At 32.9% G+C, this 72089-nt stretch overlaps 1 protein-coding gene and 1 pseudogene across 1 annotated transcript; one reads left to right on the top strand and one right to left on the bottom strand.

The window, feature by feature from the left end:
* LOC148205970 (uncharacterized) overlaps nt 1-5029 on the top strand; it is a 12299-nt pseudogene extending 7270 nt beyond the window's left edge.
* A 45900-nt stretch (nt 5030-50929) lies between these two features.
* BRL2 (BRI1-like 2) lies at nt 50930-54680 on the bottom strand. The gene has a single exon (XM_047299947.2). The coding sequence runs from the start codon at nt 54547-54549 to the stop codon at nt 51151-51153; it is 3399 nt and encodes a 1132-aa protein (XP_047155903.2). The 5' UTR covers nt 54550-54680; the 3' UTR covers nt 50930-51150.
* Between the last annotated feature and the right edge of the window lie 17409 nt (nt 54681-72089).

Raw genomic sequence — 72089 nt, 5'->3', positions numbered from 1 at the left:
ACTTATCTCCTGGATTGTGAATGAAAAGAAAGTACATGATGTTGTCAATGTTGATATCTGGTCCAAAGCAGCCTGTAAATGACATCGATGTTTATCTAAGGCCACTAGTTGAAGACTTGAAGTTGTTGTGGGTTGATGGTGTTGAAATATTTGATGCCTTTGCTTCAGAAACTTTCTTGATGCATGCCATGTTATTTTGCACCATTAATGACTTCCCAGCTTACGGTAATTTGTCGGGGTACAGTGTGAAGGGTCATAAAGCATGTCCTATATGTGAAGAAAACACTACAGCTCAACAATTAAAACACGGAAGGAAGACAATGTATATGCGTCATCGGCGATTTTTACAATCTAATCATCCATATCGAAGGTTAAAGAAAGCATTCAATGGAGAACAAGAGAAAGACAATGCACCCAGTCCACTTACTGGACTTGAAGTTGCTAAGAAAGTTAATAGAGTACATCATATATTTGGGAAAACGTCGAAGAAGTCTTCTGTAACGACCCCTTGGAAAAAGAAATCAATATTCTTTGATCTTCCATATTGGTCAAAGTTAGATGTTAGACATTGCATAGATGTCATGCATGTTGAGAAAAATGTTTGTGATAGCTTGATTGGTACACTACTAAACATCCAGGGAAAAACAAAAGATGGAGTGAATGCGCGTTTGGATTTGGTTGACATGAAGATCCGAGAAGAGTTGGCACCAAGAGAGATTGGTAAACGTACTTATTTACCCCCTGCATGTTACACAATGTCCAAACAAGAGAAGATAAGTTTTTGTCTTTGTTTAAAGAGTATCAAGGTACCACAAGGATACTCTTCAAATATCAAGAGCTTAGTGTCAATGCAGGACTTAAAGCTTGTTGGACTGAAGTCTCACGATTGCCACGTCTTAATGCAACAGTTGTTACCAGTGGCAATTCGTGGAATTTTGCCCAAAAAATTTAGGCATACCATAACTCAATTGTGCTCATTTTTCTCGTCAATTTGTAGTAAAGTCATCGATCCTACAAAGTTAGATGAACTTCAAAGTGAAATTATCATCATCTTGTGCAAGCTAGAAATGTTTTTCCCTCCATCCTTTTTTGATATCATGGTGCATTTACTGGTTCATTTGGTCAGAAAAATAAAGTTGTGTGGACCAGTATACTTAAGATGGATGTACTCTATTGAGCATTATATGAAGATTTTGAAAGGGTACATCAAAAATCAATATCGTCCAGAAGGTTCAATGATTGAAAGATATATTGTTGAAGAAAGTATTGAGTTTTGCTCTGACTATATGACTAAAGCAAATCTGATAGGAGTCCCTCGGACATCATGGTTGAGTAGATATTCTACAAGTAAAAGCATCCGAGGTGTGAATGTGGTGACGAAAAGTCGTGAAGAATTGATGCAAGCACATCTGTACATATTAAACAACACAGATGAAGTGATCCCATATTTGGAAGCACACAAAGTCGTTGTAAAGGACAATTATCCGCGACAATCAGAGAAATGGAAGTTGATGGAGCATAACAGAACATTCTTGTCCTGGTTCAAATCTGAAGTTTCGAAAGAATCACGGTCCTTTGAGACTTTGTTGTGGTTAGCAAATGGCTTGAAGTTTGATGTTGTATGTTGTACAAGCTACGAAATTAATAATTGCACATTCTATATAAAGACTTTGGATGATAAAAGCACAGTACAAAATAGTGGCGTCAGTCTAGAAGCTGAGTCGCTACATTTTTCCACATCCAAAGATCAAAATCCTGTAGTTGGATCCATGAGATATTATGGTAGAATTGAAGAGATATGGGAAGTTGATTACACTAAGTTTTCCGTTGCATTCTTCAAATGTAAGTGGGTAGACAATAAGAGTGGTGTCAAAATAGATGAATCTGGTATGACACTTGTTGATTTTCGAAAGGTTGGTTATGGAGACGAACCGTTCATCATGGCATATCAAGCAAGTCAGGTTTTTTATGTCAAAGATCCTGGGTCTGACCATTGGTATGTTGCTCTCCAAGGAAAAAGGCAAATTGAAGATAAAGAAGAGAATCTAAGTAATCTTCATATCGCTGACAACCATCCATTTAAAATGACAATAAATTTGGATGACGACCCTCTAATTGATGATATACAAGCAATGCGAGAAGATCACAATGAGGGAATATATATATGACCAATCCATATGATTATGTATGAATTTCATGTTTGTGTAAATATTTATGGCTTTGGTTAAATAATATATGTTATTTTATAAGTGTTTTATTTATCTTTCATCTTATTTATTGTGACAGATATATGGCTGAGTCACCTCATTCATCAGGCGATGAAATCCCCACCACTTCTAGACGGACGAGAGGAGCAACGAGGTTACGACAGCTTATACTTAGAAGAAATGCAAGTGAGAGGACACATGTCATTATTGACGTGGTCACTGGAGTTGCATCTGGCCCAAATGCAGATGTATTTAGGTCTTACCTTGGAGTACTAGCACGTGATCGTATCTCTATACTTACTCCATCCTTTGACTATGTTTCTGAGGCTGATCAGAATCTCATCTGGAAAGATCTATTGGTAAGTTAAGCAATATTGCTCCAAATTCTATATTCATTATATTGATAAGTCTATATTGATATAAGGTTATTACTTTCTTTGTTGCAGATAACATTTGATATGTCAAACATCGAGAGCTTAAGGAATAAGTGTTTATCTGCAATTGCAGAAAGATTTCGAGGGTTTAAGACAAAATTGACGTCTAGATATATATTTGGACCAAAAAGTAATGAAAATCCATGTTCCAAATATTCAGCAATTGACGAAGAAACATGGCGTCAGTTTGTAGAGCTTTGTTCATCCGAGGCGTGGCAGGTAAGTGCAGTAAAATCATTCAATTCATCATTCATAATTCTCTACTATGACAATTGTTTCATTTTGTCACAAGAAAAAAGGTCAAAAGCATAGGGAATAAGCGCTCAGAATAAAAATCCACACCTACTGTCTCGTGGTGGATATAAGAAGCTTGAAGAAAAAATAATGAAGCAGAAGTCAGATAGTAGACTTCCACTTTTTGAGGGTGGTGACCCTCCTCCTCCTCCTTTACCACCATCTCGGCACGAGAAGTGGATGTTAGCCCGTATAAGACCATCAGACTCCTACACTTCCGAGTCTGCGAGAGAAATATCTGAAAGAATTGTAAGATGTCATTTCTTATATTTTTACATTAATTTTGTTATATATATTACATAGATCTTTCTAATGATTTTGAACTTTTGTTATGTGACAGGACTCCTTGGTTGAGCAGAGCTCCCTAGGTCAATTCACACATGAAGGTCGTCAGGATATTCTTGCCACAACTATTGGACGACCTGAGCACCCAGGACGGGTGCGTGGTGCTGGGACTGGCATAGGCATACGACAGTTTTTTGGGTCTTCCTCGCGTCCATATTCATACGAAAAGATGAAGGAGGACATAAGAAAAGAGATGACGCAAAAGATCACAAAGAAGGTTCGAGCAGAGTTGTATGATGAAGTTGCTGAAATGGTTGCGCGCCAGTTCTAGCAGCATTATGAGGATTATGGCAATCGTCCTCCGCCATCTCCTGTAGCGGAACATGTTGTGCCCCCTACAGGTAAACTTATTTATTTTTGGTTACTAATTTATTTTTTGCATAACCTAACATTTAATTTGACAGGTAGAAGCAGTAAAGGAAGTTGTTCAGCTGCCGGTGCCCCAGGGGACGACATGGATGAAACTCGTCCATGTCAGTTATATATTCTTTCTGATACTGGGACCATGCTAGTGGCTCGTGGTACAGTTTATGAGACAGCCACTGTAGTGCATGGTGTACAACTTTCAGAAGATGAGTTCAAGGTCACGGTGGATGAAGTTGTCATAGCGGATGTCGTTCTTCCTGTGCCTACAGATGAGTTCTTCACTGTGGAAGAAGCATTTAAGTCCTTTGTCGCCTGGTCTAGACATTTGGTTGGTGATGTATCTAATCCCTCGGTAAACACTCGTACTATATACTTCTCAATTTTAATATTTACTTCTAATTGACGTTATAACATAACCATTTTTGCATTTAACAGCAGATAGGTCAAGAGGGAAGTCCTACACCGAAAAAGACTCATTTATCTGAGGATGACCCTCTTGGTGTGTTAAACGAGCTTGCTAAAATCATTTCAGATGTGCCGATGAATGTACACTAGGATTCTACTACATTTGGAAGAGAAGCTCAGATCCCATTGTACTTGCATCATCAAGATGTTAGGGAGCTTGCGTCGGGTAGAGAAGAAATTAATATTACACTCATTCAGCTGTGGATGATGTAAGTTTATGAAAACTTTTTTATATAATTATATTTTATCAAGTTACTTATATCAGATTATTTCTTCATTTTAGGTATATGTTTGATGTTAGTAACAAGAAGGGGTTCAACGATGTATATGGGTTCATTGACCCCTCTATGACTCATGAAACACTACAAGAATGATTGAGATTACCGATGGTCATAATTCGTCGGTAATGTATAAAATCGGTCGATAATTAGCATTTACCGACGGCCGTCGGTAAAGCCTTCGGTAATTACCGAAGGATCTAGGCCTTCGGTAAATTTGTCGGTAAATGTCGCGACCTGGTTCATCTTCTTCCTCTTCCTTCGTCGGTGTGTCAATTTTTTTTTTCATTTCCACGAACTCCGCCACCAAAACGGCATCACGCGAATAACCATAGGAAATCATGGAGAATTGAGCTCGCCGGAAAGGTTTAGGACCAGTGATGTTGTGTCATTTTGTCATAGAGAGTTGAGCTTGCCGGAAAAATTTAGGACCGGTGATGTTGTGTCATTTTATCATGCAGAGTTGAGCTCGCCGAAAAAGTGTAGCATCGGTGATGTTCCTAATCGCACAAATAAACTCTACAATAGCCCACCAAAAAACTTGAGCTTGCCGAAAAAGTGGAGCTCGCCGGAAAAGTTGAGAGCATCCCGTGATGGTGGAGACTATCCTGCGATGGTGGAGAGCAACCTGCAATGGTAGAGAGATGAAGCCAGAAGACACTAAGGAGAAATGAGTAGTGGTGGTGTGAAACTGAGTTGGTAAAGAAAATGAGGAGAAATGAGCATCTTTGCCACATATATTGACACTGGAGGCAGAATTTGGGCGGGAAAATTCCCGCTCTTTTTACCGACGGACATGAACCTTCGGTAAATCCTTGGTAATGTGACATTGACATTACCGACGGATTTACCGATGGAACATGTCCATCGGTAATGTGTATGTCAGTTACCGACAGATTTATCGAAGACTTTTGGCCGTTGGTAAATAAAATTCAAAATCCGTCGATAATGCCGTCGGTAATAAAAATTTACCGACGGAAATGTATCCGTCGGTAAAAATCTGTCGGTAATATTAATAATTTTTGTAGTGAAAGAAATAAATTTGATGATATCCAAACATACATCACCACCTGCTTTGGAACGGGGAAGGAGATATATTTTCTCCCTTATATACATGGGTAAGGGAAGTTTGTTAACTTCAACACATTCATTTATTAATTTTGGTATATGATTCATAAGTTATTACCAATTTCAGGTGTCATTGGCAGCTACTTGTAATCTCCATACCGGAGAACACTGCTGTCTGGTTTTGTTCATTGCAGAAGTCTCCTCCCAGCCCTCTTAGATATGTGGTAGATTGGTAAGAATCTCAATGTTTCAACTTTTTTTTTATATAAATGTATGCTAAAAGAATTTTTTTAATAGTTCCCTTGCAACACATATGATGTTATTTGAGAGATCTACTACTACAACTAAAAAGCTTGCATGGGTTGCCCTTAAGGTTTGGTATTTTAGTCCATACTTTGTTACATTTGGTTCCATTCAAATGATGTTACTTAACATTTTATAATTATGATGATATATTGTAGTGTAATAGACAAACGAGATCATTTGAATGTGGTTACTACGTCATGTTTTGGATGATGACCATTATTCGTGCACATTACACCAGTGGATGGGAAACGGTATTATTTAGGTTTGAATTTTATTTTCCCTATAGTTTAGATTTCAAATACACTAATTGAAATCATTGTATTTTATGCAGAGATTCAATAGGACTGCTCCAATTCCAGAGAAGTCACTTCAACTTGTGAGGAAAGCACTGACTAAATATGTAATTCATTTATATAGTAGTAAGTAGTAGATATTAGGAAATAGTAAGTTCTAAGTTTATGTTTCTAAGTTGTTTGATCCTTTTCTACATTATTATTCGTTTAACTTTGTACATTACATTGATTTATGTTTCAAACTTGATTTATGATTACATTGGATTGATTTATGCTTCTAAGAAGTTGATTTATGATTCAATTGAATGTATTTATGTTTTATTATAATTTTCATTCAAAATATACGTTTCTGGATTATTCTGGACTGTTCTGGCTGTAAATATATATGCAGGTTTGTTTCTGTTGTTGGGAATGTTGCAGAAACAGACCTCATTTTAAAAAAAAACAAAGATATATGCCTCGGTTCAAGTCAAAACCGAGGTAGAAAAGCACCTTATGGTCTCGGTTATAACCACACCAGAAGCAGAAAGTCTTGCGGATGAGAAAAAAAAAGGGATCTACTGCCTCGGTTCAAGCTACAACTCTGGCAGTAGGGTGGCAAATACGACCTCAGTTCCCCTGAACCTAGGCATATAGTTCTACGAAAAAAAAATAAAAAAACCAAAAACTCTACGGCCAACCGATGCCAAATCCTTTCCCTTTATGCCTCGGTTCACACCCGAGGCCAAAAGTATTACACTTTTTGCATCGCCTGAATATGCCTCGGTTCGAGAACCGCTGCTTATAAGAAAAAAACAACCGCTGTCATTTCTCCTGATTGTACTAGTATGTGCTAAGAAAACGTGAGATGTTCTTAAAATCACTCATGAGATCAGGAAAACATACTCTTTGATTTGTTTAGACAAGAGTACAAATTTTTTAGGATGCAACCTAAAAGGAAGTATAATGTTTAGAAATGATTTAAAACACACTCTAAATCATTTTATTAGTTTGGGAAAAAACTTTGATGAAGAAGAGTTTAATATTAAAGTGCGAAAGTTATAAAATTCTATAAATAAAGACATAGTCTCAATCTTTGAAATAACTTAGGGTAAATTACACGATTTCCAAAGTTATTTTACACTCTAAAGTGCTTTCAAGCTTTCCAGAAGTGAAAGTTATATTGAATTCTTAAGTTCTTGTGTGCTTATGCTATATATGCTATGTAACCTTTTTCATCTATGTTGTTGATGATTTGTATCAGTGTTATTTTTTGGTGTTTGTATATCCTCTTAAGTGGTTAAAGGGTTGAGTGTTAGTTTTTGGTGTTTGTATATCCTCTTAAGTTGTTAAAGGGTTGATTACTCTTGTGTTTGTAATTATTGTTTTGTTTTTATAAACAATTTCATTATCAGTGGATCAAATTTTTCAAGAGAGAAAAAATGAGAACTGAATATAGGATTGGTTGGATCCAAATCAATAATATATTATGTGATCTTTCTATTATTTTATATTCCTCTTTTTATATTGCTTTTCATTTCCCTTGTCAATTAGATTCTTAAACTAATCGCATTTTGGTTTTTAATATAAAACTCTTATAAAAAAATTGAAAAAAAATTATTTCTTTTAAGAATAAACTTTAAAATCAATTCACTCCTTATCTTAACAAGTTCACAATCTCTAACAATTTATATGCTTAATAATATCATAGTGTCATTAAGTGATCAACATCTGGATTAGCATAAATTAAAAAATTAAGGTATTCAAATATCATAGTGTCATTAATGGTGAAAACTATAATCAAATGATGTATTCAAATATCTTATACATTTACCAAACAATTATTCAAACACACAAGATTATGAAATCCAAGAAGAATTAAAATAATAGAGCAATTCAGTAACAAAAAAAAACCAACAAATTAATCGAAATTAAACTTTCAAGGATAAGCATACATTATAGTACAACCTCGACCTACCTTATTCATGGCCAAATACAACAAGAAAGCAGAGTAATAAACATGATACATAGAGAGAGAAACGCTTTACACAAAATAGATCATCCATTCTTTATAGAATATATATGACCTCTTTGTTAGAAAAAAGTTTTCTCTCCTCTTTGTATATAGTATAAGAAGTTATCTTGTAAATATAAAATAAGTTAAAAATACATTTTATATATATATATATATATATATATATATATATATATATATATTCTTAGCGTGATGAAACCTATAATATTTTATATGGCTAGAGACTTATTGATCCTATAAATCGGGATCTATGTCTTAGAAACAATTGAGACCGAGCATCGAAGATTGGATACTAGAAACAAGATATGACATGTCAGTATATTCTATGGTCTTGCTTAACAGGTAATTTGGTCATTAGGCTTCAAGCTTAATGGACCTATGAGTTGTGACTCATTCGAATGATCCATGGTCAACGACGTAATCACTATAAATAATTCATTAATTAATAGTAATTTACTATTCACTTTTTGCATTAATTGGAATTTGACTAGAGTGTTCTTACTAAGTTCACATAAGAACAATTTTTTGCAGATATTTTCCCTTTTGCGAAGAGAGGAAGAGGATGTTTGGTGGAAGGATATCTGATAGTGAGAAGAGATCATCAAGAGATAACATCTTTGTGAAATATATTCAGTCAAGAAAAATAAGAAAAAACAAATATATATATATATATATATATATATATATATATATATAGTTACAATCTTAAAAAAAATGCTAACTTTTATTACTTTTAAATATAAAAAATTGATAATTGTTTTGTTAATTGAGTAATTAAACTTATACTATTGAAATTAATTTTTAAATATTTAAATTTTATATTTATTATTTAAAAAGAAAAATAATATGTTTTTTAATATTTTTTAATTTTATCACGAAATTTAGTTAACAGATATTTCAATTAAAATTTAAATTGAAAATGTAATAACTATTTAAAATAGAAAGTTTGCGATTGATTAAACAAAATAATCCAAATATTACAATAACAAAGAAATAAATATGTCATATGGGTACATGCAGAGTGTAATATGGTAGAGAAAAGGGTAAAAAAAGTAAAGAAAAGGGCAATAATTTTATAAACTAAAACAGTAATCATATAATATAAGTTAAAAGCTACGAACCAAAACTTTTAAAGTACATCTATACTTATTTCAGTAAAAATCGATTTATTATGAAATAGTCAAACAATTTTATAAATACATAGCTATATATTTCCTTTTTATGGTCTTATTGATGTGCATTTTTGTATTGGCAGTTATTTTATTAATATGAAATATCCATATTTCTGATTATGATTAATCTTCGTTGAGAAATATAGCTTACTAGTTTTCATGAAACCTTCTTTCCTAATTATATCTCTTTTATTTACAAGAATCGAAATGAAGAACTTACTTCAATGTTATAACTTAGCCTTTCAGTAGTCTGTCCCTAATGTTCCATAGACAACTTTCAAATTTTGAAAATTCAGAGTTTTAATTTTCATAATAAAACTCTTGTAATAAGTTACTGAAGGATTACCTTATTGCATGATATGGGGAAAAAAGATGGGTAGGTGCTTCGTAATGACACAAACATAAATGGCCCGCTTGAAAGGGAGTGGTTACAACGACCATGAATCCATACAAACCCATAGGAGTAAAATAATGTCGGATAGCTATCTGTTGGTTTCTGATACTGGAACCTATGTTATGTAAGAAAGCAACTTAACAATTCAAGCCAATACAAAATTAATAATTATTATCAAGACTTTTAAGCTCCTATTCAGACTTTTGTGATTAATTTTAGACTCTTGTACATTCACTAAAGTAATTTGGGATTTGGCAAGGAAATAGGAAAACAAGATGTTGTAGATGGAACTAATGTAATAAAAAATAATCTCTTACAAACACACACTAGTACTAGTACATTAAGAGGATATGACACCGGTTACTTTTGGTTATAGGCACCGGTTCTACAACCGAAGTATATACCAGCGAGGTAAAAAGAGGTAGGTTTTATGCTTCGGTTGTGAACTGAGTTAAAAAGATAGGATTTATGCCTCGGTTTTTGAATAACCGAGACAGTAACATGTTTGTTTTCTGATTCTACAGCCTCGGTTAGAACCTAAACCGAGGTAGTAGGATTTTTTTTTTCAGGTTTTAATTTCAAACTCCAGAACCCCAAACTGAAAAAAAGCCAGAGATGAAACTCAAAGATGAAACTCAGAGATGAAACTCAGAGATAAAACACAGAGATGAAACAACAAATTACATACTCAGATGAAACAACAAATTACATACTCAGATTCAGATGAAACTGCAATGTTACGTACTCAGATGAAACAGCAATATTACAAGACACAATATTACAACATCCAATGTCAAAATTCTCTCTACAGAAGCAACAAAATTACATACTCAGAAGCAATATTACAACAACAGAAGAAAATCAGAGATGAAACAGGAAAGCACGAGAAGCCAAATTTCTTCCTCTTCGTACATGGTGAAACAGAAAGCCAAGTTTCTCTATTCTACCGTGTGAGCTTTTGCTCCTCCAAACCCCAACCGCCGCAGCCCCGCCATCCCTCCACCTCTGCAAACGGCTTCTATCCCGCATGCCTCTGCAAACTCCTCGTCCTCCTCGACCCCAACAACAACAACAGCCTCGCACTGCTCGCAAACCTCCATCCACTACCGCCGTCGCCACCCTTAAAGCCCTCTTCCGCCCTAGAAACCCTAGAAGAAAAAGGAAACTTATTATGGACCGATTGATCGATGTAAATCAAAATTTAATCGGTGGAAAAAGTTTCTAACGGTGAAAACAAGCTTTTAATCGGTGGAATCGAAGGGAAATGGTGAAAAGGAGAAGAAACCCTAACGGAGGGTTTAGATCTATGAATATTTCGGTGGAAAATGAAGGATAGAAGAAATGGAGATGATTATGTGAGTGTAGAAGGCTTACTGTGACGATGAAAGGCTTGCAATGAGGAGATCCCTCTCTCGAGCACCGTGGAACGGCAGCGGCCGACGGCGTGGTTGAATGGCGGCTTGCGGCAAGGGATGAACGCGGCTTGCGGCAAGGGTTGAACGGCGGCTTGCGGCGTGCCCTGATGTTGGGGTTTGGTGGAGAAGAGAAATTGGAGGCGAGAGGGCGAGAGGGCAGAGGGCGAGAGGGCGAGAGGGCAGAGGGCAGAGGGGGAGAGGGTGAGAGGGCAAGAGGGCAGAGGGCAGAGGGCGAGAGGGCGAGAGGGCGAGAGGGCGAGAGGGCGAGAGGGCAGAGGGCGAGAGTGCGAGATGGCAGAGGGCGAGAGTGCGAGATGGCAGAGGGCGAGAGTAGAGGGTTTACCTATTTTGTGGTAGAGGTGTAGAGGTGGCAGTGTGTTTATGCTTCGGTTCTGAGAGAGACCGAAGCAGTATACCTATGTTCAGGCGTGTTAGGTGTGGTCAGTGGGAGAGTAGAGGGTTTATGCTTCGGTTTTCGGAGTAACCGAAATAGTAGACGTGGTTTTAGGCACCGGTTTTGAGAGCAGCGAGGTGATATCACCGTTATGCTTCGGGTGATCATGAAACCGAGGCATATAAATTGAACTTATTTTCAATTTTGCCATCGCGTTTTATTAGGCACCGGTTTGTTATAAAACGAAGTATAAGGTGCGATTTTAAAAGCAAATATTCTACTAGTGACACTCACAAATGAAAGTATAAAATTTAAATAAAACTACATAAGTATAAATTTTAACAAAAGTTACAAATCTTTTATATATATATATATATATATATATATATATATATAATATTAGTTTGAGTGAAAAAGAGTGTGGTCTAGGTAATATGGAAAGACTAAATTGTTGATAGGTGAATATAACTCAAGAAAGATCTACTTATAAAAGATTTTCTTACACTCAAGTTAGTAATAAGAGCATAGGAAATATGAGTATAAAAAAATATATGAGATTGAGAATAAGTACTATATCTCCTAATATGTCATATTTATAGCTAGAGTTAGATCATTGAGATAATTAATTGCTAACATCATTGATTGGTAGATTATTCCTTAGTAATATCATTTATTATTATCATATTACCTCCATTTAATTTATTATTTCCATATATGTATATCAATAATTGTATTTAATGAGATTAATGGATTATCGTGCTCATAATTGTATTTAATAAGGTGTAATATATTGTGATATACCATAGTTGCATTTATTATGTGAATAATTTCTACACAAGAGAATAATTATATTGATTTAATATTATTTTTCAACTTACATGAAGGGAAAGTACCTAAGTGTCCCAAGCTTAGAGCTTTACAAGGTGATAAAATATGCTTGTAAGTTCGGTTCATTATAATCGAGTTGGATACATTTATAACTTTTAGTTTTCTACATCAGTGGGTGCTGAATATTTTTCTACCTCGGCAAGTAGAATTGATTTTGCTACCTTGGAGATTAGTGATACTTGGCCATTAGACGTACAATGTGTGATTCTCGTCTTAGTATGCTACCCGACGGTTTGTATACGAGTCAAACCTTGGTGGACAGAAAGTGTTACCTTAGTAGGTAGTACATAAATTATACACTAGACTCTAATTTTGTGCTACCACGATAGTTAATATGTTGTGTTACCTTGACAAGTAAGGCATAAGTTATACCTTTATGGGTTTAATTATATGTTAACTTGACGGGTAGTGCATTGTGCTACCTTGAAGGGGAACTGCACAAGTTATACCTCTATGGGTTTTAATTTTATGCTACCTTAGTAGGTAATGTATTATGCTACCTCGATGGATAGTGCACATGTACCTTTGTGAGTTGTAATTTTATGCTACCTAAGGGTAGTACACATGTACCTTAGTGGATTGTACTTTTGCGCTACCTCGGCAAGTATTATACATGTACTGTTGTGGATTGTAATTATGTTACCTCGATGAGTAGTGCACATGCACCTTTATGGGCTGTAATTGTGCTACTACTTGTAATTGTGCTACAACAACAGTTAGTGCACTATTACACCTTTTTCGGTTGTACCTTGGCATGTAAAGCACTATTATACCTCTATGGGTTGTAATTATGCTATCTCAATGGATAATGCAAATATTATACCTTTCTCAGTTGTAATTATGCTACCTTAGTGGGTAGTGCACATGTACCTCTATGGGTTGTAATTTTGCTAGCTCGATCGGTATTACATAAGTACCTTTGTGGGTTCTATTTATGCTACCTCAGCAAGTAGTACATTGTTATACCTTTATAGGTTGTAATTATGATACTCTATAGGGGTGCACATGTACCTTTGTGGGTTATAATTATGCTACCTTGACAGGTAGTGCACATGCACCTCTATAGGTTGTGATTTTGCTACCTCGACTAGTAGTACATTTTTTCTTGTGCTACATTGAAAGGTAGTGCATTAGTTATTGTCCTATGTTAGTGGGTAGCACAACAATTATTATGTTACCTTGGTGGGAGGAACACTTATTATGCTACCGCGATAGGTGGTGCACCTGTTATCATGTTATATCGATAGGTAATGCACCAACTATTATGCTACCTTAGTGGGTTATGCGACTGTATGACTTCATATGAATGAACTACATCTTTGAACTTGGCCTCAGAAGTCTTTCCACTATTCTGGTTCTGATAAGGATGATACTGCATTGTCTTGGTTCTTAATGTTCTTTACATGTAGATAAACTTTTATAAAATGAAACTAAGACCAAACAAGTAATATGCGTAACAAAATAAGAAATTTATATTCAAATCTTAAAAGCCAAGGTAAAAAGATATGAACGTTGAGTATATTCCTATTTATGAACTAAATGTTGTAGAAAGTGTTATACTAGAGTTTGTAGTTAATTTTGGCCTATCATACATACAATTTTTAGTTTGAATATGTGATACAAACTTGTTTATTCGATGGAGATTTACAAAGGTATTTTGGAAACATGTCGTAGGGTTCTGCTAGATCAATATTCCTCATTTGAACAAAAATAGATTAATATCTCTATGAAAATTAAGGTAACCTTGTAAGTTTTCTTGAACATAAATGGTAACAAATTTATTTTTCACATGATTGATGGATACAATTCTATTATTGATTTATTGCCAAGCATAAAAAAGGAAAATTTAATCATTCTAGACAAATAGTCTTAGGACATTGATGATAACATGTGTAGATTCTTTTGATGACATACACACCATAAAACATGCATATGAGCCAATTTCAAGTTAGTAGTATTAATGAATCCAAAATTTATGTTAATCCTTACTAAACATATACCCCCAATTCATGATAAACTTAATATTACCATACCACTTTATAATATTAACTAAAAAGATAATGACACACATTTAGTTGGGGAGTGTGTGTGTGTGCAAACTTAATATTACCATAGCATTTTATAATCTTGACTAAAAAAATAATGACACTAAGAAATTTAATTGGGGAGACCATACCACTTTATAATTTTGACTAAACAGATAATGACACTAAGAAATTTAATTAGGGAGACCATACCAGTTTATAATCTTGACTAAATAGATAATGACACTAAGACATTTAATTGGGGTGTGTGTGTACACACACAATTATTTATAAAAAAAATCTTAAAGATGAAGCCTTTATAGATAATTATTCTAGATACACCACAATTTACTTAATCAAACATAAAGATGAAGCCTTTGATGTGTTCTTAACCTATAAAGCAGAAGTAGAAAATCAATTGAATAAGAAAATTAAGAGGATTAGATTAGATAGAGGTGGTGAGTATGTATTGTTTAATGAATTTTGTGTTAAAGAAGGTATTATTCATGAAGTAACCCCACCATATTCACCTGAGTCTAATTGAGTAGTTGAGAGAAAGAATATAACTCTTAAGGAAATGATGAATGTTATGCTTATTAGTTCCAGTGCACCTGATAAACTTTGGGGAGAAGCCCTGCTTACTGCATGTTTTTTACAAAATTGAATACCCCATAAGAAAACTGGGAAAACTCCTTATGAGTTGTGGAAAGGCTACCAACCTAACCATAAATACCTAAGAGTGTGGAGGTGTCTAGTTAAGGTGATGTTACATGATCATAATAAAAGGAAATAAGGCTCTAAAACCTCTGATATTGCATGTTCTTAGGCTATATTGAACATAGTGTTGCCTATTGGTTTCTAGTTGTTAAAAGTAACATACTTGAGAGAAATTCTATAATGGAGACGAAAAATGCTGAGGTTTTTGAACATGTGTTTCCCTTAAAGGTTAATGAGATGTCTCAACCTCTTTATGAAAATAATAATAGTGATACGATGAATGAGGATTTGAGAAGAAGTAAAAGATAGAGAAAGGAAACATCCTTTAGAGATGTGGGGGATTGTTATAATATATTAATTATTGCAAAAGAATGCTACGTTTGTAACGTTCTCTACCATGTTCAAAAATTTTATGGCTGCAACGTCACAATTTTTATTAAGCAATGTTCAAATTTTTTTAAAGTTGCAACGATTATTTTCCTTTGTTGCAAGGTGCATTATATGTTCTATAAATAGAACAATTATTTTCATTCCAAAACATATCAAAACCATTTCTCTCATCCTCTCATTTTCTCATTCTATCTTCTCTCTTTCCTTCTAAGAAAATCCTAGTTTATTTTATACTCTTTTTATCGATCCTTGCTAGTTTTGAGATCCTAAAAAATTTCTGGGAAGTTCTTATTGTATCTTGGGGGACTTGCGCAATAAACCGTGGATAAATCCTTAAGGACAGTGAAACTACATGCCTCAGGAAATATTGGTTTGTCACCTTTTCTACAACAGAAATACCATGTAGACCACACATGGATCTATGTGTCAAAACATATTCAAGAAATAATATATCATTTAACGCCTTTCAGATTACCTATATTAAGTATGTTCAGACACTAACACCTCATCTAATCCAAGACTTGAATTTTCAAGTGAACTTAAGAGAAATGAATCACGGTAAGTTTATTACAACTTATGCCACGCAACTACCTATGTCGCGGTGTGTAAGAACTCTCCATTCAACTTCTCACCACCCGATATCTTCGTCTATCTAACTTAGATCATCAGTAAAGGAAATATATCTCTATTACAACATAGATGTCAATACTTAATATATAAAGCAGACAACATTCACATATCGTTTGAGATATGTAGCCATAAATTCATATAAACTTCTTCATTCTTAATAATCATTTCCATATAACAAAATCCACTAAAACAAAATCATAAATCAATAAAATATACAAACCAATATTCATTTTACATTTATAATAAATATTCTGAAATAATTGGAAAATAATAGAAAGGGAGACTTAATAGTGTTGGGGAAATTTTTTTGGCAAAAGGTCGTTTAACAACTTTGTTAAGGATTAAACGGTTTACACCAGTTGTGAGACGCTTGATTTGTAAATATTTAAACCACATGTTCAAGGATAAAATGTTTCTCAAGCGTTTTATAAATGATTATGTTAATAAGCAACTAGAGATTTTATTAGTAAAATGTTTTACAAGGATGAAGTAATAAACACACATTTATTTTATACTTGTTTACTCAACTGAGCTACATAAGGTTCTACTCTAAGACCTTTTAGAGGGTTTCACTATAATCTTCAACAAGATTAGAACTGAGTATTAGTACCACTCCTAGTTACATATTTAGTCAATCCTAGTAATACTTGTTACACTCACTAGAACCGAGTTTCACCCACTCCTGGTTGGGTAGTATTCTTCACCACTCCTAGTATCCCTAGACAATATTGGTATCTTTCTGATACGTTTCCTAGTTGAGTTTCACTCACTCTTAGTTTCCATTAGACAATCTCGGAATCAACCTGATATGTTGCCTAGTAATCGTTTAACTCAACCAAGTTAATCAACAAGTCTTTGAATTCTCTTTGGAACGTGCAATCAATCAAATTGCTTACAAGTCTCAAATGATTACCCTCATAGAGAGGATGTGTTTACAATACAATTCAATCTAATAGACTTTGTAGAATTTTTTCTGTACTTACAAATGTAAGCTTATAATTCAACAAATCTTGAGAATATGTTCTTTCACTAGTATAAGTTTTTCTTTTCAGATATTCTTTCTGTTGTTCGCGCATCTATTCTCTTGATTTTCTCCTCAACAATCTTCAATTTATAGGCTTCATTAGAAAATATCCATTAGATAGTGCTTGCTTTTTAAATAGCCTTTTCGTAGGTAGTAGTCATAGGTTGAAGTCAACATGTTAGAGCAGACATGTTTTTTCAGTACTTTATCAAAAGTAAGCTATACAAACTTTTCAGGTGACTTTTGATGGTGAGAACATTCTGAGAATGTCTTCTTTGTCTCTAACGTCCACTTCTGACTGGTATATGATAAAGCAGGTGGATACTTGACATAGGCATGTTCAAAAAGTAGAGTAGATATGCATGTAGGCAGATATGTCCTTTTTTTTTATCACTTTTTGTTGTTTTGAGACAGTGTACATTTAATGTTCTTTAATGTGTGCTCAAAACAACTATTTTCTTTTCAAGTTTTCTATAGTTCAAACAAGATTTTATCGTTTAAGCATTTTTTAAGAGATACTAAGTAATTCATAAAGGTTTCATTTTGTTGGATGAAATTACCTTTTGGTACAAGGTATCGTTTAGCCTTTAGGAGGTGTTTAGTAACAATGCATCTTTTATTGTTCTCTGTTAAGTTCAAGATCACGTTTTAGCAAAATGTCGTTCAACACATGTTTTTGGAACCTTATTTATAGCTTTCAGCACGTTTACCAAAAACATCATTTTTCACATTATTTTGCAAGACACAATGATAGCTCATTTAACATTATTTAGCAATGTATAACAAGTGCATGTTTAGCAAAATTCTCATACAACAAATTGACAAGCTTACTGAAGTATCATTTGAAAGTGCGTTTACTAATATATCAGTGTGTTTACTAACACTTTCCTCTAACCATTCAAATTTGACAATGCTTTTTCATAAGAAGCGTTTTCATTCAACGATATTGTTTTCACAAAGTTAATACTTTATCAAATGTGCATTGTATTTCTTTTTGTTTGTTAAACTTCAAAACACAAAGACGTTAAACGGTTTAGCCTTATAGACAATCTTGTCTTAACATATTCAAATACAACCCATTAAATGATCAAACGAAGAAAAAGGAAAAGAAAGTAAAATAATTTTTTTAGCTTGAGAAAAAAATATTGTATTGGACAAAATGATGCTCGCTTAAGTGAAAATATGCTTGCTTGAATGAATTTTTCTTGATTGAGTGAATTTTAGGTAGATATAGGAGCTGAGTTACAATGTTGTCTTTGCTTGAACGAAAATAGGTCAATAGTAAGGTTATTTTCATATTTATCTTTACATGAGAAAATATCTTCTCACTTGACCAAAAAATTTAGTGAACATACGATAAAGAATGTTTGAGTCTCTATTTTATTTTTTTTCTTGAGTGGAAATCCCCCTCTTGAGTGAAAATTAGAAAAACCAACCTCAATAGTAGAATCAATTAGTTTTGGAAGATATTTTTAAATGCATCTTAGAACATACAACTCCTAAACAATTCAAATGATCAATATAAACCAGGATTTGCTCAAACATCATTATTTACTCCTTTAAATCAATTTTAGTCCCTGAACTTATAGTAAGTATCTTTGTACTCTTATCAAATTCGTAATCTATAATAACATGCTTATATAAATTTACTCTACTTAGATCTATACTATATTCAAAACTCCATTCAAGAAAACTCCATACTTAATATGCTTATTCTAGCCACTAGATCAACTCATTAGTAACAACCATTTATCAAACCAAATGTAATAATGCTTAATGTAAGACCCTAGGAAAATGTAGTAATTAGGGAATAATGTGGTTATGAGACTTGGACATTATTATTGGTAATTGTTGTTTGATTATTTGATGTTTTCTACAATTATAATTATTATGTTATTATTTAATGTTATTATTGATTAAGTATAACACATAGTTGGTATGTTGTTATCATGATGATTTTTGTGGTGTGTTGTTACCAATATGATGTGTTGGATTGATGGTAGAAGAGTGATTTGAGATTTAATAGGTGTGGGCCAAATTTTAGAAAGAAAGAGAGTTAAAGTAAACTTTTGGGTTTAATTTGTATTTTAAGGCCCAAGGGCAAAAGAGTCTTATACCCTCATTAAGTGGTGTGGACATTAAGTTAGGCGGATGTAGAAAGAAAATGAATAAAAATAAAATCTGAAACGAAATCGAAGGATTATGTGAATCTTTGCGATATTTGGTGGTTGTTGATATTTTAAATATTAGATAAAATAAAATAAGAAAGTAAATCTTGGTGGTTTTATAGATTAAATGAGAGATATTATTTTAATTAAAAAGATAGAGATATAATAGAAAAGGATAAAAAAAGAAAAGAGTAAAAGGGGGTTGCATATTGCTACCTTAAAATCCAAAATCGAAAATTTGAGAGTTAAGGGAGAGAAGAGACGTTTCTAGGAGAGAAGAGGAAGAGCTACAGAAAACCTAGTGCAAGGAAGGACTCGTTGTATTTTTGAAGTTAGATCAAGCCCTAGGATTGGCCAAGGTATGGGAAGCTTACCTTTGTTTGTTAATTATTGTATGATATATGTGTTCTTGGTTATTTGATTAATAATACTTGTGATATATGTTTATATGATTATGATTATGGTTGTATGTTGCTCTTGTTGGGTAAGGGTTTATGTATGCATGGGCATAGGCTTTATGTAATATTTGTGTTGGGTTTTCCCTATGAATGTATGTATGGTTGTTGGGTTATCTCAACAAAGGGTTTTATGTTAAGGGAGAATAAAGTTATGATTTATGGGGGTTTCCATGCAAATATATAAGTTGTAAGTATTGGGTTAAAGGAAAGAAAAGAAGTCATTCCCGCATATCACAAAACCTGCACTGGTGTTTTCGTCCTTGCGAAGTCGTTCACCGTTGGATCGGGCTGATGTTTGGATAGTGGGTTACAGACATATGGTTCTTCATTTTGACCGTTCGGATCCTCAATTGGACGTCGACGTTGGGAGAAACAGCCTAAACGAAAAGAGTAAAGTATTTCTGCATATCACAAAACCTACACTGGTGTTTTCGTCATTGCGAAGTTGTTCACCGTTGGATCGGGCTGAATTTTGGATAGTAGGTTCCAAACATATGGTTCTTCATTCTGATCGTTGGATTATCAATCGTTGTTTTAGTTTGGGAGAAAACAGTCTCGCATCAACAACTATATTTTTGAGAAGTTGTAGAACGTGACGAGAATTAGAGACTGAGTTTTGGAATTCTGTTTAAAGTCAAGTTTGATTTGTGGATGAGATTGGAGCATGTGTGAGTGTTAGGATGTACCTTAGTATGTGATTGACGAGCATGAGAATGGGATAAAGTCTACTTGTTATGCCTAGTAAATCTTGGTGCTATCTGCGAATAAGTGCTTCCTTTTGCCTTGTGTGCATTGGAGGTTATTCGGGTATTAAGCCTTCCTTGTTTGGGGTGAAGGTGTCTTCCTTGTCCTTGTGTGGCAAGATTACATGTTCCTTGCTAGATTGCGGGACTACTCGAATGTATCTGTATGGGGAATCTATAGTCGGTGAGGTAGGGTACAAGAATGTGATTGAATCTTTCCATCATGGTGTCTATGGTATGGTGATGCTCATGGTGTTTTCATGATTGAGATAGTCATGATGGTGGTGTATCTATGATGGTGATCATGGTGGTTGAGATGCTTCAAGTGATGCTATGTGATAGTAATGTTACTATAAGAGTATAGTAAGTAGTTAGCATAGGTACAAAGCAGTGGATAGACCAAGAGTCTATGGGTGAGATGTTAGTGATTACATCAAGGGTTGGAGATCGAGGATTGAGTAATTTGTTTGACTGATTTGTTATGTTAGAGGATTAAGAATCATATTGTTATTACTATTATGTATGGGGTGTTTGATTATTGTTGATTTAATCAATATGTTTATATCATGTTATTATGATTGTTTTATCGGTAGCTTACCCATACATGTTTATGTGTGTACATGTGAATGCAATGATCGTAAAATGTGTGATGTTATACGTGAGCAGATGATGTTGCAGATGGTGCTGAGGCATGATAGATTTGAGAGATGACAGGGACAAACTTGAGATTTTATTTATAGTTATTACTTTTGAACTTGAGACAATGTAATTGAAGTCATTTTATTTCCTTGGTTATTCTCATTGGACAAATGCTTTGGAACTATTATGTTTTATGCATGTTTAAATGTTAAGTTGTGAAAAATACGTTTCCGCATTATGTTAAAGTTTGAAAGTTTTACCGATTTTTGAATAACCCATGACACCTTGGAATTTGAGATTTTACACTTAAGCTTAAGCATTCAAACAAATTTTCAATCAATCACAATATCTGCATAGAAACCAAAATCTAGTGATCAAGTAATCTTCGTACCATTCTATAAAAATCATAAATCACTGTAATGTTTATCCTAAATATAACAATTTCATTACATGACAAAACTAATTAAGAAGATTTTTTTCACCAAACCTTACCAAACTAAAAATATTGATGAGAAAATCATAAGAAAAATAAAAAAAATGAAGAATTATATATTAAATAGAAAATCATTTTATTTATAAATATAATCAAATAGGAATGTTTTCTTATTCATCAACTACTACTTTTAATTGTAATGGGATCTTGAAGAGATGAGGATTGAAAACAGAAAACTTAGAACGAAGTGAGAGGTGAGAAAGGAAATGGTGGAAAAAGGAGAGGAAAATAAGAGGAGTGAGAGGGGATGGGATTTAAATGACATTTAACCATGATAAACTCCTTTTTAGAATGAGAAAAAGAAGGAAGTTAACATGAGTTCAACTAAGGAAAAAACAAGTAGATTATTGGATTAGAGATGAGAAAATAAAACAATAATCATACTAACTTGTTAACCTAACAAAAATCAAACAATAAAATGTTTAAAAAATAAAAAATATTATAAACACTCCACATGTTACATTATAAATAGAAACTCAATTCAAAGTATATTAATTTTATTACGTAGATAAAACTTTATTAAGCATAAAAGAAATAAATTAAAACAAAGATCAAAATCTCATTATTTATTTCAAACCGACAGTGTGTATATGAGATTGTCCTGTTTATTTTTATTATGTATTCGGAATAGGCATTTTTGGCATATGTATCCATTTTCATGAATTGAATGGTAGATGAGTGCATGTACGATCACTTTCAGCGAAGAATATGATTTGTGTCTATTTGGATGCATTGTTGCTGCCACGAGTTGTTGCAATAAGTCGATCGGGTCACTCTCAATTCAATTCAATTCTAACTCTTTATCATTCAACTACTTTTATCATCGAAATTCCATGTTTCATGGATTTCAGGATAACCATCTAATATTAGTAAAATCCTATCAATAAAATAAATGAAAAATATGTTTTTATTTCTTTTTATCAAATTTCTTCGTAAATGTTTCTAAAATAAAAATAAATTCATTTTTAAAATAAAATTAAACTATCTGCAAGCTAAATTTTTATAAAATACATATACATTTATAAAGTAATACTGGCCTCAAAAAAATCATTTATTTTTCTCTTCAGAATGCGTTCGTAAAAAAAGTTATCTATTTAAAACGCTAAGTATTCTTTTGTTATAAAATATTTTAAGAGAAAAAGTATTGTCTCTTTATAATAAGATAGGAAAATCTTTCAAATTGAAAAAAAAAAGTTAGATTTAATTTTGTCTCGTTCCAAAAATATTAATCAAACTTCCAACCTACAACTTACTCTTTAGATAATATTATAACCAAAATATCATAGCATAAGTATACGCAAGAATTTTGCCAATATTATTTGAATGTTATCGATCAATATGTATATTACTGTATAAAAAAACAAATCATCGGGTGTCTTATTTAATCTTTTGATTTGAAATATTACAAATATCAATCAAATATTGAAATTAAAATAATTATAAAACATACTCAAATTCTTGTAACGGTTATTTATACTTCTTATTGTATTTTTAAAATAATGATAAAAAAAATTCTGATTCCCGAACACGTGATAGCCATCAAAACAGAGTAATAATTGTAGAATTTATTCTTCATGTCCCTACCTCTCTGTGTAAATAAAACAATTTTATTGATTGTGTTTTCATAACTTGTTTTATACTCGTCGGAGTATAGTATAGAAATGAGAGTATGAATTCGGCTGTCAATTTTCTCTTGCTCAACTCCATTATCTTGATATTGAAACGAGAGATAGAAAATTATATTGAATGTATTGTTTAAATATAAGTAGTGTATAATTAAGATCTTAGGATAATATAGACAAATATTTTCCTAAATAGGATGCTGATGAATAATTCTAGTAATTATTGTAATATTATATCATAAAAGAAAATTAATAGTGTGAATCACCAAAATCAAGAGTTATAAATGATAACATATTTGACAAAATATTTGATTCAATCTAACTCTCTCTCAAACTGGTGGTGATATGGTCATGCCAAGTTTATCTCTTAGCAAGTTGAATCTTGTATGAATGGGAGATTCAATCAAATAGTCTGCAATTTGATTAGTAGTAGGAACATATGTTATAGTTACTTCATTTTGTAAGACTTGATCACGTATGTAGTGCACATCTATCTCAATGTGTTTATCTTAAAAATAAAGAAGCTTGTTTCTCAACATCAAGAGGGAGAGGGGTGAATTGGTGATTTATAAAAACACGCACTTTTCAAATCTTTTTGCAGAATTAGAATGATCATTAAAACATTCTTGCAATGTAAGTAAAGTGCGTATGCAATGAAATGTAAAGAGATAGAGAAAAAAGATCAAACACAATTTTTATCCTGGTTCGGCATCAATGCCTACATCCAGCCACCCTTCAAATCAACCTTTGATTGAAGGATATTTCACTATAATGATTGGAGAATTACAGTAAAGGTTTTACAGTGAACACACTCTCACAATGTAAACACCTTTCCCACTCAAACAATCAAATATAGAAACGAATACAACCACACGTTCTTGCTATAGAATCCCTTTAAGAATCCCCTCTCAAAGTCCAAGAGTTCATTACTCTTCTTCCTGTTACACACGAACAGGGACACAACACAATAAACAAGTACAAAAACCTTTTCTGATCATAACAAATACACCTCAACATTGCAGATAGGATTAGCCAGTCAAACTCTCAAATTTTCTCTCAAGAATCCTTCAAGTTTCTTCAAGATCTTTGCTTCTTGATTCTTGGAGCATCAATGTAATCTGTAAAACTTTCTTAGATCAAAACTGTCAGATTCGAAAATGTACAATTGATCAAGAGTTACAGAATTACAAACAATGCGTCAATTTAATGTTTCTATCATAACATATGCAAAGTAATTGATTACATTAGTGATGTAATCGGTTACATAATAAAAAAACCATATGTAACAAAATTACAACTAACTCAGCTCTTAGTGCACAATTAATGTAATCGATTCTCATTTAATGCTAGTCAAACATATTTAAAAAAATGACAGTTAAATCATTTTTGACTAAGTTGAAAACAATTTTCAAAAGAAAAGAGACTTCATTGGTTACACAAAATGTGTAATCAATTAAGCTTAACACTTAAACAGATTTTGAAATTTTTTTCTTTTCAAAAACTCATCACAACGCATTTGAAAATGATATTTGCAAAGACACAAGTTTTAATCGATTCACCAACAAATGTAATCGATTCAAACTTGTTGTTTTGCCATAGTTCAAATATTAAGCTTTTGTGCTTTTGGTTTTCATCACTTAGAAACATATAATGTGCATACAAAGATATAATCCCAACATAATCACAGTAGTATGCAGAAACAACAGTATTGTTAAAAATGACGAGCTTTGTTTCTCAACGCCAAGAGGGAGGTGAATTGGTGTTTTCTAAAAATACTCGTTTTTCAAATCCTTTTCACAAATAAGATGAATCTTTAAACCTTTCTTGAACAACAAGCAATGTGTATGCAATATAAAAATATGCGTATTCGAATGATGACAGTATGTAATCAATTAACATAGAAAGATAAGGAGAAGAAAAATCAAACTCTGAGTGGTTCGGCTCAATGCCTACATCTAGTGTCCTTTCAATCAACCTGAGATTGAAAGCCAATTTTCACTATAGAGATTTGAGTTTTTACAACAAGGGCTTTACAATGACCACACTATCAAAATGTAAATCACCTCTTTGACTCACTAATCTAATATAGCCAAATACAAAAACCCTGTAGCTAGAACAATCCTCTCCTGCAGTCACCCCTTTGAGAACCCTCTCAAAGTACAAGAACTCCTCGTTCTTCTTCCTAGCAACACGCACAAGGAAACAGCAACACACAGATTGCGAAACTTCTCTTGATCACACAGCAAACACCTCAGTTGTGTAGAAAGATCAGATTCTTCAAATCAATCGAGCTTGTCTCTCAAGAAATCTTCAAGAATAGTCCACCACTTCAATTTCTTGTTTCTTGGAGCGTTTGATCACTTCTGTAAAACTTTTCAGCCCAATCTAAATCAGATATGAAAATGTTAATCTCAATTGTCTTACTAAAATCCAATCAATGCGTCTATATATAGTTTTAGTCAATTTAGACGCAATTCAATCGATTACTCTTTTAATCCAATCGGTTACATTAAATACTTGTAACAAATTTATAACCAATTAAGCTCCTTAACTGAATACGCAATTAATGCAATCTATTTCCATTTAATGCTTAGTCAACACATGTAAAAATATGATCATTGAAACAGTTATGACAAGCATGAAACAATTTTTTCAAATCAATAACAGACTTAATTGAATACATAATTCATGTAACCGATTAAGCTTCAACGCTTACCATATTTTTGAAAACTTTTTCTTTCTAATTCACAACACAACACATTTGAAAAAGATATGTGCAAACACACATGTTTTAATCGATTCACCAATAATTGTAATCGTTTCAAAACAAGTTGTTTTGCCTCAGTTTAAAAACACAAGCTGTCTGATGACTGAATTGATTATTACACCTCTGTAATCGATTTAGTCATTCAGATATGCTTTTATGCACATGATTTCCTTATCACCAAAACATACACGGTATGCATACAAAGATATGATCACTTTACTAACACAATATGTAAAAATCAACATATTATATGTTCAACACATGTGACAATCATCACAATATGTGCATATTTTATAATAATCATAAACACATACAACATATGACATATATAACAGTACATATTCATGTGTTTTTATTATCAATGTGTTGTCATCATCAAAAACCACTATCACGAGGATTGGGTTAAGCTACCACAGTGCTTCCCCTATCAACAATCTCCCCCTTTTTTTATGATACACAACCATGATTAATAAAACCATGTTTGTACAGTTGATAATCAACAACAGTTTAAACACTTTCAACCATGCTCAATTATCTCAATCAGGTTTCAATAATCTCTCCCCCTTTAAAACCCCCAATTCAAAAGCATGTCTCTTAGTTTATAAAACAAAGCCCTTAGGTCTTGCTTCAAACCATATATGGCCTTGTACAATCTACATATATAATTCGGTTTTGTTAAATCCATGTAGCCTTCAAGTTGATGCATAAAAATGGTTTCCTTTAGATTTCCATTTAGGAAGACATTATTTATGCAAGTTGCCTAACATCCCGATTGAAACATACTACAATGGATAATATGATTTTGATGGAGCTAGACTTAACAAAAAGACTGAAAGTTTCATTAAAGTTTATGTTTGTTGTTTGCTAAAAACTTATTGCAACAAGTGTTGCCTTTTTTCTTTCAATTGAACAATCTGCTTTGTACTTGGTTTTGATGTCCCATTTTGAGTCTATGGTGTTTTCTTGACCCTTGAATAGTATTAATGTCCAAGTTTGATTAGACATTAGAACCTTGAATTATGCATCCATGACTTCTTTCCATTTTGGCTTGATTAGAGCTTCCTTGAGATTTCCTGGTTCTTTGTCATCTACATGAACCTCTCTATCAATCCTATGTATGGTTGCTTAGGCTTGTAAATATCAGCTTTGCTTCTAGTCACTATCCAATGAGTGTTGGTGGTTGATTGCTTTTGGTTTAATTAAGTGTAAGTCACCACCTCCATCACATTGAATGACTTTATTTTTTTGTTAAATTGATTTTCAACCATAGCTTTGAAAAGAATAAAGGCATATACAATTTCTAGTTTTTGCTTTAAGGTGAAAATCCATGTGAACCTACTAAAATCATCAATAAAATGGAAATAATATTTGAACCCAGATGGAGAAAAATTGGGGCACGACCCCAAACATCAATATGAATTAAACCTAAATTTTCATCAACATGTGAGGAACATATGCAATAAGATGATGTTTTTACAAAATGTGAATGAATCATTAGATCATGTTTTCACATTGCATTCCTTCAAGACCTTTTCCAAAACTTTATTGTTGGGATGTCCAAATTTCCTATACCAATTTTCTTTTAGAGACATGTAGACATAAGACTCTTTATTGTCACATAGTTAATACAAGCCATTTTTAAGTTTCCCTTTTAGAAGAGTCTTCCTTGTTAGTTTGTCCTTCACAAACCAACAATTTTCATCAAACTCAATACAAATATTGTTGTGAGGAATCAATTTTGAAATACTCATAAAAAATTTTATGACTTTTTGAACATAAAAAACACCATGTAGGTGAAGATTGTTCAATTTGCTTGATCCTGAGGCCATTACTTTCAGTCTTTCATCATTGCCAACAAATAAAGAATTTTTACCGTAATTTTCAACAAGTTCCTAAATTTTCTCACTTTGGTGAGATACATGGTTACTAACTCCACTTTCAAAATACCATTCATAATCTTGACCTTGATAATGTGAAACTATGAATCCATGGTGTAATCCTTGTTTTTCACTTTCAACAGATTGAGTTTTCCCTATTATAGAACTTATCAAATCTATAATAACATTGTATAACAGTGTAATCAATCCTTCTACATACCTGGCATATTGATTTTCACATCCTACCTCTTCCTCCGCTACCTCTCCTACTTCTGAAATTAGAGTCTTTCCAATCACCTTGGGATCGAACTCTATTCCTTCTAAACTCCTTCTTGGCAATAAAGTTTATAGAGAGATTTAGGTTAAGGCTGTAAGACCCTAGGAAGATGTGCTAATTAGGAAATAATGTGGTTATGAGACTTGAACCTTATTGTTTGTTAATTGGTGTTTGATGATTAATTATTTTCTAGAATTATAATTATTATGTTTATTATTATTATTGATTAAGTGAAATGCATGATTGATATGTTGTTTTTTTTATGATTTGCGTGGTGTGTTGTTACTAATATGATGTGTTGGATTAAGAGTAGAAGGGTGATTTAGCATTGAATAGGTGTGGGCCAAATTCTAGAAAGAAAGAGAGTTAAAATAAACTTTTGGGTTTTAATTGTCGTAACAATCGGTACCGTTATAGAGTTGCGCAGCGGAATAAATTAATAAAGTGGAAAGCGTGTTCGGTCAAACTCGTAATAAGATGGTCCGTTTTAGAAAATCAATTTTCTTAGAGAAAATTTATCAAACAGTTGATATGCGTAAAATGTAAAGAGTATACAGAGCAAGAAAATTCAACAAAGAATTTTTATCCTCGTTCATTTCAAAAGAATCTACGTCCAGTTGTTAATCACTATAAAAAGTGATTAATGTTTTCACTAAAAATCAGTTTAAATATTTACAATAGAGTGAATAAAAAGAATGATAAAAACCTTCCTTCGACGAACGAACCAGAAGGGTGCTTCCTTCGACCAACGAACCGAAAGCGGGTAATGTACACTTTCCTTCGACAAACGAACCGGAACAGCGCAGATTAAAATCTTCCTTCGACAGACGAACTGGAAGATGACCACCTTGCCAACTCGAAGAGAATCGCTCCGACTATCGACACACGAAACGCGAGCTTCTCCTATTCACGAGACCAGGAAAGGCACTTGAACTAGCTTTTTAGAACTTTCTCAGACGAACTAATTCTTAAAAAGCTCAATATTAACTTCTAAGAGTTTTGGAACTACCTTATATAACTAACTGGTCTAAGTTCGCAGAGATGAATTATAACTACCACAGATAATCGATTATTGTTAGTGATAATCAATTATTTGAGTTTGTTACAGGGTTTTTCAAAAGTGATAATCGATTATCCTGAGGAATAATCGATTATTCTAGAGACTTTGGCAGTACTCATAAGAACTAGTGATAATCGATTATTTGGAGTAATAATCGATTATTCCAAAGCAACGAGGTTTTTTAGAAGGGCTCAGGATAATCGATTATAGCTTTTAATAATCGATTAAATGCGTAGCAGTTCTAGAAATACGAATTTTTCTAAGTATTACATGTTTAAGGCTTTTCCTAATACATTTATAATCTACAAAGTACTTTTAAAACAACTATAACAGTCTATCGTCTTTCAACATCATCAAAATCATTTATCTTCAAATTTACCAATGCTCCTCATTGATAACAATCTCCCCCTTTTTGATGATGATCAAATATCACTTTTTAAAAGCAACTTTGGGTTATCTGCAAAAGATACGAACTGACAGACAACAATAAGAGTTAGTAGTAACTGCACAGATTTCTCCCCCTTTTTGATCATAAGCAAAAAGAGTTATAATGCTCCCCCTTAATATGAGCTCCCCCTCAATTAAACAATGTATGTACTAAAACAATAGATCATTTTATTCATGAAAACATTAAAGATTACAAGGGCACATAAAGCAAGACATGAACATGATAAAACATCCTAGGAATTCAAAACAAAAATTTCTCCCCCTAAATGTTATATTTCCTTTAAACTTAAAAACAGATTCTGAAAAATATTTTAAGATCTATTCAGTCCAATGCAATGCAGAAATACTTACAAGCTAGTTGAGATTAGTATTTGCAATTCCAAACTAGTTTCAATAATTCTTAGTAGATCAAATTCAACTTTTATCAGACTTAATTAATTCATTGAAATCAACAGTCGGTTTTCAAACGAATTAGAAATTAATGATTCTACAAACAATTTATAAGCTAGAATGAATGCAATAGTAGCTTAAATGAATGTGATCACAGCTACTCCAGGTTTAACAAGAAAGCATTTCAGCTAGCACAATCAGTTCAAAAACTAATTTTGACAACACAAATTTCAACTTCCCAAACACCAACTATGATTCATGCACTCTCATATCCCAATTTGTTCAACTTCATAAATTCAGCTATGCATATCAAAACAACATATGGAAAAATTCAATCAGAAGAGCTAATTCAGGTTTTATCTTTCAACATTTTTAAACAAAATAATTTACATCAAAATTATGCAAATTTGATCAGTTCATTTACTGCATTCAAGCTCTCAATGTATATTATCATAGTTCATTTACTACTAACTCTTATTGTTGTCTATCAGTTCGTATCTTTTGCAGATAACCCAAAGTTGCTTTTAAAAAGTGATTTTTGATCATCATCAAAAAAGGGGAGATTGTTACCAATGAGGAGCATTGGTAAACTTGAAGATAAATGATTTTGATGATGCTAAAAGACGATAGACTGTTGTAATTGTTTTAAAAGCCCTTTGTAGATTATAAATGTATTAGGAAAAGCCTTAAACGTGTAATACTTAGAAAAATTCGTATTTCTAGAACTGTTACGTATTTAATCGATTATTAGAAGCTATAATCGATTATCCTGAGCCCTTCTGAAAAACCTCGTTACTCTGAAATAATCGATTATTACTCTAAATAATCGATTATCACTAGTTCTGATGAGAACTGCCAAAGTCTCTGGAATAATCGATTATTCCTCAAGATAATCGATTATCACCTTTGGAAAACCCTGTAACAGACTCAAATAATCGATTATCACTAACAATAATCGATTATCTGTGGCAGTTATATTTCATCTCTGATGGTATCGGAGGGGGTATTTTTCGAAGAGTATAGCGCAATGGAATTAAAACTCAGAGAGCGGAAAGCGTATTCGATCACAATTAAAATTAATTTTGTCCTTTTAGTAAAAATAATTTTCTTTCAGAAAATTAATCAAACAGTTGATATACGTAAAATAATGAGTGTAGGGAATAAGAAGATCAACACAGAATTTTTATCCTGGTTCGAATCAAAAGATTCTACGTCCAGTCGTTAATCACTATAAATAGTGATTAACCTTTTTCACTAAAAATGGTTTAACAGATTACAAGATAATGAACAGGAATAAAATGAAAAGAACCACTCTACCAACTTGAAGAGAACCGCTCCAGCAATCGACCAACGATTCACAAGCTTCTCCTTACACAAGACCAGGCAGAGTACCTTGCTAACTTGAAGAGAGTCTGCTCCGACTATCGACACACGATACGCGAGCCTCTCCTTTCACAAGACCAAGCAAGGGAACAATGAACAAAAAGCTCTCTAAGAACGTTCCTCTGACACACAGTGTTCTAAGCTTTCTCAGTTCAAAAACGTTCTTTTCTAATTTCTCCAAAACAAAATATATAGCCAAGTACACTGAGTGCCAAAGGTCAGCTCCCAACTGCCATGAATAATCGATTATTGTAAGTGCTAATCGATTATTCAAGTCCGTTATAGGTTTTCAAAAATGTGATAATCGATTATATGAAGTGATAATCAATTATTCAAGTATGACTTGTGATAATCGATTATTGCTTAATCATAATCGATTATTGTAGTTAAAAATGCAAGTTTACAAGGTTTACAAGAATTTCCTACTACATTTAATTTCTACAAATTGCTTTTAACTAATTCTAATATCTTCTGCAACTAAAACTTCTTGTAGCATCATCAAAACAAATTTCTTCAAGATTTACCAATACTCCTTATTGGTAACAATCTCCCCCTTTTTGATGATGATCAAAAATTCAATTTTAAAAGCAAGTTTGGCTTACTTGCAAAACATACAAGCTAACAAACAACAACAAGGTTAGCAATACCTGTAATAGTTTATACTTCTCCCCTTGTATTATTCTTCTCCCCCTTTTTGATCAGAAGCAAAAAGATCGGATGTTAAAGGCTCCCCCTAAATATGATCTCCCCCTCAATTAATCAAAGGATGCATATAATCAAGAGATCATTTTATTTATGAAAATAAAGATTACATTATAAGAAGACACATAACAGACAGAATTATAACATAGATGAAATGGCAAGTAAACAACAAAACAGTCTAACATAGAACCTATATCTAAAACTCAGGACTAGGAGATCTCTCGGGAGGTTGAATGTTGAGATGATTCTCGATGTTAGATAGACGAACATCAAGATCAAGAAATTGATCAACCATGTACTCATCAACAGATCGTTGCCACTCATAAATCTCCTCAAAGTGAGTCTTTTGTGCAAGACTCATATCCTCCAATTGTTTAGATAACCTTGCAAAATGTTCTTCCATAGAAGGTGAGGAAGAGGAGGGTATGTTGGATGGTCCAGCATCAGACGGAGCAGCAGCACTTACTGGGTCAGCCATATGAGTGTCCATGTCATCATCTCCATCTACATCAGGATGATCATCATCTTTGTGAATAAGGACTCTTCCTCTAGTAATGAATCCCATTTGACGAAAGGTTGTATCTCCAATTTCTGATCCCACAACTTCAATATTTTGAACTAGTTCTCCTTCAACAGGTACACCTTTGAATTCTAAAATCCTAGAGATAAGAAGAGCATAGGGAAGTTGATATGAATGGGATTTCTTGGCTTTTACCATTGTGTCAGCAATGAGAGCGGGCCAGTCGATGTGTATGTGATTTAGAATCCCGTACAATAGAAGTAAATCCTACTCAGAGCATTGAGCATGGTTGGTTGCTCTAGGACAAAAAATCCAGACAATCAAGTAGTGGATCATCCTTTCTTCAACTTTAAAACCTCCAACCAGTAATTGCCTTCTATTTGTTTGTCGTTCAGGATGACGTAGGAAGGATTGAAAAGTCATCATCCTGTTGAAATCTTCAAGTCCTAAGTGGACTTTGACAGCATCATCCCAGATGGGAAGTTGAGCAACATTGGTCCATATGTCATCATCTAAAATGATGCGTACTCCCTTGACCTTAGTAGATATTATCCCATCTCGATAGCGCAAGTTGAAGTAGAAGACTCTTATCAGATCAGGATAAATGCAGCCTTTTTGTTCTAACAGATGCGTTAACCCCTGCTCAGCAAAAGTGTTTGGAAATTGAAAGCCATAGAAGCGGAAAAAGGCAAGACGAATAAACTTTACCGCCATGATCTTCCTTTCTTGCCAAGAATTAACAAAGTCTGCGTGTTTCCCTTGATCTGAAATCCATCCATCTATGTTTGCAAGACGTGGTTGAGAAGAAGAGGAGGCTCCAGCTGTTCTGCGACGGTGCCTTCTTGAGTCAGCCATGGAGGAAGAATGGGAAAATGAGATTTTGAGAAGGTGAAGGGAAATGAAGAAGATTTGAGCTCTAGATTTGATTTCAGCAGTATTTGGTTGCAAAGAAGTGTCTAATAATCGATTATGGGGGGCTATTTATAAGAAAAATGGACAAACTAGCCGTTTATGGTCGTTTATAGCCGTTATAGGATGCTCCAACGGCTCTATTTTTGAAACTGTCAGCGTCATATTCAATTATGGCTCGTGATAATCGATTATCAGTTCAATAATTACTGCCCAGAATTGCATGATAATCGATTATGCATAATGATAATCGATTATCTACTCAAGATTTTCCAGAATTGAATTTGATGCATGAATAATCGATTATAACTTAGTGATAATCGATTATGAAACGTTAAGTTTACGAAAAATGCAAAAATTTGCATAGATTTTGATTCTAAGATATGTCTAACACTCCTAACTCTCTTCTAAGTTCATAAAGTAAAGATACCCCCTTAAATATGCAATTCAAAATTAGTTTTTAGCATACTTAATTAACCCATGAAATCAACAACCACTTTTCAAACAATTAAGATATCAATGATTAAGCAACCAATTTATAAACTAAAATGAATGCAACAGTAGCTTAAATGGAAATGATCACAACTGCTACAGGTTTGACATGAAAGCATTTTAGCTAGCACAATCAGTTAATAAAATTAACTTTGACAACACAATTTACAACTTTCAAAACAACAATTATGATTCATGCACTCTCATATCCCAATCTGTTCAACCCAATGAATTCAACTCTGCATATAAAACAACATATATAAAAATTAAAACAACAATATGCAGTAATCAGATTTAATTCAATAACATTGTTTATCTTGGTTCAATGGATTTTATCCATGAAATATTGGCAAACCAGAATTTAAAACTGGAAAATTAACTCAAACAAGGAAATGCAGTTCTGACAACTGCTTTTAAAGACTATTCTACAGTGATTTTCAAAATTTGAAATCAAGCTTTATGCGGAGCAAATCATAGCTCATATGGCATGCATATAAATAGATCTCCACAGAAAACATCTTTGAAACGGAAATGCCAATTCAATCATCAAATAACTTAATTATCTAAAAATGCCAATGAAAATCTATCAACCAACTCATTTAAATGAATATAACAATCATCAAATAATGGAAAATTAGAAAGATAACCAGAACAAAGTGCAATAACACAGTTCAAACAACACTTAGCTCAATCACATGGAGTTCGAACCAAGGCTTTGAATGCCATTTGATGGATTCACTTCCTGATCTTAGATCATTATTTCCGAAAGCATAATACCATGGATCCCTCCTCTCCTTTTGAGAACTTAACCTACAAAACCATCCAAGGGAGGTTTGGTGCCCACAATCTCATTTGGGTCCTCAGGGTTAGAGACAAATTACTTTATAATGGGAATCCAAGCACATTTTCCATCAGGAACATCAAAATGTTTGATTCTACAATTGTTTGAAGTATGTCCTTTTTTCATACAATAGAAGCAACAAACACCATGCAGTTTGGTTTTTACAGTTGTTCCTTTTTCAACCCAAACTCTACGAGTTCTCTTAACTTTAGACTTTTTATGATGCATTTCTTTATTTCTAACATTGCTCCTTCTAAAAACATGTGAGACAGACTTGGTTGCTTTAGAAAGTAAATTTTCAAGTATGTCAATGTTAAACATATGATTCTTACAAGACAAGCATTCAACAGTTTCAACAGTAGCATTTGCATCAGATAATTTTGTTTCTAAAGAACTAACTTTATTTCTTAAGACAACTTCATCATCAAGCAACTTTTCATAATTCAATTTTAATTCATTGTGCTCTTTCTTAAGTTTTTTTGTGCAACATCAAGTTTTTCAGATTCAATCAACAATTCATAGAAAGCTTTTTGTAAATCTAATTCACTAGATTCAAAGCTGGAATCGCTTACTTGACTTCTAGTTTCTTCAGAATCTGCCATAAGGCATAGATTGGCTTCTTCTTTTGTGTCACTTGAACTTGTTGAGCTAGAGGCATTATCCTCCCAAGCTTTCTTTTTCCTTTGAAACTTTCTTTCCTTCTTGTCTTCACTTTTCTTGCTTTTTGGACACTCAGATTTTACGTGCCCTCTTTCTCCACAACCAAAGCACTTTACGTTTGATGAAGATTCTTGACTTTCTTTCCTATCTTTGTGAAACTTGTCCTTTCCCTTTGCTTTCATGAACTTTGCAAATTTCTTTATCATCAAGCTCATATTTTCTTCATCATCAGAATCATCTTCTTCGATCCTCTTAGAGCTTTTTCCTTTAGAAATTTCAGACTTGAAAGCTAGAGTTTTCCTTTTGCCTTGATCCTCTTCAGCAGTCAATCTCCTCAGCTCAAGTTCATGCTCACGGAGCTTTCCAAACAAGATTGGCATTGACATCTGAGTAAGATTTTGAGATTCCGAGATGGCAGTCACCTTTGGTTGCCAAGACCTGTCCAGAGATTTCAGAATTTTCACATTAAGTTCATCAGTATGAAAAGTCTTACCCCACCCTGTTAAATGATTCACAATATGAGTGAATCGTTTTTGAAAATCAGAGATCGTTTCTCCAGGTTGCATTCTGAACATCTCATATTCCTGAATGAGAGTGTTCTTCCTAGCACGCTTTACGTCCTCTGTTCCTTCATGAGTGACTCTGAGGACTTCCCACATTTCCTGTGCTGTCTTACACACTGAAATTCTATAAAATTCATCAAGTACAACAGCAGATGAAATTATATTGCGAGCTTTAATATCAAACTGAGCTCGTCTATTTTCTTCAGCAGTCCAATTAAAATAAGGTTTTTCAGTCTCTACACCATCAATAGTATTCATAGGAATATAAGGGCCATTTTGTACAGCTTTCCAAATACCTCTATCAACAGACCCCATAAAAATCTCCATTCTAACTTTCCAAAAAGCATAGTTATCACCAGTAAACAATGGAGGTCTGTTAATGGAAGCACCCTCAGCATATACATGGTTTTGATTGTGACCAGCCATTTTCGCAAATTTTGAAAAACTATCAAAGCAAGTTCTGATACCAATTGATGGTATCGGAGGGGGTATTTTTCGAAGAGTATAGCGCAGCGGAATTAAAACTCGGAGAGCGGAAAGCGTATTCGATCACAATTAAAATTAATTTTTTCCTTTTAGTAAAAATAATTTTCTTTCAGAAAATTAATCAAACAGTTGATATACGTAAAATAATATGAGTGTAGGGAATAAGAAGATCAACACAGAATTTTTATCCTGGTTCGAATCAAAAGATTCTACGTCCAGTCGTTAATCACTATAAATAGTGATTAACCTTTTTCACTAAAAATGGTTTAACAGATTACAAGATAATGAACAGGAATAAAATGAAAAGAACCACTCTACCAACTTGAAGAGAACCGCTCCAGCAATCGACCAACGATTCACAAGCTTCTCCTTACACAAGACCAGGCAGAGTACCTTGCTAACTTGAAGAGAGTCTGCTCCGACTATCGACACACGATACGCGAGCCTCTCCTTTCACAAGACCAAGCAAGGGAACAATGAACAAAAAGCTCTCTAAGAACGTTCCTCTGACACACAGTGTTCTAAGCTTTCTCAGTTCAAAAACGTTCTTTTCTAATTTCTCCAAAACAAAATATATAGCCAAGTACACTGAGTGCCAAAGGTCAGCTCCCAACTGCCATGAATAATCGATTATTGTAAGTGCTAATCGATTATTCAAGTCCGTTATAGGTTTTCAAAAATGTGATAATCGATTATATGAAGTGATAATCGATTATTCAAGTATGACTTGTGATAATCGATTATTGCTTAATCATAATCGATTATTGTAGTTAAAAATGCAAGTTTACAAGGTTTACAAGAATTTCCTACTACATTTAATTTCTACAAATTGCTTTTAACTAATTCTAATATCTTCTGCAACTAAAACTTCTTGTAGCATCATCAAAACAAATTTCTTTAAGATTTACCAATACTCCTTATTGGTAACAATCTCTGCGAACTTAGACCAGTTGGCTATATAAGGTAGTTCCAAAACTCTTAGAAAAAACACTCAGCTTTTTAAGAATACAGTTTGTCTGAGAAAGTTCTAAAATGCTAGTTCAAGTGCTTTGCCTGGTCTCGTGAATAGGAGAAGCTCGTGTTTCGTGTGTCGATAGTCGGAGCGGTTATCTTCGAGTTGGCAAGATGGTCATCTTCCGGTTGATCTGTCGAAGGAATATTTTAATCTGCGCTGTTCCGGTTCGTTTGTCGAAGGAAAGTGCAGATTACCCGCTTTCGGTTCGTTGGTCGAAGGAAGCACCCTTCGGGTTCGTTCGTCGAAGGAAGGTTTCTATCATTCTTTTTATTCACTCTATTGTAAATCTTTAAATTGATTTTTAGTGAAAACGTTAATCACTTTTTATAGTGATTAACAACTGGACGTAGATTCTTTTGAATCGAACCAGGATAAAAATTTTGTGTTGAATTTTCTTGCTCTCTATACTCTTTACATTTTACCCATATCAACTGTTTGATAAATTTTCACACTTTCCGCTTTATTAATTTATTTCGCTGCGCGACTCTATAACGGTACCGATTGTTCCGATAATATACTTTTGATACACTGCTTGAAAATGTTTGAATCATACATACTCTATTATATCTCTATCATGCAACTCTGATACTGAAATATGATATGAATATTGATAGGGGGAGTTTTCTATTCTGTTACATAATTGATCATATGTTCAAAAGGGGACGAAATTAAAATCATGTAGCATCATATTTTTCTGATAACATGTGTTGATGCATCTTTGTGCGAATCAATATCTCTATGTTTCAATTACATTATGATATAAATCCTTTTTTTCTAATGCCCAGATGGGGAGAGATAATTGAACATTAAATGAGATAGTTGAATATGTATGACATATATGTGTCTATATGTCTATGTTTGAAATTGTGTGAAACAATTTTTGATTGTGTACTGTACATCATGGTTGTTTTATTAATCATGGTTGTGCATCATCAAAAAAGGGGGAGGTTGTTGATAGGGTGAGCAATGTGATAACTGAACCCAATCCTTGTTATGTTGTTTTTGATGATGACAACATATTAATAGCAACAACACATGAATGTTGTCATGTCACAACAGAAAACTGTTTCTGTGTTGTGTTAAACATATGTGGAATATGTACATGCTTACTGTGTTATATGCACATCCTGTGATAAATGCATATATTGTGATAAATGCATAGTTAGACATGATGTGTTGGTTATGCATACTTTAGTGATTATGATTTGATTATATATGTGCATGCACACTGTATGTTTGTGTAATGAAAACCACAAGCACAAAAGCATATATGCATGACATAATCATTTACAATGTTGTAGTAATCAATTAAGGTCATCAGAGAGCTTATGTTTTGAACTATGGCAAAATAGCTAGTTTGAATCGATTACATTAGTTGTTAAATCGATTAAAACTCGTGTTTTTGCATATATCTTTTTCGAATGTGCTGTGATGAGTTTTTGAGAAGAAAAGTTTCAAAATCTGTTTAAGTGTTAAGCTTAATCGATTACATATGTTGTGTATTCAATTAAGTCTGTTATGTTTTGAAAACTGATTTCATGCTAGTCATAACTGCTTTAACGGTCATATTTTTAAATATATTTGACTAACATTAAATGCAAATCGATTACATTAATTGAGTATTCAATTAAGAGTTGAGTTCATTGCAATACTGTTACATCTGATTTATGTAACCGATTACATTACTAACGTAATCGATTACTTTCGTCTGATATGACAGAAACAAGAAATTGACGCATTGTTTGTAATTCTATAAACTTTTGATCATTCTAACAATTTCTTATCTTACAATTTTGATCCTAGAAAGATTTACAGATTGCACATATGCTTCAAGAATCAAGAAGCAAAGATTGTAAAGAGCCTTGATAGATTCTTGAGAGAAGATTGAAGAGCTTTGACAAATTGATCAAATTCGCACGGCTGAAGGTGTATTTGTTGTGATCAAAAATGAAATATGCACTTGTTGATTGTGTTGTTCTCTGTTTGTGTGCAACAGGAAGAAGAGTGAGGAGCTTTTGAACTTTGAGAGGGGATTCTCAAAGGGATATTGCTACAAGACCGTGTGGTGTTGTGTGTGCAGGTGTATTCGTTTCTATATTTTATTGTTTAATTGGGAAAGGTGTTTACATTGTGAGAGTGTGTTCACTGTAAAACCTTTGGTGTAATTCTTCAATCATTATAGTGAAATATCCTTCAATCCGTGGTTGATTGGAAGGGTAACGGGATGTAGGCATTGAGGCCGAACCAGGATAAAAATTGTATTTGATCTTCTCTCCTTATCTGTTTACATTTTCATTGCGTACATACTTTGCTTACCGCGCAAGAAAGATTTCAAGATCATTCTATTTCTGCAAAAAGATTTTAAAAGTGAACATGTTTATGAATCACCAATTCACCCTCCCCTCTTGGTGTTGAGAAACAAGCCTCATCATTTCTAATAGCAAGAAATCAAATTATTGGTTAACTGATGTTGAATTCAACTTTGCTAATGTGCCTGTGTTAATCAATTACACTAAAGTTAAATCGTACCTTGAGTATGTTCTAATCCTGTTTTGTGAAACCTAATAAGGAAATTTCTATACTCGCTAATTGTATTCATATTTAACAGCTAATTCCTTGTGGTTGAGTAAATCAATGAAGGAATTGCTTCTGCTCAAATAGACTCAACGTATCCTCACTAGTTCAAATATCAAGTATGTATAGTCTCGTTAATTGAAAAAATCGTTGTTATGAAACTTGATGTAACTCTTTATTTGACATATTTGAAACTTTATAACCAACTATTAAGTCCCCGTAAATCAAGAGTTAAGGGATTTGGCATATTGGCCCATGTGATGTGTCAATTAATGTCACACATACTTTGTCAATGGGTACAAGTTCCACACTAATGCATAATCAAAAGGAAAGAAGACAATTAATTGTGGTATGTCAAGGGCCTTACAGAGGGTCGTTATGATGATTTCTATGGGATAAATCATAAAATATATAAGCTAGAGTATCACACTTCTACTTCTTTAAAGAGAGTAGTTGTTTTTTATTGTGAATTGTTTGATCTTTCTAGAAGTGGTACAAGAGTGGATCCTAGGTATAATATTTTCGAACTTGAAATGAGTTTAAGATGCCGACTATTTGATCCATTCATTCTAGCAAAAAATGTTGGACAAGTATATTAGGTCACATTTCAAGCATTTCGCAATATCGAAAAACGTGGTTGGTGTGCTGCAAAACAAACCAATCCCAGGGGATGCATTGAGTCAAATGAGGTGGAAGAGGATATCCCCTACCAAGTTGATGAAATATCACATACCCATGAAATAATTGAAGTTGAAGGTGTATCTGTATTGCATGACTTTGATGGTGATCTCCAAGAATTATAAGGACAAATACAAGAAGAAGAAAAAGAAGACGAAGAAGAAGAATAAGAAGATCATAACGATAAAGAAGATGACAATGATGATGATGATGATGATGATGATGATGATGATGATGATGATGAGTCCAACAATGATGACAATTATGATGACAATGAAATAAGTAGAAAACACTATAATCGGGGGGTTGAATAGTGATGTGGAAATTTTTTTGGCAAAAGATTGTTTAACAACTTTGTTAAGGATTAAATGGTCTACACATTGTCAGACGCTTGATTTATGAAGTATTCTTTAAACCACAAGTTCATGGATAAAATGTTTTTCAAGCGTTTTAGCAAAGCTATTGTAGTGTTTTAAGAAAGACAACTCTTTAAAAAAATAACATTTAATGACAAGAGCTTTTATAAATGATTATGTTAATAAGAAATTGTAGAGTTTATAAGTAAAATTTTTTGCAAGGTTAAAGTAATAAATACAAAGTTATTTTATTTTGGTTCACTCAACTGAGCTACATCTACTTCTGCTTTAAGACCTCTTAGAGGGTTCCACTCTAATCTTCAACAAGATTATAACTAAGTGTTAGCACCACATAGTCAATCCTAGTAACACTCGTTACCCTGACTAGAATTGAGTATCACCCACTCTTGGTTGTGTAGTATTCTTTATCACTCCTAGTATCCCTCGACAATCCTTGTATCTTCTTAATACGGTGCCTAGTTGAGTTTCACTCACTCCTAGTTTCCACTAGACAACCCATCTAACAATCGTTTAACTTCACCAAGTTAAACATCAAATGTTTTAATTCTCTTTAGAATTTACAAACAACAAATTGGTTACAAGTCCTTAGACGATAAATCTCACAGAGAGGAAATGTGTTCAATAATAATCAATTTAACAAACTCATTGAATATTTTTTTCTCTTCTTCCTTCTTACAAAGGTAAGCTTATATGACAATGAAGCTTAAGAGTTTTTCTTTTCTTGGGCTTTTCTTTCTCTTAGATATTCTCTTGTGTGTTTTGAGCTTTTCTAGACTTTTTTTCTTTGAGCCTTTTTTATTTATATATATATTCTCTTAATTTTCTTTTTGAGTGATCTTCTATTTAAAGCCTTCTAAAAAAATATTCGTTAGAGAGAGCTTAGCTTTGATCTTCGAGTCTTCCTAGTCTTTTCATATGTAGCAGTTGTAGGTTAAAGTCAACTTGTTCGAGCAGATTAAATGTCTTCTTTGTTCCTAACGTCCACTTCTGATTTATATAGGATGGAGCAGGTGGATGCGTGTGCTAAGCAATCTACATAAAATAGACTAGATATGCATGTAGCGGATATGTCCTTTCCGTTATCACTTTAATTGTTTCTAAATGTTGAGTATTTAATGGCATATAATGCATGTTCTGAACAATAAAGTGTTTTTTACATTTTCTACCATTTAGGTAGGTTTGATCATTTAAGCTTTTTATCAAGATACCAAGCAATTGATGAAAACTTCATCGTTGGTTGAAGTGGATCATTTGGCACATGGTATCGTCTAGCCTATGTAAACGCTTTGGGGTTTCTTTTTTTCTTTTCAACTAATGTGTTTAATAATGTGTTTTTCAGCATAAGTTTTTGGAATATCATTTGAGACTTTTCAGTGTGGTTTCGAAAAACATCTTTTAGAAATTTTTATCTATTAGGACATATTGAGAGTTTTTTTTATTAATACCTAGCGATGTATAACATTTGCATTCAACAATACTCTCATTTACACATTACATAGGGAAATCGTTCAGAGGTGCGTCTTCTTCATACTTAGTTGTTTTACCAAGACTTTGCCTAAGGTGTTTGGGTTTCTCAAGACATAGGTTTCCAATATTTTAGCTATGTTGTTATTATAATGATAACATTGTCATATGCTCAATTTATTTAGTGTTGTTTGTTAAACTTCAAAACACATGAGAGCATTTAGACAGTTCAGTCTTATATACGATCTTGTCTTAACAAGTATATCAGTAAATGTCAAAAGATAATATTTCTCAAATCTTTTTTAATATCACAATATCTTCTTAAATATTTTTAGATCTCCATAACAACAAAATATAACTTAAATATATTTTATTATTTAGAAGATAAACAAAGAAGATTGCATTATTAGAAAGAAGATTACAACAACAGAAAAATCAAAACAAGTCCTAATCCAATTTCAATAAAAAAAAAACTTAAGAAAACACATTAGGGAAGTGTAGGAAGCCTTTAGGGGACTTAATCATGTCTTGCCCTTCATTATAATCTATGTTATTTTTAGGTTTAATACCTCGTTTGGTCCCTCGAAAAGGGGCAAATGTTCAATTGCGTCCTACGTTTTTTTCGAAGTTCAATGTGTTCTGGACTTATGAAAAAAAATGTGCAATTAAGTCCTTTTTGGTAATGACGTTAATTTTTTAACGGTGCAGCTGCCACCCTAGACAAAAGTTAATGACGTGTACAGTTTCTCTCACTGCGTGGCAACCCTAATTCCCAAACCCTATCTTCCTTGTGCCGCCAGCACCATGGGCAACCGTAGGCCGCCGTCAGCCACCCTGCCGTCTTGCAGCAACCTCGCCATCACCCAACACCAACGTCGCCGCCGGTAGCCACCACCGTCACCAATACAGAACGCGAACGCCAAAGTCGCGAGTCCTCCATCATCATGTTCAGCATCTTCCTCGACTTCCATTTCCACCATGAGACACTTTTCAGGTCGCCGTAGAGCTGCAAGGACCGCCATCCACCATGACCATTGCAAGAGCACTCTCTCGCACACACCTGTAGAAACCTAAACGGAGAAATCCCCAATTCCAAAAATCTTTCGAAACCTAAATCACCGCCACAACTCTTCAATTCATCTGCTCGTGAGTTTTGCCCAACCTTGAGCTAGCCATCAGCGCCTCCACCAGACCTAAATCGCGCCATCTCCCCCTACGATAGAAACCCACCATGGCCAATGTTCATCATCTTCTTCGCACAGTAGAACCATCACGTCGCACCTCCAGATCGCAACCTGCACACCATGGTTTCTCCACCTTCGCAAAGCACGAGCACCTGCAAGAAAAGAAATCTAGACAGAGATTCCAGATCCAAATTGTAATTCTGATCGCTCAACCATGGTTTCTAAATCACAGCTTTAGGGAGCCTGAAACGTGAGGCGAGGTTACGGCAAGATGGGAGGGTAACTGACACGGCGGCCTACGGTTGCCAATGGTGCTGGCGGCACAAGGAAGCTAGGGTTTGGGAATTAGGGTTGCCACGTATTAACCTTTCCCAGACAAGTTGCAAACTTCAGTCCACCCTGTTAGTTGGCCCGTTAAAAAATTAACGCCATTACCAAAAAGGACTTAATTGCACATTTTTTTCATAAGTCGGGAACACATTGAACTTCGAAAAAACGTAGGACGCAATTGAACATTTGCCCCCTTTCGAGGGACCAAAAGAGGTATTAAACCTTATTTTTACATTCCATCGAATGTTAAACCTCTAGGTTGATTATGTTGTAATTCCATTACGTATTCTAAAGTTATAATGAAATAATTTCTTTGTTCTTTTTATTATTGTTTGGGTTTATATTTTATCTATGTCATTTGTCTCCAAATTAAGTAAAAAGTAATTATTTTTACATTCTAGCTAATTAACAAGGTGTTTTAATCTATATATGTATTAATCAAATGAGTTTAAGGGTTTTCAAATTTAATTTAGACTCTATTTTGATTTTATTTAGAAACTTTCATGTGACTAAATGAGATTTTACTAATAATTGAGATTTTACTTTGATTAAAGGTAATAACTTTAATAAGAATTAATCAAGACATTACTTTGGTTAATTAAATTTTTACTTTGTAAGGAGACAAAGAAATAGATATAAATTTGCTATGAATAATCTACAAAGTTCTCAGAGGAATATACTTTGGTTAAAAGTGAGAACATCAACAAATCAACAAATTAATGTTTACACTTTACTACGATTTGAAAATCTAACCAATGATGAATCTACTTTGAAAAAGTAATGGAATCAACTTATTTTCTTTATTAATGTTTTTATCTATTTTTATGCTTTTTTAATCAATTTTATTTATTTTCATCTTCTCTTACTATTTTTATTTTATTTATGAATCGTTTTTATAAGAAGTAATTTTTATGAATCAATTCCATTAGGAATAAGTGGTATTAATTTGATCGCGTCAATGACAACGTTATTATATTAAAAGATTTCCTATTATGCTTGTTTTTATATTATTGACATTTAAGTATGTGAATGTATTTCTCGAACAATTTGAATATCTTTGTCATGCTTATTTTTATATATAAGTCCAATTTGTCATTTGTGTCCTTCATAACATATTCAATGCAAATTTACCACCAACCTTATACTCATTGATTGCTTGGACTTTACAAATATCACTTTAACATTACACTACAAAATGCTACAAGTCTTTACTCCACTTAATTCAAGTATATCTACATTTTACAACAACTCGTGGTAATTTCAACAACACTAACACCGTAAGTGTGTTAATTACACCAAGAAAATACACCATTGACAATAATAATTACACTCATTTTCTAGAAATCTTTAGAGACTTTTATAAATTATATATCTTTCTTCTTTGTTTCACACTAATTACATCCCTTTCATCACATCTTCAATGCAACAAATTTAAAATAATTGTACCTCACCGCTTTTTGGTTGCCATAATGTTCTTCAATAGAAACATAACATATAACAAATTATTATTATTACAAAAAATTCACAAAAACAAAATTTAACAAAACAAAATTATATAAATCTAATCTTGTAGTTACAAATATTGTTTTCCACCATTCTTTAGTGGTTTTAATTGTTCTAAAAATTGCAACATCTACAAAGTTGTAAATGGGTGTTACCCTTAAATCCCTATTCCCACCACCATAAGAGGATTTTGCATCCCCAACTATTATATTTGTAAGAGAAATACAACTAAAATCAAGACATATATAGATGGAAAGAATAGCAATATTACGTGACAAGAAGCGAAAAAGGTCAATAAGGAAGAAAAAAAAAGACAAAAGATGCGAACAACAAAATAAATAAGAAAGCATAAACACAAAAATATCTCCACAAAAAGACAACCTTGTTATGTTCTTGTACAATTTAAGTACAATCTTGAATAATATGACACTTTAAGTTTTTCTACAACAATCACCATACTATAAACGACGTTAATTTAACAAAATGTGTAAGGACCTAGAGAGAGAACCTCACTTTCTCTAAAACCACTTTCCCTCTCTAAAAAGCCATATCCTCTCTCTAAAACTTCAACCCTAACTTTCTCTGCCTTCTCTCTACCAAATCTTGAAATTGAACCGGTGTATTGTCATTTAGGTGGTGATTCTGCGTTCCCGGAGTCGAGAGCTTCGACTTGAACCGATCGGTTTCACGTTCAAGGTATGGTTAAAATTTGTTGTATGCTATGTATGATGTTTTGCAGGAATTACGCTTGTTGATGTATGTTGCAAACTAGTTTGAGGGTTTTAAAGGATAGAAATGAAATTGGGCAACTTGTAGAAGTGAATTTCGATTTTTAAAGTGTCAAAAGTGGTTTGATACACCTAGTCTTGGATCTAGTGATCAAATGGATGTTTGTTTTAACTTATAAACGTGTTTTTCCATCAATACAAATGTGTAAACAACCCCTTTAGTCATTAAAACATGTTCCAAGTGCATCAAAAGTCAAATTGCATGGTTGTTGTCAACTAGTATGGGGTTGGGCGCCCTCTGGTTCGCCCCGAGCGCCCCCCGAGCGCCCCTGGGCGTACCAGCATGCTGTTGTCTTTATTTTTGATAGTTTTTGGGGTTTCGGATGTCCGTTTTGGACGTTCCTTAGGTCGTTTTGGACCTGTCTAAAACTGTTGGTGATGGTTTCAAAGCCATTTTCTTTGTCTAAGTATGAGTTACGGGGTTTGGTGTTGTTTAGTGGTTCTCTTGGGACTGTTATTGTCTGGTAATGTTTATTGGATTGATTAATGTTATTTGCTTAACAGATTGTCATGTACGGTTATGTATGAGACTTGGGTGGTTGGAAAGAACATGGTTGTGAACTATAATGATGTATTTGAGTATGAATTGGACATCTCAGGGTGAGATGATTGGAAGTGGTTGTGGAGGTTTGTTGTTGTTCTGTATAACTGTATGGAGCTTTGAACTGGTATGTCTATCCCTACACTCAAAGCACTGTTCATGCTCAAATAGAGAAGAACAGCGTGAGTTGTGAGAGTAGAGGGAGGTCCTCGTCTATAGTCTTAGAGTTTAGACATAGACAGATGGGGAGATTTACCTTGCATAGTGTTGGGGAGGGCCAGCTGAACTATGCAAGTGCAAAGACGACTAATAGTTCGACAGTTATACCAATCCGGATGAGTTGTGTTGAATTTTTGGGTCATGGTTTAAAGGGTATGCTTTAATTGTTCTTTTATATGTAACTAAGCATGATGACATCAATTGATTGTACTATATGTTTATTGCTTGTTTATCTAGCTCACCCTTGCTTCTGTGTTGTGTGATGTTTGTGTATGTTTTTCCTTTGCGATGATCATCCACTTGGATGGGAGCAGATGTTGTTGAGGAGGTTCCCTTGGAGCAAGAGTTGGAGGATGTTGATGCTGCAGTATAGTCTTTTTAGAATTCTAAATTTAAATCAGTGTTATTTTGAAATACTCTAAACTGTTTAAGTTTTAAGTTCTGTCCTTTATGTGGATGACTGTAATGTCAACTAAGAAACTACTATTCTACTCTGACTGTTCTCTTTATTGGAATGATGACGTCTTTATTATATAAGTTGTTATATATTTGAGGATGTCACAAAATGGATCAAATTTTTCTATAACAAATATAAAGACTGAGTCAAAATTAAATATAAAAAATATTCAATCGTTTTCGCAAATTAGAGATTAAAAAACTATTAAACCTAAACAATATAATTATATTTAAACTTTGATATATATTTTATAATATAATTAAAAGTAATTTTAAAAATTAATTTTATTTTATGAATAGTATTAAATAAATTTTACTTATATTTTGGATTTCTGTAAAATTAAGTAATATACTTTTTGTTTAAATTTATATTAATAGAGCAATAGGAAATATAAATGCGAATCTTAATTTTACATTTAATAAAACTAATAAAAATAAACATCATATAAAAAATAAAAGTCATAATTAACATTTTAACGTTTTGGAGGTAATAATAGTCTTTGTATAAATTTAACTTAAATCTCTTCATTGTATCTTTGACCCAAAATTTAACAATTGTACTAGTTCCCAAAATGACATTGTTGTCCTTTAAAGAGTTAGCAAAGACCTATAGAAGGTTACCTAAAATATGTGGTCCATTAGTCATGGGCCTTTTCTCAAAATCCACGTAACATGCTAACATTTGTACGTGGACTTTTCACATTTCACATGATTCAACTTGTTATTGAGAGTTGAAATATTTAGTTCATAACTTTTTTGGGTTAAGTTTATACAAATATATATATATATATATATAGATATATATATATAGATATATATATATATAGATATATATATATATATATATATATATATATAGATATATATATATATATATATATAGATATATATATATATATATATATTTGGATTGTGACTAATGTTGAATATCTTCAGCCCATTTATCCCTTTTCCGTGTTCAGTTTAGGTGTGGATCCACGAACTCTCCAAAATATGTCCAGTTAAAAAGAAATGAGCAAATTACAATAATATTTTATAATTTTTTTCATATTGTACATGCTATCTTTATTTTTCTAAACCTTTACGGCAATCATACTTATATAAATACACATTGTAATATTTTTCAAATAATTAAAGATATTAATGTATTATATTAAAAGGTTTAATGTGTCAATAGGTCCCTATTTTTGTTTAGAATTTGAAATAGGTCCCTTTATTTTTTGGCGTCTCAATTAGGTCCTTATTTTTGTTAATTTGATGCAAATAAATTCTTTCCGTCAATTTCATCAAACGACGTTAATGAATGTGTGACGTGACCTTACACGTGTCAATACTGTCCTCAGGCAATTAACAAAAATAAGGACCCAATTGAGACGCCAAAAAATAAAGGGACCTATTTCAAATTCTGAACAAAAATAGGGACCTATTAAGACATTAAACCTATATTAAAAATATGTAAGGAGTATAGATTTTATATATTAAACCAATTAAAAAGTTTTCTGATAGTATGAGAAGAAAACGAATAAAAAATAAACCATGAACTTTGATCTCTATTTTCATTTACTTTCTTCAATTTGTTTGATTTTACATTCCAAGTATTCATTTTTGTCAATTTTAATAATTTGATTTTTTTTCTGTTAACATTTAAATCCTTAATTGAAGGTGAAAATTGTATGTCACAGTTGGTGATTTTTAAATATTTTTAAATTCTTTTAATTTTTTCTTAATTTAAAACATAAAATTGTCACGTGTTAAGTCAATATTGTATCACGTATCAGTGTTATGTATTTAGTCGATGTCAGTATCACATGTCAACTTAATATGATTGTCACATGTCAATTTTAGTATCAGTATCTTATATTTAATTCAATCCTAATTTTCATTAATTTTTTTCAATTTAGTTTCAATGGTTGTTAGTTTGATTCAATTCAATTCAAATTTTGTTTCTCCAAATTTAGATCAAATCTAATTTTTATATAAATGTTGTACTGCAAATTTTATTAAAATTTATATTTTTATTAAATATTTCTTTTATTAGTTTATATCAATTATAAGTATATTGTTGGAAGAAAAATATTAAAGTTGGTTTAAAATTAGTGGGATAATTTTTCATTATTTTAAAAATTAGAAAGAAAATTTTTTAAAATTAGAAAGAAAATCTATCATAATTTTTAAAATTAGATGAAAAATTCTTCATTATTTTTAAAGTTATATATTTTTAAATAAACTTTTGTCCTATTTTCATGTAGCAAAAATCAATAAATCTAATAATTATAAATAATGAACAATTGATTTAAAAGTAATAAAAAATTTCCTTCTAATTTTTAAAATAATGAAAAAAATTTATTTTAATTTTAAAAATAATGAAGGATTTTCGTCCTAATTTTAAACCTACCCTAAGAATTTCTTTTCCAATAATATTTAGTTAGAGTTTGTTTAAAATAATAAAAAAAATATTTGATGACAATGTGAATTTTAATAAAATTTTTAGTATAATATGTATATAAAAATTAAATTTGATTTTCATTTGGAGAAAGACAAAATTGGAATTGAATTAAACAAAATTAACGAAAATTGATATTAAATTAAACAAAATTAACAATGAAACTTCGTAATGACCTATTATACATATTATACTAATATTATCGTATGACACTCATATACAGTCGACAAGTGTCATGACAAAAGTTGTGTTTAAGAAAATAAAAAAAACTAATGTGAAGATATAAAAGAAAATAGGGTGTATATTATAATTAATTTATTATGGAGAAAGTTTTCAGGTTTAAAGTAGGCCCCATTTTTTAACTCTTAGAATTATCGTTTTCATTAGTTAAAACACAAAACCTGATTAATTGTTGGAAAACTTGTTAAACGTGAAAATTCTCGTACTAACAACTAATCTTTTGAAAAATAATTACAACAATATGATACTTTATCAATTTCGTTACATTTTTAAAGTACTTATAAAATTATTAATCTTAAAAGATAGGGCGACTAGATCTTAAATAGAAAAATGGTGACGACGTTACTGAGTTAGTTCTAACAATGAAAGTTTGGATCTTAGTGTTTATTGTTTCATGTCATCTCACCCAGTAAACGATGCATGAAAACAATTTCAGCTTTTGTGTTTGAGGAATTGCCTCAGTTGATTGTATCAGACCGGCATAATGAATTTAACGCGTCTATTGGTTCTGTTTTCATATGCTATTACCGAAATGTTATAATTGGGTGGAGTTACACAGTAACACTGACAATAAATACTAAATAAACACAACAAATGAACAAAGAAATTGAGTAACTAAGCACAATAAACTCAGTAATAACAGATCCAGAGAAAATCTTGCAAGCCTCATTTCATATCTTCATTCATTCGTTCTTCTGTCATAACTATGGACAATAACGTGATTCAAGCACTGTTGCTGCTTCCATCAGTTGATCCAGGCATAAGCTCTCTGAGCATAGCCACTACCTGCAACATGTTTGGCCTTCTTGAAGGCAAGTCATCAACACACTGCAAAGTAATCTCTAAATATCTTATCATCTCTTTCACTTCTTTGGCTTCTGCCTCATCAGTTCCTTGAGTGGCCAAAAGCAAGTCCGAGTCAATTACTTCCATTTGCTTCCCTTCACGGACCTTCATCTTTGCCCACCCAACCAAGTTGGTGTCCCCAAAGTCCTCCTTGTCAGTAGGGCGTTTACCACTAAGCAGTTCTAACATCACAACTCCAAATGAGTACACATCTCCCTTAGCAGTGCACCTGAAACTCTGGTAGTACTCTGGTGGAACATATCCAGGTGTTCCTGCCAGTGTGCTCACACTAAGATGTGTATCAAGGGCACTTATAAGTCTCGCCATTCCAAAATCTGAGACTCTCGACTCCATTTCATGGTCAAGTAGCACATTGCTTGACTTCATATCTCTGTGTATTATGTGAGGGATGCAATTGTGGTGCAGGAAACAAAGCCCTTTAGCTGCACCTCTTGCAATCTTTTTCCTTTCTTCCCATGTCAAAATGCGCCGATCACGCGTCTTTATTCTCCCATGAAGCATCTCCTCTAGGCTTCCATATTCCATGTATTCGTACACAAGGAGCCTCTCTTCCCCCACTTTGCAGTATCCTAACAGAGGAACCAGATTTCTGTGCTTGATCTTCCCCAAGGTTTCCATCTCTGCCATGAATTCTCGATCACCCTGGCAGCTCAGTCGAATCAGCTTCTTTATGGCCACACTTGACCCGTCTTTCAGTGTGGCCTTGAACACTTCGCCAAAACCTCCACACCCAATGAGGCTTTCTGCCGAGAACCCATTAGTTGCTTCAATCAACTGGGAAAATTTGAGTTTCCTCAGCTGCCTCTGAAATGTTGCAACATTGATGCTTAGTGGCTCTTTCTCTTTGTCGATTTTCCATGTTGTAGCAGCATGGCATGCTTGTAAGCTATTGAGCATCTTGACTTCTTCGGCCTCCTTTCTCCTTGCGCGCATTGCAATTGCCCACACGATTAAAATACATACAGAAGCAACAGATATGAGAGTTCCCATGACAATGCTGTTTGCCCATGTTGCAGTTGCTGTTTTATGGCCCCCTTTGCCAGCATCATCAGTTGGATTTGTTGTGGGTTGGCTATTGTCGCTCTTGCAGTCAGGCAATGGTACACCACAAAGGCCAGGGTTATTTGCATACTGGGAAGCCGGAAGTGTACTCAGTTGTCCCCTAGAGGGAATTTGCCCTGTTAACTCGTTGTTAGATAGATCAATTTGAACCAAGAATGAGAGGTTTGAGAATGAGTCTGGAATATGTCCTTGCAATCTGTTGTGTGATGCATCGAACACACCCAAATTTTTTAGTTGGCCAAGCGTTGAAGGGATTTCTCCAGATAGCTGATTGTGAGATAACTCAAGAACTTGTAAAGCCACCATGTCTCCGAATTCATCTGGGATTTTTCCGCGAAGCTCGTTATATGAAAGATCAAGATACTCCAGAGTCTGGTACTTGGTGAACAAGCTGAGGACAGGACCAGAATAGAGTCTTGTGAAGTCACAAGTCCTCAATGTTGGAACCTGCAAGAGCCTTTCAGGTCGAATACCAGAGAATTCTAGCAAACCTCCTACTCCTTTGCATGAGTTTCCAACATTTCTTACAAACACCAAAGTGTTCCCTGAAAGGATCCCAAACAAGGATTTTGCTCCTAGCTGTCTTCCAAGTCTTGAAGGGATCTCTCCAGTGAGCTTGTTGCTGTTCAAGTCCAACCACACCAAACTGCTGCAATTCGCTAGCTCTGCTGGTATCTCGCCAGTCAAGCTGTTGTTTCCAAGCTGCAGAACTGCTAACCTTGTCAAGAGACCAAACTCACGCGGTATTTCACCACTAAGCTCATTGCTTGTCAGTGATATCCATTCCAGATTGCTGCAATTGAATAACTCAATGGGAATTCCACCAGTGAGATGATTGTTATTCAGTATGAGATCCTTAAGATTCTTGCACTGGCCCAGTTTTGAAGGAATTTTTCCTTCCAAGCCATTGAACCATGCAATTAGCTGCTCAAGATTTTCAAGTTGTCCAAGCTCCTCTGGAATTGTACCATTGAGATAGTTCAGACTAAAATCAAGTGTCTTCAGCTGTGAGCACTTTGACAGTTCAGCTGGAATTTCACCCGTAATAAGATTATCTGGCATTCTCAGCTCCTCAAGTGAGGCTGCCCCAGGACATAAATCCCTGGGGATAGATCCATAAATTTTGTTTGAGCTGAAGTCCGCAATCTTCAACTTTTTGCAGGAAGATAATGAAGATGGAAACTGACCACTGATAGCATTATTCCCCAGCCACAGTTCCTGCAATGATCCGAGGTTCTGAAAGATTGAATCTGCTAACTGTCCCGACAGGTTGTTGTTAGCAATGTCAAGATGTTGAAGCAAAGTGCATGAGGAGAAACCAGATGGGATTGACCCGGAGATGTTGTTGAAAGAAAGTTTAACCTCTAAAAGGGAAGCACAAGCGTTTCCCAGCTCAGAAGGGATCCAGCCTGTGAGTTGGTTGTGGGAAAGATCCAGAGTCTGTAGTTTGTTTAGCTGACCCAAACCTTTGGGAATTCCCCCAGAAATCATATTGTTAGCTAAATTCAAACTTTGAAGGCTGGTACAGTTTGTCAAAGAGAGTGGAATGGAGTCTGACAAGCGGTTTCCAGATAGATCAAGTTGCAACAAGGAAATGCAATCCATTTTAAGGCCAAAAATAGACCCTGACAGGTTGTTGGAAGAGAGGTCAAGGGTCTGCAGTTTATCAGAATTTTGTAAGAAATTTTCAGGAATAGGGCCTGTTAAATTGTTGTACGAAAGATTAACAACAACAAGATTCGGACACTTGGAGAAAAGGTTCTCAGGGACAGGGCCTGTAACTCCTCCAAAGGATAGATCAAGCTGTGTCAAACCATAAGGGAGCTGAAGCAAAGAGGTAGAATTTACAGAAAATAAATTCAAAGACAGTTTGAGAACAGATAACATATCTAAAGAAGACAAAGGGTCAAGAGATATTGTCCCAGCAAGGTCATTATTTCCACTAATATCAAGCTGAGTAACTCTTCCAAGGGTGCAAGAGACTCCATACCAGCTGCATGGATTCTTATTGAGCTTCCACCCTGACAAAACTCCACTTTGATCCTTCTGAATCATCCTTTTGAACATCAGAAGAGCCTGCGCATCAGTCTTGATGGAGGAAACTGCCGAACATTCAGTCACAGGAAACAAAACAGTGATCACTAGAAGTGTCACAGTGAGACGAGGCAAAAGCTGAACATAGTTTTTCTCCATTGAGAACACACAGGTCTCGGAAGAGAGAGGCCTGCAAAGATAATGCAGAGAGATACAGATTAATGTGTAGAGGAGAGAGAGGAAAGAAAGAAAGACAGAGTGAGAGTGGTAAGTATGATGGGAATTTGTTGTTGTGACAAAAGGAGTTGCTTTTTGTGTTTTATAAAATTGAAAGGAGGGAACGTGAGAGGGAATAAGGTTGTGTTGCGTGCGGTGGGTATGTACTCGTAACTCTGTTGGTATAATTATATTTTACTTTTTGTTTACCATGTTTAAGAAATTTTATTAGATTTGTTGATCATGACAGATTTTTGTCCAAACTTCTTACAATTTTTTCTCCCAGCTACCTCGTTCAAGCAATTCAAAAGTTTCATTTTTACTGATACAAATATAAATAAGGTTGGTATGATAAAGAATGCAAGTGAGAGAATTTAGTTAATGGATTGATTTGACTATGAGTCAAGGATTTGGGACCCACAGACAAAGGTCTGTATCCAAAGATCGGCGCTATAAAAACGAAAGAAAAAAGAAACATGAGACGTTGGACCGTGCTTGATCCAAGAGTCACTGTCTGTCAGTGAGCGTGAGAATGTTTCCCCATATGTATATGACACACACATAGTACTACTGAAACATTAGATTGGCGCCATGTGCAACTTATGTGGTTGTTTTCGGATTTGAGGCATTCTTTTCTTTCTATTTCTCCCTGGTATATATATATGTCACCACTGCCCTCTACACATTCAAATCACCTATTGCTGCTGCATTTTTTCTTTATTTGATACATCACGTACACCTGCTAACTGGGTACATTTGACTTCACGTTTGAAATCTCATATCATGTTTTAGGATAGAAGTTGCACTTAAACAGAATAGTTATAACTTTGATATAAATTCTCAATCTGCATTTAAATAATATGTGAAAATTTGGTTTCAATTTCCTTTACATAACAATTTATTTATTCTATATTGAATAAATTTCATCCAAAAGTAATCTCATACCCAGTAGTTTAACCTAGTTTTGTATCATTTATGAGTAGAGGTAAAAATAATTTAAAAATATATACTTTTTCTCTAACACTATAATAAAAGCATGTATTACCGAAGGCTTATTACTAACTGTATGCAGGCCTTCGATCATGTATTGGTGACATGAAATACCAACTGCTCTAGGTCTTCGGTAATGTCTGTGATGCTTTAAGTTCGAAATTTGAGTATTTATTCCTCAAATTTCCCAAAAGTAGAACTCTCTCCTTCCTATTCGTCGAACTCATTCCTTGCCTTAGGGTCACGACTTTTGTGGCGATCAGCCGGTTTGACGTTGCGGTTTGACGGCACGAGTTTAGTGGTGTGGACGCTGACGGAGGTTCGTTGTTGGGTGGCGCTCTTCCATTCCCTACTCTCTGTTTGTTCCCATTCTCAAGTGTCAGCGTGAGGTTGTCGCCCTAAGGCGGTTTGAAGCAGTTGTTGTTGTGGACGCTGACAACGATTCGTTAGTGGCTGGTTTACGGCTAGAGTTTGTATTTTGGTCCTTGTGAGTGTTGTGACAGGCATGGGGGTTCGTGGGGGTTAACGTGTCGAGGGCGTTGCAGTGAAGTGGTGTTGGCTGATGCATAGTGCTTAATTGCCACAGGAAAAGGTCAGGATTTGTTTTTTATGATTGAATGTGTCATAATTTTTGAATTATATCGGTCTTCCTTAATTAGAATGATTGAAATTTCCATGTCTCGTGTTGTCAAGCTTGCTTAATTGTGCATATTATTTTGTTGGTGCATGATTTTGTTACATTTGAGTTATTAATGTTCATATTTGTATGAGAATGTTTGCAATGACTGAATGATCATGAAGGTGATTCTATTACATTGTGTAGGTGTTGCTCGTTTGTATAAAATGGGGCTAGTTTGTGTTTGGGCAGTTTCCCTACCTTTTCTTGGCTGTGACATTATTATTTTTTTGTTTTGGGGAAACTTTTATATAGGCCTTGGGAGGGATTATGAGGAAATGTTTGACACGATAGTTTAGTAAGGATATATTATGCATTAAGTGCTTTATTCGGTTGACTTGCATATTTATATCTTGGTTGTTTGTTTATTTATTTATCCTTTATAAATTGGAGAAAATATAAACTAACTTCAAAGATTCAATGTATATGTAGAATGCATGAGAACATTTACTCTTGGATAGAAGACACCAATGTCAACTTTCTTAGTATTTTTTGCCATTAATTGATGATCATTTCCCTATACAAATTTAAAACTTGTGGGTTGATAGATCCTCTGAGCTGGACAATGTACTGATTATGAAATAATTGATTTTCTTTGTGTGTTCTAATCTGAAGAACAACTTACACCTTTTCTAAAGTTTAGTTTTAACATTTTAACCAAATATATGAGTTCAATGTCAATTTCTGATTGAGATGTCTCTTGTTTAAATTTTGACTTGTTATAATAAGACAACTCGTTTTGTTTGTTTGGGTTCTTGATGTAGATTTAATCTGGAAAAAGATTGAACCATTTCTTGGATCAAAGACAATTTTTCAGGTAATTTTAAATGTAAAATTTGTGTAGAGGTCATTGATGGAAGCAGAAAGAGGAATACTATAACAATTGAAAGGATAATGATGATGTTGATTGGTTTATGTATTGCAAATTTGCATGAATGTTGCCCTGATAGAGTCTTACAATGTTTTGATTTTCTTTTCATAATTGATTGATCGTGTATATAAGTTATTATGCGGATAAATTGTGTGGCTAAATTAGTATTATGATGCTTGTGCATGACTTTGTGGTATATATTGATGTCAATATAATTGTATATTTTTGGATCCGTTATAGTTGGTTTTTGATTAATAATTTCTTTTTAAAGTTAAAAATATGAATTTAATGTGTATAGCGATAACCTTTTTAGAGGTGGTTACTTGTAATAAGTCTCCAATGAGAAGAAACTACTTCATTGTAGTTTAAGACTTTGAAGATACAAATTTTAGGTTAAGTGGGATAATACTTTAAATACATTTATTAATTTTAACCATATTATCTTAAATATACGGATTACTTAAAAAGTTAAGGTGAGAGATTCAATTAAATATAAAGTTTTTAAAATAAGGTTTTGAGAGTTTTAAATAGAAAATGATGGGAATAAAGAAAATGCGGTAAAACCATCCTGAATTAATGTTTGATAGACATAGCAACATTGATAAATAAGCAAACAAAAATAATCAGGCTGCCACTATTATGTTATTATTATTGACGTTGATATACTGATGTAACCTTTTCATGTTTGGAGTTGCATTTAAAGTATACAGTCTCTCTGGAGTGTGTATGTATTCTGCAATAAAAATGTAGATGGGGTAGCTTTTCATTATTGTGATTGTTAACTTTAGAATGTATAAAGAGTTAAAAATATTTTGATGAGGGGCCCTCATGTTGAAATGAGAAGGGGAAAAAATGATGATAGTGTGCTATGGTTGAATGAATCCTGGGAAAAAATAAATTGTTGGTAGATTAAAGAAAAGGAGGCCCCCACCCACCATGAAGAAACATCAATTAGGTCAGTGTTAATGGCATGGGAGGTTATGATGCTCCCTTTTGTGCCTTTCACATTCTTGATTTGCAAGCACTTTCATGTATCACACTATTTATTCACTCACTTGTTTCAAATCCACCCTAATCTTTTAAAGTTTTAACTTTTTAGCTGGGTTTGGGACCATCTCTTACTTTGCTACACTCTCTGATTAGGCACATTCCGCTTGGTCAATCCCTGTTGAGTTGTTCTTCACACCAAGTGGTATTTTTTTCTTCTTCTGTGGGTTTATTTAATATTAATTTCTTTTGTGTCACACTTGGGAGAGGGGTGCAAACTGATATGTATAAGACATTTAATTATGAACTACTTTTATGCATCTTTCTAAAACTTTAAAACCAATTTGATATTTATTCATCATTTCAAATTAAAATATATATTTGTACTGTTCAAGAAGAATATATTTAAAAAAAGATGAATCCCTCTTTCATACATTCTTGTATAATTAAAATACATCCATTTATAACTAAAATCACTATATAAACACAAATTTAGAATGAAAAATTTGAAATATTATATAAAAAACGTTTTGTAGAAGGACTTATTCTATTAACAAGTTAAAAATATGAGTGTATCGTATAAATTCTTTTATCATCTCATATTATATTTCTTGCATGAGTACAATACTAAATCAATTCTAAAACATATATTAGATAGGTTCCGCAATCGTATTAGATTAGTTTCGCAATCATATTAATACATACCAATATAACATGTTAAAGACATATTAGATCAATTATAAAACAATCGATCTAATACAAAAAAAACATTTTCAAAACAACAATAATTATCAATGTCTGTTTCCAAATCTCCATCATCTTCGTCTTCAATCTTAAATCCCAAATACACCTTAGAATCGCCAAAAGAAGGAATTTGCAAAGAATTATAATGGCGTTGTTAGCAAAAAGACATTGCAATCTGACGAGAAAGAAAAAAAAAACAAAAAAAAAACTCAGTTTGAAAGCGAAAGAGATTGAATAATTTTTTGTTGTGATTACTTAGAAAGAGTGAAGCTAGATCTAGTACCTTTTAATACAAATTGGTGACTAGTGGGTGGAGGAACTTGAGCAATGGAACAATTGCATTTATTAGATTAAACACTTTTTAAACATTCCTTTCATTTTTCTAGCTACACAATTTGCATATGTTAGGCTAGATTTAATACTTTATGTTTGACATGATCTAATACGCTTAAAATTATGTTTACACTTATTTGTTTAAGTATACAATCAAAACCAAATAAATGGGGTTTGTTGTGATGGGCTTTCGAGAGAATCACCTGAGAGAAACAACATTAATGAGACTTAAATCCAACCACATAATAAAGGATTGATACTACTCTCAACCTAAGACCTTAAGGAAATGAGTTTATGGGTCTTTATCCTTATATGGTGCTTCACTTTCTCATTTCTAGTGAATATAAGTCTTAGACTCACACTTGGATTTCCAACAAATCTCTCTCTCAAAGGTGAGTTCCTTCCACATTAGTTACACTCCCCCTCAAGTGGAAGCATTCCTAACCATGAGTACTCATTTTCGTATTGTTGTTCATCTTTACAAGACACTTTATACAAAGGCCAAATTGTACTCGTATGAGTCGGTCATCAAGATTAACCATCAACTCTGATACCACTTGTTGGACCAAGCACTTACCAATAAGCCAAAAGCTACTATCCTCTGCCACAAGACAATTATGCCACTTATAACAATCTCCCCCTCAACAATTGTCACACTAGCTAGGAATCACACTCTTCGAATGTGAGTCAGCCCACACAGTTTATGCCATGAGATAATTGTGCAATCCACTATAATCTCCCCCTGAACAATTGACCACTTGGCTCTAATACCACTAATGGGTCTTTCTAGAGAGATCACTAGGGAGAAACAACACCAATGAGACTTTAGCCTAACTACATAAGGGATTGACACCACTCTCAATTCAAAACCTTAAGGTGATGAGTTTATGGGTCTTTATCCTTATATGATGCTCCATTTTCTCTTTTATACCCAATGTGAAACTTCGACTCATGTTTGGTTTCTCAACATGTTGATTTCTTGACTTTCATTTAAACCAATTAAATCATGAAAAAATTCTTCGAAAACACTTTTATCACAAAGTATAAATACCAAGCATCACACCCTTGCTCAAACAAATCTTAAACTTAATAATTATACATATGTATAGAACTATTAATTCTTCATCAAGATGAGCAAAACTCCACCAAAGTCTTCATCTTCAAATGGTTACATACATTGAATCATATTTTCAAATTATCAAATTAGCAACTAAAGGGTACTTAGAACTAGAAAGCATTAACTAAACAAAAATGTACACATTAGTCACAAAACATGCAATTTACTTTTATTTTTACCTCATGAGCTAAATGAAATGGATATTAACAGTGCATTCCTTAATGTTGTCGTAAGGGAAGAATTTATGTGAAACAACACCTAGGGCTCAAGGGTAGTTATTTTTTTAAAATGTTTTGAAGTCAAACAAAATATTATAAAATCTAAAGCAAGTTCTTCGATCATGAAAATTTTAATTCATTTTTATTAAAAGTAGGTTTTGAAGAAAAAAAAAAGTAGATAGTATTGTTTCATACACACTTTTGTGTCTAACTTCCTTATAATTCAAATTTATAAACAATCTTTTCAATGTTACTAATGAACCTTTTTTTCAGAATTTGCAAGTAAGTTGAAGTTCTTCCAATGATATCTGATCAAGCAAACAGAAAATGACATTTCTACTTATTAACCACAATGTAAACAATGAAGACTATTCAACAATTTTAATAGGACTAGATGAAGAATTATGAAAGTGGAAAACATAGTCTATCCTTATGAATAGTTCCCTTTTATACTTTAATTTAAACCTAACGTAATGTTTGTTGTATGTTTCTGTGCATATTTCCAATCTAACTCAAAAGAATTCATTTAATATCCGTTAAACGAATTTTTTGTTATCTTATTCAACATTGGACCTTAGTATTTTCTTAAAGTGTAGAAAATATTTTAAATTAGACTACTACAATATAGATTACAGTGAAAACAAAGTGAAAAGTACATGTGACCAATTCTATTTTATTAGAGACAACCTTGTGCCATGTGGAAACAAAAAACAATAAATCACAAGTCTCTCAAATACTTACATTTCAATAAGTTGTTTCTTACAACTGCAATGGATAAAAAAACTAACTAGAAACAATATCTATGAAAGTATAAGTCCTTTCTATAAATTGCATTTTTGCATTCACTTAACAAATGAATGCAATTTTAAGATATTTACTTCGTCATCTAAATAAAACTACATAAAATATGAGATTATTCTATATTTAATTATCAGAATAAAATATGCATTTGGGTTTGGTAAGGATCCTTATCTTTATATGTATATTCATTTACAATGAAAAGTTAGAACTATGTACATTCTTTTGGTAAAAAGAGTTTAGGGAACGTTGTTTTTTTTTTAAGATTCGAACATTTAATTTTTTTTAAGTATTTTAATGAGGATATATATTTTTATAATTCACATTGTACGAAACATAAGATAGTACGAAAGACCACATTGTAAACTGATGCATGAATTTTATTTAAGGAAAATATTTGATAAAACAATATGTGTGTGTGTTCAAATAATTATTTTTAAAATAAATTATTTTTCAACTATTTATTTTTAAAAATATTAAATGCTATATATAAGATGACTTACATGGATATAAATGTATGATGAAAATTATTTGAGTGTAAAAGGATAGAGTAAAGTATTAGAAGAAGTTATTTGTTGTTTATATATATATATATATATATATATATATATATATATATATATATATATATATATATATATAAATAAAATGACTTCTTAATAATGGAAAAGAGTTGGTGCAAATAATGGAAAAGTATGGTTTAAATAAACATTATAAAATATTTACTAAGGATATAATGTGCATATTAATATTTATACAATTCTTCCTACATTTTGAATAAATTTTATTGAAAAGAAAACACTAAAAATATATGATGATTATATGATCATATTAAACGATGTATAAATAGGGTAAACTAATTTTTTGTTACATTAAACACCTAAAAAATAGTGTATTTATAACTTAATGTAATGTATATAATTCAAAACATAATATGAATGCATATATAAATTACTTAATCACAATATTTCATCAAATAATAATTCATTAAATAATATAAAATGTTTCTTCTCTATTTTTAAATATAAAAATGTTAAAATCAAATGCCCGACGGAAAATAAATAAAGAATATCCAAACAAAAGTATCGTTTGAGCCCATGCAAGGGCCATCACGCACATCAGCAGTGCCTAGAACAGCCATGACTTAAAATTCCCAACAAAATACGTAAATTATTGTTATTTTTTTGTTAGAACATATACATAGATCATAGAAGTTGTTATTTTCTCCTTTGAAAAGCTCAAATTAGCACGCGCATTTCCTCAAATCTTGTATCCCTATCACTATTCAACTCAAAAGTATCGAAAAGAAAATTATAAAAGTAGCACTCGTTTGGATCAGCACAAAATTTTGGTAACCCACAAATGAGGATCCTGATACAAAAAGGTGAAACAATGACTCCTATCTACATATAGGATCTTTTCTTCATTGCTTATAACTTATGATTGATACCTTATTTCAATTACTTTTATTTTTTTTATTGATTGGAAAATTTATTTTAACTTATGAGTAGTGTCGGGTTAACACTACAACAATGGTAAATTATCGATGAAGTTTTATTGAGGAATTTAAATCTTTTGATAATTATAATTTATTATGGAATTTCTTGTTTAATTTATCGATAAAATTATTTGTCGGTATAGTCATATAAAAAAAATTTGACAAAAAAGTTTGTTGATAATGTTTTGTGAATATTTTTGACAAAAAGATAAGTTGATAAATTTAGTGCAATGAAGGATATCAAAGTTATAGATTTCCTCCGTGCTTTCTCCACTAAAACATAGAACTTTTTCCTCAAAGTTAAGACTCACTTTCTCCATTAAAACCAGCGATTAAGACCTGTTGCCGTGAAATAGCCCTTTAGTGAGCCTACTGTCAAGAAGCTGCCCACCCTGCCATCAGTGAAGGGGGTCGTTGCCTTGTGTTTGGGTTGAAGATGTCATTGCACCCCTAATCTCTTTCCCCAATTGTGTTGCCCATAGTCCATTCAAGAAGAAGAAGAAGTTGTGTTATTTTCACTTGTATGGACTATGGTTCTAGTTGTGTTATTTACATAGGAAGGATGATGTAGGCTACACATGTAGGAACGAGAATCCAGGGGTTGGGAGAGTGAAGAGTGGGTGTAGTAGGAATGAGTGATAAAGATGGAAAAACTAGTTGTGCGTGGAGAAGAGTGGGTCCTTGCGTGAGAGAAAAGAAACGAGCGAGAGAATGAATCTTTGAAGCATGGGAGTTATGTGCATGCTGGTTGCATTTAAGCTCAAATGGGTCATTACATTGATATATTTTTAGTGGTTTTGGCATAAGAAGAGGGTGAGGAGGCAGTGTTGATTTATGGCTGGCATAGGTGGTGTTGATCTTGAATTAACGGGTAAGATAGTTTTGATGTGTGATTATTATGGTTGTCAAGTGGGTTTTGTAGGAATGAGTAGTATATTATATTTTGGTTGTTGTGAAGTTGTGGAGAGAGTGAATAATACATGCGGGAAGTGGTTGATGTAAAGGCTGGGTTCCTAACAAACATAACCATGAAGATTGGTGCAACATAATAGATATATATTTAGATAGTGGAGGGGCTCGGATTCAGGCATTTCAATAGTCTCTAATACTACATTTTTTTTGTTGGCATAGTATACTTGGATACATTAGTTTTGGGATGGAAGGACCAAGATATGTTAACAACTTTTTTAACAACTTTTTGACAATAGATTATGTGTCACTATTTTATTGATTCGTATATTAGAAACGGACCAATTACGAACTACCACATAAGCGGTTGTAAAAAAGTTATCAAAAAAGGTTATTAAAAAAACATTTTCCTAAATGGAATTGGTTGATAGAAGAAGAAGTTGAATAAATTGGGGTGCACGTAAAAGTTGTTTGTTTGAAGTAAGGATCTTCACGTGCAAAATAGTTTTACATAGTAGAAATTTATGTTTCACGTAAAGAGCTTTTGGAATGGTTCGTTTCACGTGCACAAGGGCTTTGAATGAGGTTAAATGCATGTTGTGTGGTGTTGTGGCATGGTTATGGTAGTCATATTGTAGGGAGAATCTCTTGAGAAAAGATCGTTTAGAGAAAGACTAGATCATCTAGAGCATCTCTAGTTTTGAAGTTTAACAAATAAACCTAAACAAAATAATCATAAACAATCAAATGTTTAGGAAAAAGGAAAGGACATAGATATATCATGCAAAGAATAAAATAATAAAATCTCATTCTCTAATGGTCATAAGAGAGAGAACATTTGAACACTAGAAAATGAACAACATAGAATCATCTAGGTATCCATCAAATGAATCATCTAGATGCCCGCTTAACTGGAAAAAAAAACCTACAAAGAAAAACATATAAAGATTAGAAGCATTTAAGTGCCAAGCAAAATCAGAGTAAAAATTAGAGGTCATAACTAAGGCTACAAGAGGCATTTAAATATCAAATAGCAAAAGAGATAAGATAAATTGACTAGACGTATTCTTGAGAAGAAGTGTCTAATGAGTAGAAAAAACCTACATACACTTGTCAAGACATTGTGCTTAAAGATATATAAATATATATACACTCACAAAGTGATAAGTATAAAAGTGTCTAAGTAAACCTAGTAAAGCATTGAGTGCAAAAATCTATCAAGTGAAACGTGTTTTACAATGGGTGTCGTCTAAAGGACATATGCGCAAAACAAAGAGATATAGTTTAAGTCTTAAGGACAACACTTCATCCTTGAGAAAAGTAAAAATACCAAAAATTGATGTCTCAATGAATCAGTGCTACAAGAAATAACTAAAGCAAAAACATCGTCTAATGAATATTAACTCTAAAAAATAAAGATGTGATTTGAAACTTATAATCAATGGAAAATGTCTTACAAATAATATCGTTTGATGAAAAGTACGTCAATCCTTGTGTATCAAATTACTTTTCATCTATAAATGTCTAACGTTTTGCAACGAACAACAATATGCCTTATATTGTTTAATATTATCTGAATTTTGTGATCAATTGATAAATTTATTGACATGGTGTATGACAAGATGTTTTGAACATATAATGCAAGATAACATTAATAAACAATCAAAACATTTAATGTCACTTAATGCATGTATGGTAAAAGTGATGTTTCACTTGTATACGTTCTCCTCGTTTATTGTGTAGATTAGAATTACACAATGGATTAATCTTAGCAACTACATACATGGATAAAGACATTGATAGAAGAAAAGAACGTTCTGAGGATGATCTAAGTATAAACTCCTACTTAAACATGATATAGAAGTCGCGCTTCAATCAATATATGATAAAGTAGTGTACCTTTGCATGACAAGACAAGTGAGTGTGACAATGTATCAGGTAGATACTAGACGTCTAGGAATGCTAGGAGTGACTAGAATACTCTAAGTGCCAAGAGTGTATAGAATACTCAAGTGCTAAGAGTGGCTAGAATACTCGGGTGCTAGAAGTGGCTAGAATACTCAAGTGCTAGGAGTGGCTAGAATACTCAACTAGACAATGTATCAAATTGATACCAAATGTCTAGGGATACTATAAATGATGAAAAATTATGCATAACCAAAAGTGCGTGAAACTCAACTAGATAGAAGTTTAGGGATACTAGGAGTGGTGAATAATACTTCACAACCAGGAGTGTGTTAAACTCAACTAGATAGAAGTTTAGGAATACTAGGAGTGGTGAATAATATTGCACAACCATAAATTGGTCAAACTTCTATGTAATCTTTGAAAAAGATAAATAAAACCTCTCAAGAGTTCCTGAAAGAGATTGGACATAACTGGAGCAAATTAGTATAAAATTCTTGTGTTTATTGCTTCATTATATTAAATGTCTTTTTGCCTTCATTAAAAAATTACAGCTTTTGAACAAGTGATCTAAATTCTTTATTTTCCTATACTCACTAGACATTTATTTTGTGAATTACAACATGAGTAAGCACACTTTTATTCAAAAGTAAGGTACTTAAAGTGCTCATTTTAAAACCTACACTTCCTTCAATCACTAGAGTGTAAAAGCTATACATAATTCTTCTTGTGAAAACCTTCTAAGAAATTCCTATAAAATCCAATGTCTAAAAATTTCTTTGGCTACTAATTTGCATTTATTTATCAGAAGCTATGTACGAGGTAGTGGAAAGAGGTTCTCTTTGCCAGTGCAAGGCAGTGGAAGAGGATAGTTCGAGTGTTGTACCTTCTCATTTGTGCGATGTAGTGGAGAAGGGAAAGATGTTTCGTCATTGCTTCGACTCATTGCTAAGTATAATGTTTGATCGTCGAATGTCGTGCTCAACTCAGATTAATATTGCAGATTATATGTAGTAACTAGGGAATGACTCCTAGATCGTCTCTCAAGGACCAATTTTTTATTTTGTCATAAGATCAAACACGTAATGGGAGGTTTGAACAGTTTTACGAATTGAAATTAACACAACAGTTAACTTGGACTAAACAGCGAGTAAAAACGGTTGGTCACTAGTTCAATTGCAATGTTTCATATCCTTGATTAACATTAAATTACACACTCCTCTCACCCTTAATCCAACACAAATTAACCAACTAAGCAAATGTTAATCTAGTCTTCAAAAATTTGAATTAAGCAAACACAATGTATATGTCTAATCAATTTTGCACGCAAAAATTAATCAACTAAGTGGAGATTAAACATGAATTAGGCAACTAAGTGTGTACATAATTGCAAGCACAAAGCATATTAAGCATTATGCAAAATACGAGAAGCGGAATCAAAATGATAGCACAATAATCTCAATGGCACATTTTCAATCTCTCTAGTCATCAACCAATAGAATTCAAGCTACCATTGAATAGAAATTGAAGAACACAAAACAAAGTAACATCAACTCTGGAAAATGCAATGCAGCAGTAAAACGAAAAAGAACAAAAACCTACAATGTAGTAGAATAAAAACCTAATAGAAAACGTAACAACAAAATGAAAAGGAAATTGAAACAGAGAAAACGAAACTGAAACGAAATGTAATGTAATACTGGAAACGTAAATGGAAAGGAAATAGAAACTGGAAAACGTAAATGCAGAGAGCAAATTAGACAAAAAATGAAGGTGAAAAACAGTAAAACACAAATCGAAATTGAAATGAGATTGCAATAAAATTCTAAAACAAAATTAGTTCATGAAAAGAGAAGGAAAAACGAAATTAAAATCTAAGGGAGAGTCTTGTGCTACTATTCATGTTCCAACCATATGAAAGGGAATAAAAATGAATGAATGGGAGTTATGGCTGCATGGACACGTCACCCTAGGTCAGCCCTCTTTTGGGTCTTTCCTAATTCACTAAAAATGGCCCAATGTTCAAGTTTGCCCAAAAATAAGAAGGAAACCAAATTTAAAATGAAATTAAACTACAATGTTGATGTGGAAGTAGAAAATAACGTGGCAACCCTCTTGAAGTCCCAATTATAATTCCAAAATTTACCTTGAAAATAATAATGGAAATAATTAAGCTCGGATAATTTAAATTAATTAAAATATAAATTATTGGTCAAATTAAGCCCAAATAACAAAATTGAGATAATAATAGACAGTTAAGCACAATTCACTAATTAATTTATATGTAGAAAGCTAAGTGAATAAGACAAATAATGATTCATCACTCCAGCTCATTGCTAAGTATAATGTTTGATGTGGGATTCACCGAAGTTGTTATTCATAAGTCCTTAAAAGGCAAGGAAAACAGGCCTACTGTGATGGTAGGGCGACTTTAACAAAACAGTTATGATTAACAGATGATAAGGTAGGGTATGTGGAATAAACCACTGGTTTTTTATAATGTTGTGTAACTATATTTGTATAGTTTGTATAATTGATAATGATGAATATTAATATTTGTGAGTTCTATTATTCTATTTAATTCTCAATTAGCTTAATCATGTGTTTGTTTATTATATGTACAATGATCATATAATGTGTGTCGTTATACAGAAACAACCATAGACTTTTTTCAAGGGGCTTTCCCTCTATAGCTAGGGGTATATAGTTATCATTATCAACAACATCCCCCATGTCAATGTGGCAGGATTCAAAGAATACAATAATTCTTTGTTTTCAATAGTCAAACTTTCCCCCTTGAATAGGGAAGGGCGATTAATGACATATCCTTCGTTTTTCATTGCGAATTTGGATCGTTCCTCTAGTTCAACTATGAACTAACCCTAATAGGTTAGCTCTCATACCAACTAAAAACAAAGGTAAACTCTATAAATAGGGAAGGGGTGGGGTTAAATAGAGTTTAAAAGAAAACTTTTAACAATTTAGTCTTAGATGTTGTTTGTAGGGGTTAGATGATTTGAAAACAATGTTACACACTTGAGGATTATTAGAAAGCTTTTAGAAATCCAAAAGACAAATAACAAAGAGAAGACTTCTTTTTATACTAGTCTACTCCATTTGAGTTACGTGTAGTTCCCCTTTAAGCACTCTTAAAGGGTTCCACTATCTTTGAAAAGATACAACGAGTTTCACAACTCTTGGTTTACAACAAGTGGAACCATTCCAGTATAAAATAGTCCAATTGACTATAATGTTTAATCCCCCTTAGTTAAACAACCAAGTGTAGTAAATCACTTATAATTATACAAAAGCAACAAAGTATTTTTAGAAACAAGTACAAATTGAGAAGCTCTCTTAGAAAGGATTTAAGTCAATATAAAGTTTATCTGAAAACTTGTTACAAAGAGTTAGACGATGCAAGAGAATGACAACGTAAGAGTATATGCAATTATGATTATTTTTTCTTTTCTTCATGTGGTCCTTTTTATATAGGCAACTTCAAAAAATATATGGTACTCATAAGCATTCACTTTGATGTAGCTGTTGTAGCCCTCTATAAGGTCATATTCTATTTTGCTTTTTGTTGATACAATTGTGTTGCTTGAATGGATTAGGCAAACATAAGGAATTAAAGAAACATTCCTAAGGATTTGTTCACTTGAATGGATTTGGGGGAGAGTGATTGAATGGATTTGAGAGAATTTGAAAATAATTTTTGTTGTTGTTTATTTGAGTGGGTTTGGAGGTAGGTGAGAGTGGATTTGGAAGTAAATTTTTTTAGTCTGTCACATCAATCAAATCCTACACTAATTCTGACAAACATTGCTTCCAAATCCACTCTCACTTACCTTCAAATTCACTCAAATAAACAACAACAAAATTTATCTTCAAATCCTCTCAAATTCACTCAATCACTCTCCCCCAAATCCATTCAAGTGAACAAAGGGTAAAATTTCTTCGCTTCTCTTAACGTTCTTCTAAACCAGTGGAGAACATTTGAATAAAGAATTTATCCTTTATGTATCTACACAAAATAAAGAGAAACAAAGAAATAGACAAAAGAGTATTAATCGTACATTTGGATTTAAAACATTAGACGTTTATTATAACATTTAGCGTGGTCCATGTACTATAGAGTTTATGCTAATATATTTATCAAATCATTGCTTTTAGAGTAATCTAATAGGTTTATGCTAGACTCGTCTCTTTAGCGTTTAGGATAGACACTACGTTCAAGATATTGTTTAATCATATATCTTAGACAATCATTTTCATAGACATTATTTTGTTATAAGCTTTTGTTAAACATCAAAATAAAGAATTCCTATATGATCTTTTCTTAAGAAGGAATTTTATCATCAATCATTCATTGAGATTGACCATTTTTAGTCATTTGTCACATTTAAAGTTACTTGCTGTTGCGAAAGCTTTGCACCTACTATAGTGATGATGGAAAGATTTCAATTTTTGAATCATTTATTGCAATCCATGGTTTTTAGCAAAGACTGGAGTTCCTATAGAGAGGATGATGTGGGTAAAATCCCAAGTTATTAAAGATTTTTTGAATAATGTATAATGGGACGAAGTCATGTATATTTTGACTTTGATTGAGCTTATATATAACATGCTTAGAGCTTCTGATTCAAATAATATCACTTTTGTTTGGTCTATGAGATGTGGAATACTATGAGATGTGGAATACTATGAATGATATATTTTGACTTTGATTGAGCTTATATATAACAAGAAAAGAGTGAAGACAATTATATATAGGAAAGAAAAAATAAAGAAAATGATACCTCAACATGTTATGAAGTTGTTTACAATGTACTAATAACAAGGTGGAGTAAAGGTTGCATTCCTACCCATGACTCATTCAGTCAATCCTAGGTAAATGTATCTTATCCATACTTATTTTGTTAATAATTTATATCTAAATAATTAGAAAGTTATTAATTTTTATACAGTTTTTTTATTCTCAATTTGTGTTCATAGATATTAATTATAGTGAAGAATCACTTCAAGAGACTTCAAATACGATCCCTCAAAGAGATTTCTAAGAAAAGGAATAGGTGTCCGGAAAAAAATTACCCAACTAATAAGGACCAAAAAGAAAGGTTACATTTGAATTGAAGATTTGTGGATATTAGATCATATATATCTTTGTGGGTGTGGTTCTTCTAAGCCTATCCTTTAAAAGCTAGCATTGAAACTTCTTGTACAATACTACTCATTTATTGTTGTGAAAGGAATTGAAGTACCTATTTAATCATTCACTTGTTAAAAAGAAATAAGTTGAATACTAAAAGAGTAGAAAACTTAGTTTATGGCTAGGAAGAATGAAACATACAACTAGGAGATCACTAACATGTGGTACATTAGTGGTGATGCACGGGACAATGATGTTGAAAATCTTATATAGAAGTTGTCTTATTTATAAATGATACTCAATGAGAGAAAGAATTTTCTATTTCTAGGCAATAACAATAAATAGTAATTTACAATCTGTTAAAATGTTTAAAATTATATTTTACCATTTGTAATTCATACATACAATTGAGTTTAATATATTTAACATATTCAATTTAAATAATATGTATTAATAATTTTTCAATAGTGATATGATTTAACACAAATTACAATAACATTATATATTTTTTAATATAAAATTAATTGTCATATCAAATTAATTGTCATGACTAGCATAAAAGCCTTGTTAATAGGAAAATAAAAGTCATATGCCTTTAGGAGTGTACTTGTAGGATGATTGTGATTAATGGAGGAAGATTTGGTGTAACATAGCATTAATGATAGGACGATTCATCTCCTATCTAACATTTTGTCCTGCTTCTGTCTCATTTATGGAAATCATGATTCTTCGTTTATGACTGTCTCTAAGGGCCGTAGGGGCCAATATTCTGGAGAGGCAGAACAATCTCTGTAATTAATGCCTTGGATTTTCAGGTGTAAAATTCGTGTGTTATCTAATCAATCCAGACTTCATAGTCTAGCTGTCTTATGTTTTATTGCAGATCAATCTCATTGGAGACTAGCAGTGATGAAAATACTTACAAGAAGCACTACAACATGAGCATAAAATAACTAAAATATCATGCCAGCGGAAGAGAAGTTCAATGTTGTTGTCCAGCAGATGTGGGAGAACAGAGGAAACAAGTTCAAACGGAGCTGAATGTGTTTTTGGATAATAGAAAGAAGCAAAAGTCGAAAACCTCCAAATAAGAAGAAAATGAAACTAATAAAAAAAAGAAAATGCACAATAATTTTTTTTTAGCTTAGATATAATCAATTAATTATTTATATTATTGAACACTTCAAATTTATAGACATACATTTTTACTTGAGAAAAATAAATAATAAATAAAATTATTAAAATGAAGAACAAAATAATTAAAAGTAGTTGAATCATACGTTTCTAG

Source organism: Vigna umbellata, chromosome 1 (assembly GCF_029865625.1).
Source record: "Vigna umbellata cultivar VRB3 chromosome 1, Vumbellata_1.0, whole genome shotgun sequence".
In the NCBI taxonomy this organism is placed as follows: Eukaryota; Viridiplantae; Streptophyta; class Magnoliopsida; order Fabales; family Fabaceae; genus Vigna; species Vigna umbellata.
Note: the sequence above shows the minus strand (reverse complement) of the source record. Positions and strands in the feature narration are given on the sequence as shown.

Excerpts from the sequence above, each read along its gene's own strand:
- BRL2 (XM_047299947.2), bottom strand. The coding sequence starts at position 54,549 with ATGGAGAAAAACTATGTTCAGCTTTTGCCTCGTCTCACTGTGACACTT.